Source organism: Musa acuminata, chromosome BXJ3-9 (genome assembly GCF_036884655.1).
Source record: "Musa acuminata AAA Group cultivar baxijiao chromosome BXJ3-9, Cavendish_Baxijiao_AAA, whole genome shotgun sequence".
Lineage (NCBI taxonomy): Eukaryota > Viridiplantae > Streptophyta > Magnoliopsida > Zingiberales > Musaceae > Musa > Musa acuminata.
In genome coordinates, this window is record NC_088357.1 from 41,083,163 (window position 1) to 41,155,039 (window position 71,877).

At 36.7% G+C, this 71,877-nt stretch overlaps 4 protein-coding genes and 1 long non-coding RNA gene across 11 annotated transcripts; 2 read left to right on the forward strand and 3 right to left on the reverse strand.

The window, feature by feature from the left end:
- Positions 1-1,480: 1,480 nt before the first annotated feature.
- Positions 1,481-4,829, reverse strand: LOC135648528 (uncharacterized). The gene is made up of 5 exons (XM_065166288.1): positions 4,692-4,829; positions 3,910-4,091; positions 2,490-2,705; positions 2,137-2,270; positions 1,481-1,842 (listed from the first exon to the last, which is right to left on the reverse strand). The coding sequence occupies exons 1-5, from the start codon at positions 4,767-4,769 to the stop codon at positions 1,652-1,654; spliced, it is 801 nt and encodes a 266-aa protein (XP_065022360.1). The 5' UTR covers positions 4,770-4,829; the 3' UTR covers positions 1,481-1,651.
- Positions 4,830-5,021: 192 nt separating this feature from the next.
- Positions 5,022-6,672, forward strand: LOC135649413 (uncharacterized). The gene is made up of 2 exons (XR_010501257.1): positions 5,022-5,475; positions 6,469-6,672. It is a non-coding gene; the product is annotated as an uncharacterized LOC135649413 (long non-coding RNA).
- Positions 6,673-9,338: 2,666 nt separating this feature from the next.
- LOC135648928 (B-box zinc finger protein 32-like) lies at positions 9,339-10,304 on the reverse strand. Its single transcript, XM_065166950.1, has one exon. The coding sequence runs from the start codon at positions 10,164-10,166 to the stop codon at positions 9,450-9,452; it is 717 nt and encodes a 238-aa protein (XP_065023022.1). The 5' UTR covers positions 10,167-10,304; the 3' UTR covers positions 9,339-9,449.
- A 1,821-nt stretch (positions 10,305-12,125) lies between these two features.
- Positions 12,126-27,396, reverse strand: LOC135649326 (large ribosomal subunit protein uL30w-like). 4 transcript variants are annotated; one of them, XM_065167581.1, is made up of 7 exons: positions 27,241-27,396; positions 26,994-27,183; positions 26,794-26,891; positions 26,624-26,660; positions 26,448-26,527; positions 23,580-23,711; positions 12,126-12,663 (listed from the first exon to the last, which is right to left on the reverse strand). In XM_065167581.1, exons 2-5 carry the CDS (start codon positions 27,171-27,173, stop codon positions 26,450-26,452), a joined length of 393 nt encoding a protein of 130 aa, XP_065023653.1. In that variant the 5' UTR covers positions 27,174-27,183; positions 27,241-27,396; the 3' UTR covers positions 12,126-12,663; positions 23,580-23,711; positions 26,448-26,449. The 4 variants fall into 4 exon arrangements, with proteins under 4 accessions (XP_065023653.1, XP_065023654.1, XP_065023651.1 ...); XM_065167582.1 differs by lacking the exon at positions 26,448-26,527; XM_065167579.1 differs by having other exon boundaries at positions 26,624-26,891; positions 27,241-27,395.
- Positions 27,397-28,130: 734 nt separating this feature from the next.
- Positions 28,131-60,193, forward strand: LOC135648955 (calcium-transporting ATPase 5, plasma membrane-type-like). Of its 4 annotated transcripts, none has more exons than XM_065166990.1 (35): positions 28,131-28,338; positions 28,505-28,646; positions 33,751-33,835; positions 33,915-33,957; positions 34,110-34,219; positions 34,295-34,426; positions 34,508-34,597; positions 40,405-40,474; positions 42,715-42,785; positions 42,869-42,952; positions 43,034-43,111; positions 43,508-43,579; positions 44,938-45,021; positions 45,099-45,181; positions 45,258-45,366; positions 45,468-45,523; positions 45,615-45,657; positions 45,733-45,816; positions 45,992-46,129; positions 48,788-48,850; positions 48,932-49,030; positions 49,567-49,677; positions 49,747-49,914; positions 50,583-50,642; positions 51,034-51,195; positions 55,018-55,134; positions 55,209-55,307; positions 55,389-55,526; positions 55,819-55,919; positions 58,648-58,693; positions 58,874-59,008; positions 59,098-59,205; positions 59,536-59,627; positions 59,739-59,833; positions 59,898-60,193. In XM_065166990.1, the coding sequence occupies exons 1-35, from the start codon at positions 28,161-28,163 to the stop codon at positions 59,936-59,938; spliced, it is 3,387 nt and encodes a 1,128-aa protein (XP_065023062.1). In that variant the 5' UTR covers positions 28,131-28,160; the 3' UTR covers positions 59,939-60,193. The 4 variants fall into 4 exon arrangements, 3 of the variants coding, with proteins under 3 accessions (XP_065023062.1, XP_065023064.1, XP_065023063.1); XM_065166992.1 differs by having other exon boundaries at positions 28,199-28,338; positions 33,719-33,835; XM_065166991.1 differs by having other exon boundaries at positions 28,205-28,338; positions 28,470-28,646; positions 33,719-33,835.
- Positions 60,194-71,877: the final 11,684 nt, after the last annotated feature.

Sequence of the window (71,877 nt, forward strand, 5' to 3'; positions counted from 1 at the left end):
AGGCTATAGTGGTTCAGAGGCCAAACAGGACGGGAATCATAAGAAGTTGTGAGCATCTAAAGTTATTTGCCTTTTGGGCTAGGTGTGATTGATCGAGTCACTCGAGGTTACACTAAGACATCGATTGAATCTCGATCCCCACTAGAAGTCTGTCGGAAACTTTCGTTTCACGTATTAAGGGTGTCGCTAACTTGCTAGAAAAATAGTTGGAGAACATCAAGATAGAAGTCTATATCTTGATTGTTTATTTTTCTACAAAATCTGTATGTTATTTATTTATGCTACATCTTTGTTAGAAATATATTGCTTTCAAATCTCTTACATAATATACTTATGTCAATTGTCTCATTGGTTTAAATTATACGGAGTAACTTGGTAACTTGAAAATCATTCTCGTGACGAAGAAAATCACATATGTCATTGATATAGTAATAGTTACGCTTAAGAAAAGGGTAAGCAACGATAAAGTATATAGATGACTTTACATGTTGCTTTGAAACCTATGACATGTACTATTTTATGTGTTCTCATTAGAAATGGGAGCTTGGGCTTTACGTGAGTTTTGGTCATGAAAGTATATCCATGTATTTGCCTTAAGTAACTTTTTTGTTTGAGCAGGAATTGCCAGGGTCTTCTTTCGTTTATGTATTTGTTTAGTTTATATCGATGCAATTGCAGTCTTGGAATACCTTGTTTATTTGTTTAGTTTACATCAGTAGTAGACCTAATGATGGGTTGCTGCACATGTTGATGTTAGAAGCATATTAAATTCTATTAGGTAGACGCTTTATCAAGCATTCCATTGAATACCTTGTTTCCGTCCGTGACATGGCTAGCGAAAGGATCTCGTTCTATCATTACATGGGTGAGATCGGCATTTGCCGCACATTTTTCATGTGCGTTTCTAGCTTCAGAACCGGATGGACCTGCCTTCCTGTTTACCGCTTTGAAGCCAACCTGTCACCCACAACCCAACCAAAAGGGAGGGCCTTTCTTACGAAGGCATAAGTTATGAACTTTAAAAACAGCATGTGGCCCTCGACCCAACCCAAAAGCGTCCTACTTGATCACCTCCACGAATGACACGTGACAAAAATCCCAAGTAAACCTACTGATTCAACTATATATAAATAGAAAAAAAGGGTGTTTTTTTGCAAAATCCAATATATCCAAAAAGCCAAAGCTCACAGTGTGAGCGCTACAGACTGCACTAATGGTCACAAGTAACATAAACCATACCTTTGTTGTGCTGTCTCTTCTAATTGGGTTTGCATGGTTAATTTCAGATAACAACATTGGATATGAATGGTGACGAGACAAATGTGATGTTTCAGCTTGCAATGCGATGTATGCACATTTGTATTGTCCCAACTTTAGATTGAATGTTGGGACATTTCACAATGGTTTGCAAGTGAGGCCTGTAACTTTTTCAAAGTGATATCTATCATACACATGGAACCGATATCATACACAGTATCGGTTAAAATCAAAATCAAACTTTCCACATGACATAAGAATCCACTTGTATTCGAAGAAACATGAAGATAGTGGTAAGAACAGACTATAACCTTCTCAGTTACCCTTTTTGCTCATGTTCAGACCTAAATAATCACAACCTATTGATTGTTTGGAAAAGACTTATGGAAATAAATTAATTGTTGTTATGGAAGCCTGGAAGAAGAGAAGTCAAGAACCCGACAACAAACAATTGAATCTCTTTCACCACCCCCCAAAAATTGTTTCGGTGTCCTTCACGTTCTGGATGGTTGTCATTGGTATCTGGTTGCTCCTGGTTTTCAGCTGGTTGGTTCGGATTCTGATCGTCAACACCATGATTTTCAACTGCAGCCATTAAAAAGACATGTTTTAGTACAGAAAACACACATGGTTCCAACTCAACTTTGTTTGAAATGGCTTTCCAGAATTTGCTATAGAGGTCCATCCACAAAGTAGCAATTGCATAATCTACAAAGGAAAATTTGGGACCATGAATACAATTATCTCAATGATTCACTTAGGTGATGTTCCCAAAACTCATTGGCACGATGTTATGGCTTGAGATGAAGAAAAGCAAAATAGTAATTAAGACTTGAGAGGACATCAAGGAACATACTCTTCACAGGTTTAGGAGCATACCAGGTTGAGGATTATTCTGACCATCACGACCAACAGGAGGGCCATTCTGTAGCCGTATAGGAGCTTGCAATCGACGAGGAGCACCTGCTTGCTGAAGCCATTGTATAAAAGGAGCAAGAGCTCCAGTTTGATATCTATGAATTAGGAAGGCATAAAGAAATTAGAAGTTGAGACAAACGATCCACCACAAAAGCTATTAAGACACCAGCCAAAACTATGCTATCACATTTACATTTCCGATAATAGCCAGAGGATTGTAGATTGTTGGTGATTGACTGGGACTAAATGCAAACTGTGGCAAATGAAAGCACAAAATCTATTCCAGGTATTATAGTGAAAGAATTTGATCTCACAGATAAACCAATGATGCAAAGAAAATAAGGAGAACAAGCTTTTGCGATGATCCATCCTGACTGAGAAGAAAGACCATAGCCGCCAACTTGATGATCAGACCCAAGTCAAGCTGAAATGCAAAGTGGAATCTCCTTACTGCTACTTGTCTTTGAGGGCCATGTTGCTGCCTCGCTTCCTGCCCATGCTCATCACTAGCTCCTCCAGAACTTGGCCTCCTGAAAGATGCACATAAGATATAAGAAAAGAATGTGTTCACATTATTGTTTCTAGTATACTTTCACTCTGTTTATGACATAGACCAACAAGCATAGTTGCAGTTTTGGCCAATTTTAGCACAGTACATCTGATTCCTCATCCAAGACTGATCTGTTGTAATTGATTTGTCAACCTTATAGCCAGAAATAAGTTGGAATTGGCCAGAATCAATCAAATGCGACCGAAGTTGTCTGATTTTGAATATTCATAGCTGATTTTAGATCCTCAAAAGAGTAAAGAAGAGGGAAGAAGGAGCAGAAGGATTCTAAGATGAAAGAAAGGCAAAAATGAATTCTGTTCAGCTAAGTATGTAAATATTATAAGACTTATAATCCTTCAGCAAAATCGTGATAATAAAGTGGTCAATGGTCAAAAGGTATGATTCTGCAAAGCAATAGGTGTTCTATTTTCATGGTAGTTATTTAGGAAGAAGGATGCTGTTTGTATACTCTTACCTGTTTAAATAACCTGCCAATGCACAATAGCAATGTAAATTTATATGGTTACCAATTGTATAATTAATAATATTTAGACTGAATATAGTCCATTCTTCACATTCTTATATCTTGCTTTTCAAGAAACAGTATCTTGCAAAAAACATTTCAAAAGATGGACATTGATTTATGCGATGGATTGACAAATGATAATCAGAAAAAGAAGGTACAGTTGGATTAATGTCACCAAAACCAAGGACAAAATGGCAAGGAAAATAACAGTAACAGTGTTCTAACTAACAGAAAACCCTCTGACAAATTGGAAAAAGTAAATTACCAGATAAGGCATCAGCTATTACAGTGAAAAATAATTCAACAAAAATATGTTCTGAAGTTTATGCGTGCACTTAAGTTTAATGAAGGATCAAATGGGCAATACTGCTTAAAAGTAAATTTTTCTCAAAGAAGAACTTCAACATTGTATCCAGAAATTGAAAATTATTGATTGAATGCAAACATGATAAAGCTACACCTCATTTTGTATCCAGTTTTAGGCAATTATCTTTACATTGCAGAGGCTTCACAGGTGAGCCAGGTTCCTTGCTTTTAACAACACAAATATCAGGGGGAAGTCTTAAGAAACTAAAAGAGACTCGATTTAAATGCCTACAATTTGATTAAACCCAAAAGAAAAGATGATATGATTTAGCAGAAGGAAATAAAAGCGTACGTTGGTATGTTATACTTTAATGGAATGAGAGTATCAGGAGAAAACCCAGCCATTGGACTCGTGTATGGAAGATATGGAATAGCATAAATTCCTGATCCATGTTCATTGTAATCTGGATTTTGGATAGGAAGCATTCCAGGCAAAATGAGTGGAGACACCTGGAAGCCAGAAATACCAGGTACCTGAATTGCCAACACATACGAGGTCAGTAACCATCAAAAGACAAAATAATTGGGCCCTTCTTAGAGGAATTAATTTCTCCAATGCAATTAATAGTCCACAGAAAAGAGATATGCACTAAAAAAAAATCCAACTTTAACATCTACGTTGAAGAATTTACACAAGCTGATATATTATATTTTCCTCGAGAAGAGGGGAAATTATCACTTCGCTTCAGATGGTTACTTACCGCCCATATGGCTCATATATTCCCGAATGACACACCCATCACAAACGAGATGTAACGAGAAGAGGGATGAAAAATACTAAATCTTTAACGCTTCCAAACTCCACTTATAAACCAATGACTCAGAGAAAACACAAGAAGCCCAGATGTCGATTCTCAGGACCAAAGTCACCAAACGCAGAGTTGAACGAATGGAAGCGAGACGTATAATCATAAAATTCCGAAGTGGGCAAGAAAGCAGAATAATCGTGTTTTACCCACATATCGGCCGACACAAACCCTACCTCTAACGAAACCGATCCGATCCAGCAAATGAATCAAAAAGAGACGGCCAAGCCATGGGCGGGGTCGAAGGGATCCAAACGATTACACGCACCTGAGGTGTAACAGCGCTATTCGTGGTTGGAGGTGTCGGATGGGGATGAGAGCGATCGGTTTGGGGTTCTTCCGCCATTGCCGAAGGGAAAATGGAAAGATTGTGTTTCGCGGAGACGAGATAGGGAGCGAGTTGAGTGGTATGTTGTTCCCTCAGGCAGCAGCTATAATAAGTCAAGCCCGACACGTCACAATTGATCTCCACCGTCCACGTTTCGGAACACGGGCTGATGCACCGTAGTTGCCGCCAGCGAGGCAAAATCCGTCAAATACACAAACGATTCGTGAAAGCGCAGATTGCTATCGGATCGGATCTCACTGAATGCCCAAATCCAAGTCCCGTAAGAAACATGCGACCCGAATATGAATCTAAATATGAGAATTTTCGAATTCAGATCGGAAACTGGGGTCGTGGATCCGCAAAGTCCGCCTCTTTTGGGTTATCTCGATTATGTGGTTGTGGATTTGAGCTATGGCGGTGCTCCAATGGCGCTGCGAGCGTTCTACAACGAGATCAAGGGGATGAAGGTGAGGGAGCTTCCCTCGTACCTGAAGCCCAAGCTGTAATGGGATCACAACAAGAAGAGCGCGGACCAGGCGGTTGATCGCTACATCTAGAAGTACATCGAGACAGGCTCCATCCAGCCTCTCTACCATGTCTACTTCGGTGGCATGATCTTCTCCTACCTCGTCGCCCTCCCCGAGGAGCGCCGCCACCTCGAGCACCAGCAGCACGCCGCCGCCGCCGGCCACCACTGATGGCTGCCGGCCACCGATTCTCCCAGGTCGACCCGTATCTCTGTCCTTGATGTTTCCGTCATGGTTTTGGAGTTAAAAAGGAAGATTATTATCATTATATTATGATTCGATTCGTGATGTTTCGAATCAACCAAAAAGTTCTAACTGGCCTGATAATCAACCGAAATATGTTTGACTGCAAGATTTGGGTTACAGCTTATGGATCGATTTTGCTTTATTCTTATTGCTAAAATAAGAATTAAGAGTTACAGTTTACAATACTGTTCCAATCCGCCGGGAACAGAAATTATCATCTGAGGAAAGGGTTAAAGATCATCATGCATTGCAGTTGCAAACTAGTTGAGTAGTTGGATTATTTATAGCTTATTTAGATTCCCCATTCCTGAGTCCGTTAAGTATTTTGACTGCAGCAAAAATGACATACATTTTCCAGGGGAAACAACAAAGATTGGCGTGAAATTATATATATTGGAATAGTAGCTTTATCCTTGTAACCCAATCTACGGAGTCTTAGCTGCTAACTTGACTTGAAAATTTGTCAGGAATTATCGTTCAAGTGAATCTTTTTATTATTAATTATCTGGCATGCTGGTAGAATGTTCTTTTCAGAATAAGCTCAAATTATCATGTGTATGGAAGCATTTCTGGGTAAATTTCAAGTTGTATCTGCTTTCTGTTGAATCTCCATTTTGGGCCTGCTCAGGTTCACACAAGGATATGTTAATGTTCTTTGTACTCAAAACACAGCAACTTCGTTTTTTGAGCCCTTTTTTTTTTGTGCTTTTGCGCCCCCATTTTTATTGAATGCTCCATGGCAAGGAAAATAATCTTTCTTGAGTGTGATCGAACACCAACCATAGTCATTGACAAAGCACTAGAAAAAGTTAATCGGGCGATTCTGGTGTTATAAATGAAATATTATATGTAATGTAAAATGTAAATCAAATGCAATGCACTCTGATTTTTAGTGTCCAGTATTTTCTTCTGGACCTCACTCGGTATCATTTTGTTCATGTCAGGGTTGAAGAGCTTTCATTTGGATGACGAGGAATGGATACCTACATTCATTTTCTACTTACCTAAACCAAGTTGTTTGTGATTTATTTTCAGCTGCAGAGTTGAAACAACAGTATGTTATGATTTTTTTCCCGAATTTAATTGTCATGGACACTATACATCTATGATCATGATGCAAAATATTTTCTGATTTTTTTTGACAAAAACAGCATTATTCACCGGTGCAAAAGCATGCATTAGTACATTTCGGTAAATAAGTTTCTGAATTTTTTTATTAAGGTAATTTCTGAGTGTTTTATCTCTGCCATTATGGAAACTGAAGTATGTAAATTGCTTTGCTATTAAGTGGTCCTTACCTGCATTTATGTCTTGGTACCTTCTGCCTTTTTAAACAATCATGCAAAACCGGATGCAAAATCATGCAGAAGGGGAAGTATGAAGAAGAAATAAAAGACATTAATACCTTGTGTACATGATAGGTGCTAAATAATTCCACAACCATGTTCACTCGTTAGTCTATCTCTATCCTGAAACAATGATATGCTAATGAAATGTCATATGACCAACAGTTCATTGCCTCTTTACAAGCACAATCAGGACCAACTTTGGTAACTTTATAGCAAAATTTGCCTGTAACACTTTGTGGATGATACTTTATATGAAGAACTCGAAAGAATTAGAAAAACTTCTGACATTGTTTGAGGCAAGATATTGGCCATATACTTTCCATTTCCTTCCTTCCCCAGAAATTTAGATAAGACCCATTCAGATAAGAGAAGGATGAAGGTGAAACAGTAAGTTTATAATTATATATATATATATATATATATATATATATCTTTCATATGTTCTTCGACATTTTGAAAATTCAGATTAGATGAAAATCTAAATATTTATGGTAACTAGACTTCAGATCATGCAATTATGTGAAAATACTTGGCTTTCTGCATTGCTTGCTCTCAGTTAACTTGTGTGGATACACCAATGTGTGTGTTGAAAGCTGAAAACAGAAATGTTAAGACTTGGAATAGGCATGTACTTATATGTTCAAATAAAGTAGGTTATGGTTGCTTCCCACCATGAATAATTGGATGGTAGCCCCTTCCCTGTGTGCTTTTGTTGGAGTATTATGCAAATTTGCTTTGCTGGAGTATCAGTGATACACAGCTGTGTTATTTGACCCACAGTAGATTAGAAGATAATTAAAACTTGGTTGTTTTGAAACACAATGATAGTGTTGGGAGGATACACAGAGTAGGCACTTTTTCAAGCTTCCAATAGATAGCATCAGAGTATTCATAAAAAGACTACAGTAAACTATATGTAAAAAGCTCCCAAACACCTGTATTTAACAAGTTTATATCCTCTAATCAATGAAATAGTGTGTTAGAAGTAGCAAAGGACCACCACAAATCGTTTACTTTAATCACTTGCTAGGCTTTCCAGGTCTGCCAGTTTCACGAGGAACAGTTATCTGTATCCTTAGCAACCAGACTGTTAGTATGATAAATCATGGGAGTGGATGAGAAGTTTTAGACAACAAGCTCAATGCTAGAGTAGTCATCAAGAAGGTAGTAAGAAGAGGAAGATGACTTCAGTTTTGTCAGACCAGGAAAGAAGTTAGTGTTGGGGATGGAAGAGGAAGGAAACGAAATATTATGATGCAATTAACAAAAATTTTTTTATCAAGAAAATCGATTAGTATTTAAAATAAGAAGATTGACATAGAATACTTACAAGATATTTCCAAGTGTATTCTGTTTATCTTTTGTTTCATGAACTACGATCTTATTTATAAGACTTAGTTGTAACTATTTCACTCCCCATGTCATTCATGATTGATGTAGTTATAGGAATTACCTTATAACTTTTAGACCATAGGTCATTTCTTGAAACATGCCTAAAACGATTTTGAACATGATAACTACCTAGATAACTGATATGAATCAATTCTCAACAACTAGCTAGTTTAATCTTTTAGAGACTTGTTGATTCGTGGTGGTTCAATGTTTCAGTGTTGAAAAATTAACATGAATAATCAAGGATTTGGAAGATTTATAGCCGTCGAGAGGAACTGAGTTAATATTTAGGCATGGTTATCAATGGATGTTACTTGGACGTGAACAGTTGACCGAACCATGACATTGCAGCAGTTGAAGTTTGACGTCATTATCGTGCATCATGTTGAGTCGAATCGAATTTGGTGGCACATCCTATTCGATGTCAGAGTGGTAATGATGTGGCGTTCGTGTTAGGTCTGTCTCCTGGTTTCAACTCAGCATGTTGAATTTCATGCGAGCTCCCGGCAGTCCATGTCATATACCTTCTGATTTCAACTCATGCCTGCGTTGTATGCGTTGTTTCAACACAACCGGAGATTATTCTCTCATTTCATTCAAGTCAAAACAAAAAAACCAATTTCTTTTCCAGTTCAGACGAACCAGCGTTGACTTCAATGACATATTACAACGTATTGCAATCATTTTATCATGCATATGGGAAAATGATTTTTGGCTCGAGGAAAGTGGAGGGCTCCAATCTTGCACTTGAACAAGCTATATCTCAAAAGGTTGATCCACCCTCCATGATTCATAACTTTCATCTATCATGTTCCACAGAGGTCTTAATCTTCAAAACCCATGTATGGTCAAATCCTTACATGCTGAACCAATTACATTCTGGTTTTTTGACACAATATTTTTCTTATTATATTATATTATATTATATTATATTATATTATATTATATTATATATATATATATATTTATTTATTTATTTGTGTGTGTATGTGTGTTTGTGTTCTTTACTCGCTTGATGTCTGATGTAATGACCACAAACATTTAAAGATCTATGTGTCAATCAATCATATACGTAACCCACCATAAACTGTATAGTAGTATTATTATGGCCATGTTTTCCCTTCAATAAGAAAGGACTTGGGAGATTAATTAGTAAACAAATGCACGCGGACAGGATCGTTCGGCTACGTGCACTCGGCCCAGCCCTCCTCGGCGACTCGGACTTCGCGTTCGGCGACCCGGGCGATCCGCGACGCGGCGGCGGCGATTAGCCTCGCAGGCACTCCGGAGCACGCCTCCAGTCGCCGGAGCGCCGCCCAACTGCCCCTTTCCGCTGCCGCATCCTGCTCCCGGAGCTTGAAGGCGAACCACAACGCGGCCGCGAGGGCCACCGGTAGCGGCAGGGCCGCGGTCGTTTCCTGGTGCAGGCCAACCACGCGGGCCGCCGCTTCCACGCACCGCCGTCCGCTCCGCAACCCCATCCTCCGGCTCCAGCCTAGCAGGACGGCCTCCACCCTCTCCTCAACCACCCCGCGTCGTCGCTTTGTGGCCGTCCGCCGAGGATCTGCGGGCTTCTTCGCCCGAGGCGCTGCCGTGGACTCGGAGGTGGAGAGGCTAGAGCTAGAGGACGAATAGGCCTCGGAGTGCGAAGGGGGAGCAGCAGGATCGGGATCGCAGGAAGCGCAGAGGGGGCGGACCCGCTGCGGACCTGCGCCGGAGACGCGACAGCCAGCGTCGAGGGAGTGGCAAGCGGCACAGGTGGCCTGGCGGACGTGGCGAGCTACGAGGAAGTTGGCGCCGTGAACGGACGCGTCGCAGGCCCAACAAAGGAAGGCCGCGTCCGGCTCGCAGTAGACCGCCGCCTCGCCCCCGCAGAGCGCACAAGCAGGCCGCTGCTTCATCTCCGAAACTCCCGGTGCAGAAGGCGGAGGTGGGAATGTTTTGCAGGGGGGGAGGAGTGGTGTTTGGTAGGGATGACTTGGCTTCTTGGGGGGAGGAAGTTATTTCCCTTGAAGAGCTGGCGTTGGGTGGCAATACAAACGAATAATGTTTGATATCTGTATATATAAACACAGATACAGGTAAAGAATGGACTTGGGGTCGTTGTAGAGCCATCGCTGGCCAGGCCACGTGCCGCCTTCGTTTCCAACTGTTCATTTTCCTTCTTTTATTTTATCTTTTTTATTCGTTTCCAGAAAAAAAAAAATCCCGCAATGACTTAACTCTTTTTTCGTTGTTTCAATAATTTTATTTTTGCTAATTTTCCGTGGTACTTAATTGATCACTTCGTTAACCCCCCGGGATGATTGATTAGTCACAGGTGACGGGCCCCGCACAGCGAAACCACTGCTACTTCCAGTCACGAAGCAGGTGGGAGGTTCGGGTAGCTTTAACTCATTTAACAAAACGACACGCCACACGGGGCCCAGCAAGTCTCGTCCACGGTTTCGCGTCTATTTCTGACCACGAGACAAAATATCTGCCCGCGGGCCACGCGGGTGAGCGAACACGTGGCCGATCCTTGTGGCGCCGCGAACCGCCTCTGTACATCGACCGACGAAATCACCATCGCGCGAGACCACAGGCAGAGTTGATGTGGGCCCCTCAGGGCACACGAACACGTGGCCGTTCTTTGTGGCTCCGCGAAAACGAAGCTGACCTTCGCCTGCTTCAACTGACGAAAACACCCCCTCGACCGTCGGGAGAAGGGGAGGGCGCGCGTGGCACTGAAGGCAGCGACGCATCACGGCCACTCGTTTGGCGATGCGATGACGTCGTCGTACGATGGGAACACCGGCGCAGCATGGCACCACGCATGCGAGTGCCAGCGGCGCGGGCGAACACGTGATACTGGGGATCTCCACGTGTGCCCACCGTATAGTCGTATCACTTGATCATCTCACGTTCCTAACTCTCAAGTTATGGCCTAACCAATCAATCGAGCCACCACTAATTCCAAAGCAAGCAAGAGGGATCACAGAAATGAATTAAGGATATATCATGTTGGACGACCTCAACAATGAGAGAGAGAGAGAGAGAGAGAGAGAGATCTTGTCAATTTGCAGAGAAACAGGGGATGGGGAAAGCAACACCATGAACTCGGCCTTCACTTTTCTACGAGGCGGTAACGGTGCCAACGAAGGCCACTAGCTTGCTGGCTCGCTTGTGATCTCATGTGCATCGCCTGCCCCCGCTTGGGTCACCGGAGACGCCATGTGTGACTTGTGCAATCTGGACGTCGAATTGCAACAGGACAGGTTTCTTGTCCTGACCTCCGCAGACGAGTGATTGTGGTTCTCGAATGCTTTGGATGTGATATGATGTCAAGCAGCAACTCGGCTCAAGATCATCCGTCTGGATAAATAGGCCTTAATAGTAATTATACCATCATACTAAAGGTGCAATTAGTGTTGACGTTGGTCATTAACAATTTGGCTTGGCAGAATAGATCCGACCTTAGAAAATCTAGCCTTGAGAAGATCTAATACACTCGCTATCCTTGCCATCAAACATTCACAAAAATAGTTCACGATGGGACTCGAGGTTTGGTAAGGAAAAAGAGAGTTTAAATCATCATTGATTCTATTTTGATTTATGGGATGTGGTAGCCAATTTTTTTTATCGGACTGACTCCACATGTATAACACATTAGTAATATAAAAAATTGATATTAATTTTCTGATTAGGGAAATATTTTCTCAATCAATCAGATATGTCCATTTACTGATTGGATAAAAAAATATTAGTCATATTAAAAAGCATTGATTTTAATCTTGTTGTAAGAAATACTTTCACAAGGTAAAAGATCAAATACCCCGACAAGCTAAAGAGAGCACCAATGCAGACAGGACACCACATCAGGCAGCACACCCCAAAGTTACTCAGCAATTAGGGTTGGTTGCATGCATATAGCAATGTACAAAGAACGAGATTAAGATTTACAATTTGTGGAATTGCACTCTCTATCCCCACCTGATATATAGATACATTATAGTCTTTTCAAGCTCTTAGTTCCTTGCATCAATCTTCTGCTTATCCACCTGAGCATTCTTTCAGGTTAAGTGACAATGAATTGCCAGTGCCTTCTTCTTATCAACCTCGGCCCTCTGGCGGAGCCTGTTGTTGGAGCACTGGCAATTTGTCGTCACTTTTGAAGCTCTTCTGAATTGCCACTGCTCCAACAACAGGCTCCACTTCTGTGACGATGACAGCATTCAGATCTTGTGCGTTTGTATACCTGCTGCTTCGGAAGACGTGGATAATGGGGTGGTAGGCTGGGGCTCTTTGCCGCTAGATTCCGTGTTTCTCTGATTCACATTTAAAGCCGTGGTAGACTTGCAGATTGCTGCTGTCTTGGCCTTCGACTTAGGTCTAAGAGCATGTATTCTAGTATATAACCTGCACAGGTGCAACATTAAACCATGATAAATCTCCATCCTTTGCGCTTATCGAAAACCAACCCTCTCCATCCTATGGAGTCATCGAAAACCAACCCAAAGTGGATAAAAATACTTCCCGTAAAATGATCCGTAGGAAAGACAATTCTACTACCTATTAATGCATTTTGAGTGTTCCATTCACTCTGATAGAAATCATCAACTTAGTAACTATACATCCCAATAGCTAAAGAGCTACGAGACATATGAAATGCAAATTCACACTCAATTGAAACAAGATTGATCGTTCAAGATTGAAGTAATAAAAACTATTCTAATCACTTTATCAATAAAAAATTAATAAAATAATTAGAATAACATTTTGATTTCCTTAAAACGTCATAAACTAAGAAGTTTGATAAGTTAAAAGGAAAAACAAAGAATTTTGGGTTTTGAACACCATAGAAAAGTTTGATAAGTTTCAAAGTTCATGTACTAACTAAAAAATAAAACACTTAACAATAGTGAAAAATGATTATACTTCTGAATTACCTAGTTACAAAGGGAGTTGGCCTTGTTTATATGTTACAAATGCCAAGTATAAAGGGTAATTCATTAAATGATATTCATATTCCCAACTCGTAAATGTATATCGTTCATGAATCTGCTTTGAACTTATTTGAATGGCTAAATATTAGATCATTCGTGAATAAGTCCATAATTCCTAATATGGTCTAACATGGCTGAATGACCTTTATTCTTCAAAATGAGTTAAAATTCGTCATTCTCTCAAGGCTAGACTTTCTCTTTATGATTTGGACTTATTTGAATCATGTTGACTATTTTAGACTCTTTTTGCATCTATAGAACTTTGACCGAGTCTTGACCAGCTTGCTCCTTCAAATAAACAAGTCAAGGCTTCTTTCATTATTTTATCTTTAGTTCTTGTCAATAATCCTCCATGAATAGTTGAAGGGTCTTTGGTAGAATTGTGATCAACTTACTGGTTCATATCATTCCCCATTTCCTTGAAAGGATTCATCCTCAAATCAGTACCTTCATCAAACAAAGATAAATAAAAAACATTAAAGGTTGCACTATATTGCTATACTCACCTGATAGTTCTGATAGTTCTAGCTTGTACGCATTGTCATTGATTTTTTGAAGGACTCCAAATGGATCATCTACTCTTGCATTAATGTTTCTTTGAGTGTACCCAAACCCAATTACTAGGTTCAAATACTACTTGCTTTCGGCCTTTGTTGTGTTGTTTCTCATATTATAGAGTTTTCTTTTCAATTTGTGTCTAGACTCTTTCATGCAATGCTTTGACAAAATAATCATTTTTCTTACCATCCAAATTGGCCTTTACCAAAGGTAAAGATAGCAAATTTATAGGAGTTTATAGATTGAACCCGTACACAACTTCAAATGAGGGATGGTTTATTGTAGTATACACACTTCTGTTATAAGCAAACTCCAAATGTGACAAAGATTCCTCCTATTTTTTTAAATTCTTTTGAATTATAACCCTAAAAAATATTGATAAAGTTTGATTTACCACCTTTCTTGAAACTAGGCAAGGAACTTCTTTAGATTAATATATAATTTTTGAATTATAACCCTAAAAAGGAGTTGGCCTTGTTTATAGTTACAAATGTGAAAAAGAATTTTTGAATACAACAACCTTGTACCCAACTTGCTCCAAAGTGTTTTCCAAAAGTGGTTAAGGAACTTCACATCTCTATCACCCACAATTGTCCTTAGAATGCCATGCAATCTCATAATTTCTTTGAAGAACGACCCCGCAACATGTGTTGTATCATCTGTTTTGTGGCAAGGAATGAAATATGTCATCTTGCTAAACCTGTCAACAATAATAAAAATATAATATCTCCCTTCTTTTGACCTAGGTAAACCCAAGACAAAGTCCATGGATATATCAACCCAAGACTCACTAGTTATAGGAAGAGAAGTATATAACTCATGAGACATTACTTTAGTGGCAAAAAAAAAAAACTGATCACTTAACACATCTAAAGTTTTTCAAACCCCAAAATCCCCATTAAACCTCCACTATGTGCTTCTTTTACAAGTAATTCTCTCATTGAACATTGAGAAACACACAACTTGTTTTCTTTAAAAAGAAAACCATCATATCTGAAAAACTTGTCAAAACCCCCTTTCTCACATGCCCCATAAACTTTCGTAAAATCATGGTCAGAATTGTATAAATCTTTAAAGTACTCAAAACCCATTAATTTTGCATCAAGTTTAGAAATTAGAGCATACCTTCTAGAAAGAGCATCGACAATCACATTTTCCTTACCTTGTTTGTACTTGATGATGTATAGAAATGATTCAATAAACTTCACCCATTTAGCATGCCTGTGGCTTAGCTTTCCTTGTCCTTTGAGATATTTCAAGGACTCATGATCAATGTATATAAAGAATTTCTTGTACCAAAGATAGTGCTGTCATGCCTCTAATACTCTTACGAAAGCGTAAAACTCCTTGTTATTTATCGAGTAGTTAAGGCTTGCTCCACTTAGCTTCTCACTAAAGAATACAATGGGTCTGCCTTCTTCCTCCAACACCTATTCCACTTGCATCACACTCAATCACAAAAGTTTCAGTAAAGTTAAGTAAAGCAAGCAAAGATACTAAACTGAGTTTGTTTTTAAGCAAGTTAAATGTATCATCTTATTCTTTACCCCCCACCTAAATCTCATATTCTTTTCGATGCATTCAATTAATAGTGCAACAATTGTAGAAAAATCCTTAATGAATCTTCTATAAAAGTTAATAAGATCATGAAAACTTCTAACATCACAAACTCTAGTGGGTTTTGGTAACTCCCTAATTATTTTTTCTTGATTAACATGTATTCCTTTATTGTTTACAACATATCCAAGAAAAATAATTTCATTAGTACAAAAAGTACATTTCTTTAGATTAATATATAATTTTTCTTTTTTAAGTACATCAAAAATAATTTTTAAATATGTTATATGCTCATCAAAACTTTTGCTATATACAAGTATATCATCAAAATAAACCACTATAAACTTTCCAATGTAAGCATGCAAAATATGGTTTATCAATCTTATGAAAGTGCTAGGTGCGTTAGTTACCAACCATTCACATAAATCATGTTTAGTTTTGAAAGCAGTTTTCTATTCATTACCCTTACGTATTCTTATCTGATGATATCCAGATTTCAAATTAATTTTTGAAAACACACAAGAACAATGCAATTCATCCAACATATCATCTAACTTAGGAATAAAATGTCAATACTTTATCGTGATTTTGTTGATGGTGCTGCAATCAACACACATTCTTTAAGATCCATCCTTTTTAGGCACCAACAGAACAAGAACTACACATTGACTCGTACTTTCTTGCACATACCCCCTTTCCATAAGCTCACTTGCTTTTAGATTTCCTTGGTCTCTTTGGGGTTGCATCTATATGCTGGCCTATTTGGTATGCTTGTACATGGAATGAAATCAATTTAATGCTCAATTTCTCTAATTGGTAGTAAACCATTATGAACTTCTTCGGGAAAGAGATCCTTATTTTCCGACAAAAGATAAACAATAACACTACGCAAACTCTTGTCAATTTTATTAGAAGCAATCAAAACGTCCTTATACATAATTACAAGTAAGGGCTGCCTTATGGTTAAGGCTTTTTTCATATTACTTATTTTTCTTTCACTCAAGCTTTCCTTGTTTTCTCTCCCCTTGTGTTTCCCAACATTCTCATTTTTACCACTCAATTCATCTTTTTCTTTTTTCTCTCTTTCTTACTCCGTTTCTAAAGTTTTGGTTAACGAAGACTCAAGCTCCTCATATTATTGTTTTATGCGCATTTGGTCTTCAAAAATTATCTTTGTAGGCAAAGGTCCAAGTTGATATTTTTGTCCATGGTTCTTAAACTCATCATGTATTATCCTTAGATCATATTGTCATGGTCTCCCCAACAATATGTGACCAACATACATAGGTAGTACATCACACTAAACTTCAACCTTATATCTACCAACTGAAAAAGAAACTAACACTTGCTGATTTACTTTTACTACATCACTATCATTCAACCATTGTAACTTATAAGGTTTTGGACGTTTGATAGTAGGTAATTTTAATTTCTCCACGAGTAAGGTACTTGCTATATTTGTATAACTTCCTCTATATCATATTGTACAACTTGTTAGCAATCAAACAATGAGTATGTAACAGATTTTCATGTTGTTTACCATGTTTATCAATTTTATCTTACAAACTAAGTGTGTTGAACAACTAAATTTTCACCTTTAGTATACTTTACATCACTAGCATCATCATCTTTTCTCTCACTTTCAGATTTCACAATCACATCCCTCGTGATCATAACTCTCTTATTAGGATATTCACGTGTCACATGCTCATACCAACGGTACTTAAAGCACTTAATGTCTTTAGTTTGATTAGATTGATTCTCACCTTTACCCTTGTTGCCTAATTCATTTTTGTCTTTAGTTTTATCAATTTGAGGCTTAATAATGAGTTTATCATCCTTTTTACTCCAATTTGGTTTCCAAGAAGAACCCGAATAAGGTTTTGAATCATATCTTGTGCCTTTTCTTTTGAGTTGCCTCTCAATCTTCATGGCCACATTCACCATGTCCTCAATCTCCACATAGTATTGCAACTTCATAAGATCAGTAATGTTCTTGTTTAATCCACTTAGGAATTAAGCTATGGTAGCCTCATGGTCTTCCTCCACATTAGCCCTTATCATGGCTATCTCCATCTCCTTGTGATATTCCTCAACACTCATGGAACCTTGTGTCAAAGTTTACGATCGTTGATGTAAATCCCTATAGTAATGACTAGGGGCAAACTTTGACATAAGGTTCCATGAGTGTTGATGAATATCAAAAGGATATGAAGATAGCCATGATAAAAACTAATGTGGAGGAAGACTATGAGGCCGCCATGGCTCGATTCTTGAGAGGATTAAACAAGAACATTGCTGATCTTCTAGAGTTGCCATATTATATGGATATTTAGGACATGGTGAATGTGGCCATGAAGATTGAGAGGCAACTCAAAATAAAAGGCACAAGGTTTGATTCAAAATCTTATTTGGGTTTTTCTTCTTCTTGGAAATCGAATTAGAGTAAAAAGGATGATAAACCCATTGTTACGCCTAAAATTAATGAACATAAAGGCAAAAATGAATTAGGCAGCAATAGTAAAGGTGAGAATCAACCTAATCAAACTAGAGACATTAAGTGTTTTAAGTGCCTTAGGTAGGGACATATGACATATGAATGTCTTAATAAGAGAGTTATGATCACGAGGGATGAGATTATGGAATCTGAAAGTAAGACAAAGGAGGATGATGATGATATTCCAGCTGTAGAGGATGCTAGTGATATAAAATATGCTAAAGGTGAAAATTTGTTTGTTCAACGCAAACTTAGTTTGTAAAATAAAAATAATGAATATGGTGAACAACATGAAAATCTATTTCATACTCATTGTTTGATTGTTAACAAATTGTGTAATGTGATTGTTGATAGTGGAAGTTGTACAAATGTGGCAAGTACCTTACTCGTGGAGAAATTGAAATTACCTACTATCAAACATCCAAAATCTTACAAGTGGTTGAATGATAGTGGTACTGTAAAAGTAAATCGGTAAGTGTTGGTTTCTTTTTCAATTGGTAGATATAAGGATGAAGTTTGGTATGCTGGTCACATGTTGTTGGGGAGACCATGACAATATGATCGAAAGGTAATACATGATGAGTTTAAAAACCATTATTCTTTGAGTATGGTTGAACAAAAATATCAACTTGGACCTTTGTCTCCAAAGACAATTTTTGAAGACCAAATACACATAAAACAACAATATTTGGAGCTTGAGTCTTCATTAACCAAAACTTTGGAGAGGGAGCAAGAGAGTAAAAAAGAAAAGATGAGTTGAGTGGTAAAAATGAGGGTGTTGGGAAACATAAGGGGAGAAAACAAGGAAGACTTGAGTAAAAGAAAAATGAGTGTTTGTGTCAAAATGAGTGATGTGAAGAAAGCCTTAACCATGAGGCAGCCCTTACTTGTACTTATGTACAAGGATGTTTTGATTGCTTTTAAAGAAATTGACAAGAGTTTACCTAGTATTATTATTGATATTTTGTAGGAAAATGAGGATCTCTTTCCCGAAGAAGTTTCTAATGGTTTACCACCAATTAGAGGAATTGGGCATCAAATTGATTTTATTCTGATTGCAAGCAAACTAAACTACCCTGAAAAGACTAAGGAAATCTAAAAGCAAGTAAGTGAGCTTATGGAAAAGGGATATGTGCGAGAAAGCATGAGTCCATGTGTAGTTCCTCTTTTGCTAGTGCTTAAAAAGGATGGAGCTCGGAGAATATGTGTTGATTGCAGCAGGGTCTGTCGTACCGAGCCGTACCGCCCGGTACGGGCGGTACGTACCGGTCCGACAGGTTGTCGGTATGCGGACCGACTGTTACCGGTCCGAAAGTACTGTAGTACTGTAGCACTGTAGCATTACTACAGTACTCGGTACACCTGGGTGTACCGCTCGGTATACCGTATCGTACTGGTACCGAGCCCAGGTCGAAATACCGGTACGGTACGATATTGTGAACCTTGGATTGCAGAGCCATCAACAAAATCATGATAAAGAATAAACATCTTATTCCTAGGCTAGATGATATGTTGGATGAATTACATGGTTCTTTTGTGTTTTCAAAAATTGATTTAAAATATGGATATCATCAAATAAGAATGTGTGCCGGTGATGAATGAAAAACCGCTTTCAAAACTAAATATAGTTTATATGAATGGTTGGTGATGCCTTTTGGCTTAACTAATGCACCGAGCACTTTCATGAGATTGATGAACCATGTTTTGTGTGCTTATAATGGAAAATTTGTAGTGGTTTATTTTGATGATATACTTGTGTATGATAAAAGTTTAGATGAGCATGTAACACATTTAAAAGCTGTTTGATGTGCTTAGAAAAAAAAAGTTATATGCTAATCTAAAGAAATACACTTTTTATACTAATGAAATTACTTTTCTGGGATATGTTGTTAATGATAAAGGAATACATCTTAATCAAGAAAAAGTGAAAGTAATTCAAAACACACTAGTGTCAGTGATGTTAGAAGTTTTCATGGCCTTGCTAGCTTTTATAGAAGATTCATTAAGGATTTTTCTACAGCACCATTAATTGAATACATAAAAAAGAATATGGGATTTCGGTGGGTAAAGAACAAGATGATACTTTTAACTTGCTTAAAGATAAATTCAGTTCAGCACCTTTGCTTGCTTTACCCAACTTTGCTAAAACTTTTGAGATTGAGTGTGATACGAGTGGAATAGGTATTGGAGAAGTCTTAATGCAAGAAGGCAGACCCATTACGTTCTTTAGTGAGAAGCTAAGTGGAGCAAGTCTTACCTACCCGATATATGACAAAGAGTTTTATGGTTTGGTAAGAGTGTTAGAGACATGATAGCATTATCTTTGGTACAAGAAATTCATTATACACACCGATCGTGAGTCCTTAAAATATCTCAAAGGACAGGGAAAGCTAACTTGTAGGCTTAGCAAAATGGGCAGAGTTTATTGAATCCTTTCCGTACATCATCAAGTACAAACAAGGTAAGGAAAATGTGATTGCCATTGCTCTTTCTAGAAGGTATGTCTAATTTCTAAACTTGATGCAAAATTATTGGGTTTTGAGTATATTAAAGATTTATACAATTCTTACTATGATTTTGCTAATGTTTATGGGACGTGTGAGAAAGGGGATTTTGATAAGTTCTTGAGGCATGATGATTTTCTTTTTAAAGAAAATAAGTTGTGTGTTCCTCAATATGCAATGAGAGAATTACTTATGAGAAAGGCACATAGTGGAGGTTTAATAGGCCACTTTAGGGTTAGAAAAACTTTATATGTGTTACGTGATCATTTCTTTTGGCCATACATAAAAAGAGATATTGAGAGATTGTGTGAGAAATGCATTATTTGTAAATAAGCTAAATATACATTAATGCGTCATAAGTTACATACTCCTCTTCCTATATCTCATGAGTATTGGGGTGATATATCCATGGACTTTGTCTTGGGTTTACCTAGGTCAAAAGGAGGGAGATATTATATTTTTGTTGATGTTGACAAGTTTAGAAAAATGGTACATTTCATTCCTTGCCACAAAACAAATGATGCAACACATGTTGCAGGGCTATTCTTCAAAGAAATTGTGAGATTACATGACATTCAAAGGACAATTATGAGTGATAGAGATGTGAAGTTCCTTAGCCACTTTTGAAAAACACTTTCAACCTAGTTGGATACAAAGTTATTGTATTCAACCACTTGTCATCCATAAATAGATGGACAAGCGGAGGTGGTAAATTGAACGTTAATAATACTTTTGAGGACCATAATTAAAAAAAAAATTAAAAAATTGGGAGGAATGTTTGTCACATATGGAGTTTGTTTATAATAGAGAGAGCATGCTACAACAAACTATTCCTCATTTGAAGTTATGTATGGGTTCAATCCATTAACTCTTTGGATGGTAAGCATAAAGTCGATTTTGTCAAAGCATTACATGAAAGAGTTCGGACACAAATTGAAAAGAAAAATCTACAATATGAGAAACAACACAACAAAAGTCGAAAGCAAGTAGTATTTGAACCTGGTGATTGGGTTTGGGTACACGTGAGGAAGGAAAGATTTCCTAGTCAAAGAAAGTCTAAATTAATGCCAAGAGGAGATGGTCAATTTCAAGTCATTCAAAGAATCAATGACAATGCATACAAGCTGAAACTACCAATTGAGTATGACAATGCTAATGTAACCTTCAATATTTAAGATTTATTTTTATTTAATGTAGATGAAGAAGATGCTGATTTGAGGACGAATCTTTTCGAGGAAAGGAGGAATGATATGAACCAACAAGTTGATCACAATTTTGCCAAAGACCTTTTACTATTCATAGAGGACCAATGACAAGAGCTAAAGTTAAAAGGATGAAAGAAGCCTTAACTTGTTTATTGGAAGACATTTGGAAGGAGCAAACTAGTCAAGACTCGATCAAGGTTCTTGGATGCAAAAAGAGCTTAAAATGGTCAATATAATTCAAATAAGTCTAAATCATGAAGAGAAAGTTCAGCCTTGAGAGAATGATGAATTTTAGTCAATTTTGAAAAATAAAGATCATTAAGCTATGTTGGGCTATATTAGGAATTATGGGCTTATTTTATTTTAGTTTGGGTTTTATTTTGTTAAAATGAAAGATCATGTGTCTTTTGATTAGTCATAGGGAATTTCAAGGCAGACTTATAAATGGTCAACATTCATGAATTGGGAATATGAATGTCATTTAATACATTTAATGGGTTCATTCCCTTTGAACTTGGCCTTTGTCCTATATAAACAAGGTTAACTCCCTTTGTGAAGAGATAATTTTCCAGAAATATAATCATCTTTCAACACTTGTGAGTGTTTTGTTTTTATGTTCTTGCATGAACTTTGAAACTTACCATGCTTTTCTACTTGTGGCATTCAAAACCCAAAAATCTTTGTTTTCTTTTCAACTTATCAGACTTCTTAGTTTGAGATGTTTTAAGGGAATCAAAATGCTGTTCTAATCATTTTATTAATTTTTCATTGATAAAGTGATTAGAATAGTTTCTCTTACCTTAATCTTGAATAATCTGTTTTATTTCAATTCGTTGGAGGGCGACAATTTATATTCCATATATATCATAACTCTTTAGCTATTGAGGTGTATGATTGCTAAGTTGATGATTTCCATCATAACTTGGATGCCTCGAGACACTTAGGCTTAATAACATTTGATAGAAGATTCTCATTCGATAAAAGAATGCCTTAACAAAGACACTTCCTTAGCAACATGGATGAACTTACTAGTTACTACTTACATGATAAACCTCCCTGGTATATATTATTTGCTGATGATATCGTCTTAATTGATGAAAGCTTAAGTTGAATTAATAATAAACTTGAGCTATAGAGGCAATCCTTATAAACCAAAAGTTTTAGATATAATTTTAGGAATATATGAGATATAATTTTGGTAATTCTAGGAATAGAAATGAGAATATAGTTAAATTGGATAAGAATTTCCTTTAAGTAAAAGCTTTAGATATCTTGAATTAATTATTCAACAAGATAGAAAGATCGATAAAGATATTGTTCATAGAGTAAAAACAAAATGATTAAAATGATGAGGGGCATTATCTTGTGTGATCATCACATATATTTGAGATTAAAAGAAAAATTTTATAAGATAGTTATGAGACTAATGATGCTTTATGACCCTTAGGGTTTGACAATTAAGAAACAACATATATAGAAAATTTATACTACCGAGATGAGAATATTAAGATGGATATGTAGAGTTACTAGGAAAGATAAAAAAAAAAATATTTTTATTTGTGAACAACTAAGTATCGCTTCGATAAAGGATAAGATGAAAAAATTTTGTTTAAGATGATATGAGTATATGTTTAGAAGACCTCCGGATACGATAATCAAAAGAGATAAAATGATTAGTGTTAGTGGTATAATAAGAGGTAGAGGAAAACCTAGAAAGACATATTAATACTTACAAATATGTCTCTAAACCTAAAAACTATAAATAAAAATTTAAGTACTCTGAACCTAATTAAACATATTAATACTCAATTTAAATACTTACAAATCTCAATAGTGGCAAAAAGATCCATATAACCGAACCCAAAATAGCTAGGCTTACGACCTTATTATTCTAATTGGTTACTTGCATAAAATAACTGAATACAAAGTGGAAAAAAAAAACTAATCAGCAGCAATACCAAGCCCTAATACAATTTTTGAACTAAAAAATTTTCAACATCACACTTACCATTGTTGGAAAAGAGACTACAAAAGGGTCTAACTTGGACTGTCGAGTCTAACTTGGACTGTCGACACGAGCTTTCAATCAGGTTGCTATATCCACTCAATGTTTAAGAGCATCACTTCCAACTGCACCAATCTGCAGAAATGGTTTATAAGAGTTGGCTTGATATTTTTCCAAAAGCATCATAGTATTAGTAATTTCTTTATGATATAAAACAGTGGCAATCAGAATATCACAATAAGTTTGGGATAAAAGGTTACAGCACATAGCTACCATAGTAGTTGACTGAAAAGAGTGGATCTGAAATATTATGAATCACCTAGGGGAGATATGATATGTAACAGGAAGTTCTTTTAGTTGCATGATCTAAAAGAAACAAAGATATCACATCTTAATTGAGAAAAGGAATCTAAATCTACATGAGTTGAGTTAAACTGTTGAATAAGTTCTCTATATTGACATGAGAGGCCCTAAATCAAATCATTCATGTTAAAGATTATAACAACTACAGGATACTGTGATTAAAATTTTAGGCTCCCAATGCTCATAAGTACCTCGAAAGTTCCAGTTTCCCCATCCCCAAAAGTTGATAACCACGGTTAAGCTTTCAGATATACAACTATACAAATCGTACTCAATCCATATATCTTCACAAATGAGAAGTATCATAATATATTACAATCATGCGCATTAGGTAATGCCCAGTATCATAATATATTACAATCAACATGCAATGCATCTTCAACTGCATGCTGCCAGAAGTCGGGTCAAATACCATAACATAATTTAAAAATTACACTTGGACTAACAGAAAGCATATGCAAGAGGCAAAAATATCCCAGCACTGTATTTTGACTGCTATAGGATGAAAGGTAAGAGGGAAGAAACCTTGCAAAGTAGCTCATTTAATGTGTTAATTTAATGGATAGCTCATACAAACATATGATGCAATCATTACAAGGCATACATAGGTACGAGTGCTTTTCTTTGCTAAAAGAAAAAAGAAAAGCACCTATCATTCTTTCCAAATTGCACACAGGCTAAGTGTATTGTCCATCACATTTCAGACAAAATGCATTTTGTAGGTTGGACGTGTATAACTGTGTGTCCAAACTTTTCCAATGGTCACCTGCATAATTCTACTCAGCTGTCTCACAGGACTAAAGGAATCAACTACTTGTCAAAAATGTCATTTTTGGAATATCAAGGATTTGTTGTAGCATTCCAATCCGGAAACACTATAATAAAGGGCAATGTGCTTCTCAGCATGTCCATCCAACGAAGGCAGATGATTCTAAAACCTTTAAAGGTCACTTAGATGCCCCCTAAAAATCTTTGTATCACAAAGGATATGATTAAACATAAATCTTCTTTCCTCGAACATTTCTTTTATAAGCACAATCGTTCATGCACCGCTTGATGATCCACTCTAAGCTTAGTGCGAAATTGTTTGAGAATCTAACTAATCATCCTCCAAGACAACTAAAACCCTCCAGCTCATAAATCCACATCGACCGAACCAAGTCGGATTCAAAAGGCAAACAAAAGGTATCATCTTTAAGTCCTATACACCCAAGTCCAGATCTTGCAAGAAGACCAAAGACAAACAATTGAAACAAATGCTAAGCCCACAAAACCCAAACGACTACAAAATCAACAATAATAACACGAGGAATCGATTCATTGAAAGAAGCAATGAAAGCATCGAGAGAATGGAACCCTCACCTATGGGGGCTTGAGATCCTTAGGGGAAGAATAAGAGAATGAAAGATTGATGTTAGAATCCCTTTATTTTCTGAGCTTTTGAATAATGTTTTATTGAGTTTGTTTAGTTTAGTAAGAGTCGGATAAGGGTTCATTTAATATTTATTTATTATTAAGAGTTCAAGTTCTGATGAACTCTGGGTGGAACTCTATAAATAGAGATGTATCTATTTGTTTTCATCAAGCAATGAAATATTATTCAGTCTTTTGACAAACCCTAGGAGGTCGATCCCCTTTAAGTGATCATCCCCTTTTTCTCCCATTTCTTCTATGATAAAACCCTAGGGTCTTATCAATTGATGATGCGAGTCGAGATGTTGACCACTTCCTATGGCAACATCGCCACTAACTGGAGAGTGTTTTGCCATTTGGATGGAATGTTTTTAGTGACGTCACTATCCTTATTTTGATCACATAACTATTCCTAGAATTGGAGGCCTATGTGATAATTTATGAATAGGAAAGGATTATATTCGTCATGAAGCTGGAGTCCACTTGACTATTGCCGCAAGTGAGTTGAGTCAATCGGTTCGAATGAACCGGATTAGACGAGACATAGGTTTAATTTTTATTTGTTTTCTATTTTTATCCAAAGAGGAACCACATGAAGAATGGCTTTTGTGTGGTCTTCTGTCCATATAAGAATCAGTAAAAAAAAAATATTGAGAAGGCAAAGATTGCAAGCACAAATGGACGTGTGGTTTTTATTGGTTATACATTTCTTCTCTTATTTTTCTTTTCCTTTTTATTTTTATTTTCTTGATAATAATTGGACATGTGGTTTTTATAAACCGTCCTTGCCCTCTTCATAGCAAATATACGAAGTCAATGAACCATCATCAACCATCACATTTGATCTAAACCTCATACTGACTTGAAACTTGCATCCCTTTTTCCTTTTTTTTTTTTTTGGTGGAAGCATGCAGAAGCCCAGGCTATCATGTGCAGATCGTACATGAAATATTCAGCACTGGTCGGCTCCCTAACACTCTTGCGTTAGGATGACTAAACCATTGAATCTTCAGTTCATATAACAACAATGCATCGGTTTTATCTACTCTGAGCAAATAATGGTAGAACAATGCAAAAAAGGGCAGCAATCCATACCCCTATGTAACATGAGGTTCAACCTGACGCAACATGTTCATCATGGCCTTGTTAACTTCCAAAAATACACCATTGAATATCTAAAGCAATTTCCAGGGAGAAAGTATCAAATATTGATCCAACGGAAAGAGAAACTACACAAGTTTATGCATGTATGATGAGTTCATCATTTGCACCTGTCTGAGACGAAGGAGTGGCAAGATCTTTCGTGTTCTTGGGTGCATGGCGTTGATGGATCAATTGCAAACAGAGAAATGACATGTTAATTACCAAAATAACAAAGAAAATCAATTTATGACATAATAGACTATATATATTAAAAGGGTAGAGAAAAGGTGTCGCCCACCCTCGAATGCAGATGATGAAGAGAAACATCGCTTTAGGGCTACAGTCGACTCCACCCTTCATCCTGGCCTCTCTCTTCAAACGAATCAGCTGTTTTTCCTACCAAAAATGGGAACTCCAAACGAGATAAAAATCGAATTTTTAACAACACGAACGAAATAGAACGATCACACCGACAGTGCAGTGGTCAGTAATAAGCACCTGGGATTCGTACTCCTTAGCATACTGCTTGGCTCTACTGAAGATTAGTTTTCGGTTCTCCCTGGCCTTCTTCTTCTTGGCGTCGAGGTCCTGTTTCTTCACCAGAGCCCACTGCTCCTCCCTCTTCCTCTTCTTCAGAGCGGACTCCGGGATCACCGCCTTCGCCTCCGCAGTCGCCATCTCCCTCCCACTAGAAAAGACATACATCAAGACCCCAAATTGAGATCGTAGGAATTACGTTCGGTACCTTTTCCGGGTCGGCGACTGGATTCACGATCGAGAAGGCTTCAAGATCATGCCGACCGCTCGATCGAGCGACTGATGTGTCTTGGTATGAACGAATGAACCCAATAATTTCACTGATGGGTCGAGCCTCATGTTTCTGTTATGAAAAACGATACCACCGAACGCAAAAACAACATACAACTGAAAATACATTTGGTACTTTCTAATCTTGTTTCCGTAAACATAAAATCAACAAAACAAATCTTGTGATTGCGACTTGCACGAGTGTAAAGTCGAAAACTACTGTGCCGTCACGGTCCGCGACGTCACATAGCACACGATGAGTGAGACAACAACAGTTGGATCCCGTTCTAATCGGGTCAGTTTGGCATCGTCGTGTCGCAAGTCTTGACTTGAAACGACACTGATGCGCGTCTCCATTGATTTGGTTCAAGTCACTCCAGGTTTTAGCTCTCTCTCCGTCTCATCTTAGCCCAGACTTCTTGCTGGCGATTCCCGGGAAATAGACAAAGCGATTGAATTATTGCTAGCAGACAAACACGGGAAAGTACGGTGGTATATTACCGTCAGCACGGATCTTGGTAGCACGAATCTAAAGGCAACATCTGAGCCACGCCCCATGCCGGCAGGTCAATTGGCGCAGTAAACCGTGATTCTCACCGCATGGAGTGTTGTGAGTCACGAGGATGACGTGGACAGACGAAGGACACATGAAAAGGCAAATTACCGCCTCCGTTCCACGTGATACAACTTGCGGTCCGATGTTTAAGATGCCAACATTCCCAACATCTCAAGTCGATTGTATCTTACTTTATGGAAGTGCAGACGCTAACATTAGGAATATTTGAGGGATACATATGTAATATTATGATTTAAAGGGGTTAAATGCGTCATTTGATCGAATGTTGCTCGAGGTTGGTAATGGGCATCAAAGTGAGAAATTACCTGGAAACTTCCAAATCGTCTTCTCGGCGAAAAAAGAGCAAAGAATCCATGGATATGGGGTATAAGTTGGCGGAGGAGGCAAAGCTACGAGGAAAGCTCCTCCGCTTCTCTGCTTGGGGTTTCCCCTGCCGCACGTTTCCCTCCCCCAGAAAAGGTAAGCGCCGAGCCCCCAAACGTCTCTTGGCTTGTCGATGGCGGGAGGGCATCTCCTTTGGGAGCCCTTTTCTTCCGATCTCGATCGGTTTGCAACCGTCAAGGGCCGCTGATGCTCATTGGACGCCCCAGGTCCCGCGGACTGGGTGTCATCTTTCCTGCGACAGCATGGCCCAATCGTCGGGGAAGTCGTCACCCAGCGGGCGGTGGGACGAGGAGTGTGGCGGCGGTCGTGGTAGCGAAGACATCTGCGGTCCCTTCGACATACCTCCCAAGAATGCGCCGGTGGAGTGCCTCAGGCGGTGGAGGGTATGCTTTTTGATTCTTGAACCCTGGGGTTGTTGGACCTCCAGGGTTTTGTGTGGTTAGCATTCTTGTCGCTTCACTGAACGTCGATGGAGGATATCCATCTTGAATCTTGAATCATGGAGTAGTTATAACCGGAGTCTTATTCTATACTGAGAGACAACTTCTTTTCTGATCTTGGATGTTGAATTGATGCCAGGATAGTTATTTTTTCTTTCTTGATGTATGGTTGAATATCAATTGAGGAATAGGGCTTAAATTCGTAGGGAAGGATTGAGTGGAATAATTGGGTACCAGGTAGATGTTGGAGGGGACAATTCCCGAACAAAAGATTTTCGTTTTGCATTATTTGCTGGGAGTTAGCTACTGATGTAAAACAATGAAGAGGATTTGATTTTCCAAAAGATGTATGTATTGTGTCTTGGAAAAAGCCTTTTCTGGAGTTGTTTCAATATTACAAAGGTTCAGAATGTTCAGACAAAGCACAAAAAGTTGACAAACTTTACTGGTCATGTGAACTAAATACTCCAACTGAACAAAGAAATCATTTCTTTAAGAACCTTTTGTCTTCGGTCTTGACCTTTTTCTCCTTAATAAAATAGTTGATATGCTTAGATAAGTGTCTCATAGGAGACACTTGTCCATTGTATTTTACATTAGCACTATGTTTTGTTTCTTGGAAAAGCCTTTTCTGGAGGAATTTCACTATTACAAAGGTTGTTCGGAATGTTCAGACAAAGAACAAAAAGTTGACAAACTTTACTGGTCATGTGAACTAAATACTCCAACTTAAGAAAGAAATCATTCCTTTAAGATCCATTGTTCTTCTGCCTTGAGCTTTTTCTCCTTAACAAAATAGTTGATATTGCTTACATATGTGTCTAACAAGAGACACATGTCCACTGTATTTAACAAGGATTGCTATTTCGGGTATCAGACCCGTTTCGGTGATCTAATCGGACCGGTACATACTGGTCGGTTTCAGAGTACCATTGTCAGTACATCAGTATGTATGGATGTTTTGGAGAGGAAGAAAAAGAGGGAGAAGTGGAAGGGACGATGTAGGAAGTAGGAACTAGATTAGGAAGAAGAGGAAGAAGGAGAGGCAGCGGAGGAAGAAGGAAGAAGAAGAAGGGGAAGCGGTGGAGGAGGAAGGAAGAAGACTGAGCAGTAGAGGAGGAAGAAGCCAGGGCGGTGGAGGAGAAGGAAGAAGGGGAAATAGTGGAGGAGGAGGAAGATGGAGTGATGGAGAATGGAGTGGAGGAGGAGGAGGAGAAGGAAGAAGGAAGAAGAGGAGGAGGAGAAGAGGAGGGCGTGTACTGGAGAGACAAATAGGCTGGTGACATCCAATAGCGACAGTGGCAACGGCAATGATAATCGTCGAAGCAGCAACAACAACATTGTAAGAAATGGGGAGAAACGGGTTGCAAGTTCTAATTAGGGGTGGTGTCACATGCAATTTTAGGGTTTATTCTTTTTATATATGATTTGGAATTGACCGCTTGAAATGCGAGTGGTCCGCCTACCAGTACATACTACCTTGGTTTTTAATATAGCACAACAAACTTATCAGTAATCACCCACCTGTTTTATCAAGATAACTTATGATAGATTTAAAAACATATACTGCCAAATTAAACCAAGGATGAGCCAGTAGGGTCTCTAACACTATAAATTGTTTGTCCTGATCTAACCTGATGAGATAATTGAGCTAAAATGATTAATCCCAAATTAGTAGTAGTATACCATCAGGTCATTATAGGTCAGTCTAAATCCTTGCTCACTTCTGATGTGGGGCTAAACTGGGCTTTACATTGTTATTTGAATTCAGTAGTAGGTGAAGGGAGTGTTGAAAAAGGCTTACAATTGGGCACTTCAGAGCTCAAAGTTTACAATTGCTTTTTAATTTTAAAACTTTGAGATACATTACAAGCCAAAACGTTTTATGAGAAGAATTCTAATATGCCTAAATCTTCTAGGAAGATATAAGTGCATGTAACATGAGACTATAAATGTAAGAGCTGACTTTGGAAGATGAGATTTTATACTTATCATCTATTTTAAATCTTAAGAAAATAAAAACATTATATATAAGTATCTTGGACTAAAGAATCAGCGATATTCCCAAACTTGTTTAAGACTTTTGAGTTAAGCATGTGTCAATGAGATAGAGCATAATCATCTATAGGATAATCACCATAGTTTTATGGACAAGCTAATGTTTATGAAGTTGTTCTGCAGCATTTGGAGACGAGATAAGCTTGACCAAAAGGCTGAAAATGGTGGCAAATATAAGCTCAGTCTGTTCTCTTTTTGGATTGTAAAGGAATACTAGTTTAGGTTTTCTTTCAATATTAAAGTATGCAATTTTCAACTTCCTTTCATCCTTGGTAATTTTGTATCCTGCATCTTCATAAACTTAGTACTACAAAGTTATTCTGCCTCGCTAAATGCGGGGACATTTAGGGACAGGAGAGGGTATATCATCAGCCATGTCTTTGATAGGTGTATTGGTGTATCTCCTGCAGTTTCGTGAACTTGGTACTAAGAAAATCAGGCTGCCTCAATGCAAATCTGGCTGCCAAAATGCCATTTTTCCCTCTGTGTCTGGCATGGGATTCCCATTATATTCATTTGCATGTTTTTTTAGGACTAGTCCTTTGATTAAATTTCAAAGATAGCAAGCTCAATTAAAGACTATCTAGTTTTCAAGGACACTAAACACATTTAGGTATGAGCAGTCTTTCATAGAACTTTATTTCTTGAGGTATAGAGAATCTGAAATTTCTGATCAATGTGGGCTGGGATCCTCTTCTATACTGGAATCTAGTGCTGGGTGAATAGAAGCCACAAATAATTAAGGCCTTTTCTTATGATATGCTATATTATCTTGTCTCTAAGAAACACATTCAACATGCTATTAAAATCCTTCAACAATCTGTTGCTTGAGTTTACTTATTTTGCAGGTATCTTTGGGGATTCTAAGGTTTTTGTTAGATCTAAATTTGAAACAAACTGATGCAAAACCGATGTTGATCTACATCTATAGATGACAATGTGCACAATGACAAATGGATTTGGCTTTGCTAACAAATTGTATTAAATATTGTGTTGGCATGTTTTGACTATCAACATACACAAGACATTCTCAGTCACAGTTTGAGTGCTATGAAGAAATCAGATACCTGTATCTTCCTCTCCTTTAACATTCTCTTCTTTGCTATTTAAATATGTTCCACTGGTACTTTGGCTGGTGCACTTTGCAGTTCATTTGTGTAAGCAATATTAATGTGCAAAGGGTGCAAGTCTGCAAGATCAAAGTCAACTTTGAGATGCGGGCAGTCGAACCACAGTTTTTTTTTTGTAGTTGTTTAATCTTTTCATTTCAGTGGTGGACAAGAAAACATTGATTCCAAAGTTTTTAGCAGGGGGAAATATTATCATGGAATTTGGGATTCTAGCTCTTAAGAGATTAGAGGAGTAGCTATCTTTTATCCTCCTCTCTCTATGGGCAATAAAAGAAAGAGTTAAAGAGGTCTCAGTTGCCTTGACCAATCACTGCAGACCAATAATTTGCTGTCTATCTCAGCATTGCAACATTGTTTGTTACAATTAGAAGTTGAATGTAGAATGCCCTAGAACTAAGAGAAGGTAGTCATTCTTTCTAATATGAAAATGACGAAGCTAATAGAAAGTACATCATATATATTCAAACCATTAAATTATTACTTGGGTTCTCATTCTGCCCCTGATGAATTTTGTGTGATCCAAAAGTTGGCCATTTAGGATTCAGGTTGAGTTGTGAGTTATCGTTGCTCATTGACAGCATCGTGATAAAACATGACAAAACATATTTCCAAATTATCTTCTATATTATGGTATCGTTGAGAGATCATGACAAAACATCAAATTATCTTCTATGTTATATTTCCAAAATTTGTGATGGATTAGTGTTCTTGGATGTCAAATAACTATATTAATATGTTTTACCATTTTTTATCTTGATAAAGCCAGATGATAGGTTCATTTCTTTTTAGATCATGGATTGATGTTCTCATAAGCCATAAATTCAATGAGCAATACATAAATACTTGTTGATTCACTAGTTGAAGAGGTTCGTCATGAGTCTCCTCTACTGATATTCCCTATCTTATATATGTAAACTTGCTGGAAGAGAACCAACTATTTTTGTACTTACCTTAGGATGAGCACATGGTTGAAGTAAGAGGGGTGGGAGAAAAGAAAGAACTGAATAGGATTTTTTTTGTAATTTTTATTTAGTTAGATAATGAACAAATATGCTTTCTTAGACTTGTTTGAATGATACTGGAAATACTTTAAGAGCTAGAGGAGAAAATAAAGCTAATACAAGTATGCAATCATCCTTCCAGTATTAGGTGGTTGATCTTGCAGGTTTCATCAATTATAATTTTTAGGATTAAGAGTTGATAGAACCTCTGGGATATGAATCAATTGGTAGTCAGCTTGTATTGCTTTTAAAATAATATAGGTTTTGTTTGTTGTTCAGCAGAGTCATTTGCATCATTATGTTCTCAAAGCATAATGACAACAATTCTTATGTTGCTTAGAACATAAAAATCATCAAAACCTACAAAGTCACATGCTTATTTTGTTTATTCCAGCCTAACCTTGACTGTCATGCATTGTCAATTCTTGTCACTGACTCACTCTTTGGTTGTGTGCATATGTGGCAGGGTATATTCCTCAATAGATATTAAGACCATGGTGTTTAATACACCGGACAAAAGCTTTCTGTGTTGCTAATTCTTTTCAGTTAATGTTTTGTCTTCTCTTTTGTGGATATTTTAAAAAACACTAGTTGGCACATGCTAGATATTCTAAATCCAACAGTGCAAAGAATGTTGGCAGCATTCTTTTATCCACTAAGTGGGATAAGGCCTTACAGTTGTGCATTTTTTTACATCATTAGGGGAGCATGTGTCATTTCAGATTCTTTCCCTTGTGTCTATTTTTGACATTATAATATCATTACCATGTTGAAGTTTTCTTATTATAACTTCTGCTTAAACAACTGTTTTCTTGATTGTGTTCAGCAAGCAGCTCTTGTGCTAAATGCTTCTCGTAGGTTTAGATATACCTTGGATTTGAGGAAGGAGGAAGAAAAGGAGCAAGTAAGGAGGAAGATCCGAGCGCATGCTCAAGTGATAAGGGTATAATTTTTGGTATAAAAGGTGCAACTTTTAGGTACTTCAAAATTTCCAGTCTGCTTATAAATTTGAACTTTTTCAGGCAGCATTCCTTTTTAAAGAGGCAGGGGAGAGGGAGAAACCAGGTTTTTGATATGTTATTGTTTTGCAAATCACTTCAGTCTTGGTTTCATATTTTCTACTATATTTTAAGTTCTACTGTGGTATGTCACCATTAATTTTAAACAATATGCATGACATCCTATGTGCGTATTTTTGCTCAAACAATTTGACACAGGAATTCCTGGAGTCCCAACACTTCCAGCTATTGGTTTTGGAATTGGACAAGAAGTTCTTACTAAAATAACCAGGGAACATGATTTTTCTGCTCTACAAGGATATGGAGGGGCAAGTAACAAGTTATGTTTCAATATTGTATCTATCCTGCCCATTATTTGAATGCATAATGTACTGCTGATTTAGGTTAAAGGACTATCAAGTTTGTTGAAGACCAATTTGGAAAAAGGAATCAGTGGAGATGAAGCTGAACTATTGCGCAGGAGGAACTACTTTGGGTCCAACACTTACCCTCGGAAGAAAGGAAGAAGTTTTTGGGTATATGCTGAACTCATTCAATATCTCAACTGTTGGAGTCAAAGTGTCCTGTTGTAAAATTCTGTACGACTTGTGCTTTAGGTTTTCCTATGGGAAGCTTGGCAAGACCTAACCCTTATCATCCTTATGATAGCTGCAGCTTTGTCATTGGTGTTAGGCATAAAGACTGAGGTGAGATTGGCCTTGTAATATTTTAAGTTTATTTACTTTTTACTTAGTTCCAATGGTATTCTAAAGCCTAAGACACCACTATTTCCTGCCAATGTTTTGCCTGGTCTTAGGTCTTTTTAATAGTATCCATAAACATGTCTTGGCTCACATAAAACCAGTTTCTGTGTTTTTTAATTTGAAGGAGCACAAAAATTCTTTTTGTACTAATGTTGCTTGGTCATAACTTGTTTTTGTGCAACATGTCATATCCTAGCAAATTGCAACAGTTTATTCCTTGCACAAGAGATGAAGTTGCTTATGCAAACAATTAACACATAGGTCTTTTGGTGAGAATTATATAATGCATGCTATGCCACATGTAGAGGACGGGCCATGATACAATGGTTAGGTTACTCCCTTTGTGACCTGGGAGAGTTTGAATCATAGAAATAACCTTTTTAAATATTTAAGGTAAGACTGCGTATATTGACCCTATCAGATCTAGACCCCGCATTGGTGGGAGCCTCGTGCATTGCCCTTTTTTTTGTTGTGCCACATGTCATATGAGAGCAATGTGTTCCATCTGCTGCATCCAAAAACTTCGAAAATACTTTTGTTAGGTTGATATCGACAATCTAAATGGCTTATTGCAGTAATCACTTGCAGCAGCCATTTTAGGTTGGTGTGTAACAAATGCTATGATCAGCCAACTTTTGGTACTCAGCTGCTGCTAATATGGCCATAATGACCACTCTAAGCCCAAAATTTACAAAATGTACTCAGTTTGATGCATGATACGTTGTAAAAAATTACAACAAGTACACTATGTGACACACGACAAATTTTTTAAATATCCTAGTTATATGTCTTGAGTCTACTTTAGATTTATCTACAGTCTAATTTTTGTTTACATTTTGAGTTATGGAGTGATTTTCATCAGTATATTAGGTGATCTTTAAAGGGTGTTGATATGTTGGGTTTGGGAGGTCTTAGGAATCAGTCTTGTTGGTTATTTGAACTCAAGACGTTTTCTGTAGATTTTTTTTTTCCTGTATCTGAACTTATAAAGACCAGAGAGCTCCTGTAGCCAACTCATTAGAGTTTGCCCTCTAGGTAGTAGAGAATCTAGAGATATTTAGAATTGAAAAGTTATGATTTGGTCCTAGGTCTCAAATGTCAATCGAATCAATTGGCATGGACCACTAATTATCTGTTCGACCAGATGCTGGTATTGAAAGATATTGCTCAATACCATACAATATGTCATATATTATTTTTTGTTATTTTATTTAATGATACTAGGTGGTCTAATTCAGAATACCACTCGTTTACGGGTACTGCACCAGTCCTACTTACTGTAGTGGTTCTGTAGTTTGTTCCAACAGAGGCTTGTTGGGTAGTTTGTTTCTCCCTAGGCTTGTTGTGCACTAAACCTCTCTCCGGCATCACTTTGCACATCCCTCTTTCTTGCTTTCTTCTTTTTCTTCTTTTTTTCTTTCCTTCTTTCCTTTTTCTGCTTTCCGGAAAGAATACAGCAGAAGATTCTCTTATTTTCTGCCTCTTCTGGTTCTCTATCTGCTAGAAGCCATGGGAAGCAGCTGAAGGTGCTCTCTTGATCATCATAAGGGCATTTGTTTAGAGATTTAGTTCAGAGCTGACACAGATATGATCTCTCTTGTTCCTATGTCAGTTCTTCAATAACAACATGCTGGAAGAAACAAATTTGCAGCAAAAACTTTCTACTTCCGTCAACTTAGCTCTATATTGAGCAATGGTTGAGCTATCCTATATCTTTTAGATATTGTACTCCCAACAAGTTGATTTTACCATCGATGTGTGTACAACGACTATCGGTCCTTTTTCTACATAAACTGGTGTTAGAGCTAAATCTGGGAGCTGATGATATTTGTAGATCGATTCTATTTTTCAGTGGTGGGAATGTCGGTCCAGTCTCATTGAAGGACTTACAGGATTGACAATTATGCCGTGAAATATGTGTTGGAAGAATCAGGCTGAGCAAGATGGTGATTGGAACATCCAGATAATGGTCATGAACTCTAGGTGCCTTTACCATGGGTTTTCTATTAGACTTTGAAAGAATCCAAAAATGCAAGGACCAAAGTTGTAGAATGCCTGAAAGATGATGACAATGACAAACAGTGATCTTAATGCAACTGTCTATTTTTATCAATTTACTTTTGAGAAGCCAATAAACAACAGTAAGTATTATTTCTTTCTTGATCATCCCAGGATATAGATAAGGGAATATCTAATGATCTACACCTGAGGGTGGATTAGTCAATTTGCAAATGAGGGTTTGGTGATTTATTTATTTGTACTTGGTGCAAGCATCAAACTTCACCATTAGATCATTTGTGATGACAGCTTGATCATTTGTTAATCATTTCAGTGGACACAATTGGAGACTTGGAGTAAGACAAATTGTTGTAGTTTTTTTTTTTAAAAGAAAACTGTTTGATTAGCCTTGAGCCATATTGGCCCTGAAAAAGTGTCCGTTTACAAAAGAGTCAGCATCATTAACTCCCAAGATAAGAGTTGATCTTTGAGTTCTACCTAAATTAGCAAAGTTTGTGCGGCAAAATGATTGCATTTCTATTGACAAAACATAACTGTGTCACATTGAGTTGTCTGGCCAACTCCAAAATATCTGCTACTAGTGACCTAAAGCTCCATGGGACCACCCCACTCATCCTATTTAACTAATTTATCACTTCCAAAGCATCAGATTGCACCAATAAGTTCTGAAGGCATTCCTACTTGGCACACTTTAAATCTTCAAGAATGGCCATGCATTCAGCTTCTTTTATGTTGGTTCCTTCACTCGCTGTTTCTAATAATGTATCCTATACCTGCAAGAAAACACGGTGAAATGAAACATCAGATTCAATCTTGTAATCTTTCATATCCAGATTCACAGGTTTGGGGTTTTTGCTTCCCCCAAAATTCCCCTCAGGTCTATATTGGTTTAGAAAGAAATCATTAGTGATTGCGGCCACCTTACACCACAAGGAGAAAGGCTTGTTTTGAGGGTTACAAATGTTGAAATCATTACGATTAAGCCAAAGATACCTAAGTGAATTCTCAATAAGACTCCCTACTAGAATAAACTACAAATTGTTGTAGTTCTAAGCTAGGTTTATAACTTCGGTCTGTACCGGTGTACCGACCAATGGTCAATATAGTATGTACAGAGACGTATCGACAATACGCCCAAAAAAATAAAAAATAGCTCCAAAAATGTCTAAAAATAGAAAAAAAATTAGATTAGGTTTCTTAAGTTGGAAATAAATATAAATTTAGTTTAATTTTAGCAAAAATAATCTAAATTAGGAAAGAATAATGACGCATCCTTTTTGGGTTTTGAGGAGTAGCTTTATGGTATGTTCTAAACCATCCTTTCATTAATATTGAATTATCTAATTGTTAGATGTTAGTGAGAATGAGTTTGAGGGATTTGAAGAAATTGAGAGAGTAATATGAGTTGGAAGAGGGGGGAGGAAAGGGCTTAAAAACCCTTTCCTATGGTTCAAACGATCAATTTGACAATTTGAAATAGGGCGATCGTAGCCCTTGATTGGTAATGGTTGAAATCCGATTGTTATCGACTGGTACAGGTCGATAACGGTCGGATTTCGACTGTTACCGCCCAGTGTAGACCCCGTATCAATCCCTTGTCAGACGATATGTATTGCCCATACCAAACGGTATAGGTCAATACTGCAAACCTTGATTTTAAGTATGATTCGTCTCATCGGTTTGGACTGGTGTATCGATTGATCGTCAGTACGGTACGTACCAATCCGTACCGACACATAGTATGGTGGGGCATATTGATAGAACGATATGTACTGCTTGTACTAGTCCCTTATTAGGCCGGTACATACCACCCATATCATGTGGTATGTTGTGGTACGATGAACCTTGGTTTTAAGTTGTATATGATATATCATTATCTATGACTTTTCTATTTATTGGTTTTTTCAATTCAGTATAATTTTCAGTGGAGTTTAGAGAATTGAGATCCATTGTTTTTCATTTTTTTTCGGTCAGATAAGAGTCTTATTATGTTTTTTTTATTAGAAGTCAGAATTTTTTAGACAAGAAAGATATGAACCTTTTTTAGCTCTGTTTATTTCCTTTTCTCCATAGGAGTTTTAAAGGACTTCAGTAATTGCTTGTATCAAACAAAGGATATGGCTTTATAGATATTTAAACTATTTGGGATTGGAAAGTCACTACCTTTCCCTTTGTTAGTAACCTTCTTTTCTTGAGTTTCTCCTTCTCCCTTCCTCACCTATTTCTTCTCTCTTTCCTTCAATTTTTACCTTAGAGGGAATGCAACAGAAAATCTATCTTGTTGTTCTCTTTCTCTTCACTCTCTGCTGGAGTTTCACAGACAACAACCAAGCACAATATCCTGTTCAGAAATGCATACAATAGAACCTATATCTCCATATTCTCTTCCTCTTTTACTTCTTTTTTTTCTGAAAAATCATAGACAACAATGATGTTTCTTATGATCGCCCACATATTCAATTTCTTTGTAGTCTTAGATCAGATCTAAGTTGCTTGTATGTACACCACTTCTTGAGATCAGTCTTGCTGGAAACAATAAATCTATAGCCAAATTATGATGTTTTCTTTGATATAGCAGTATCTTGAGTGCTTAACAGTGACCAGATGAGCTCAGAAATGCCTTGAATCAACTGCAAAGCATCATCTTGCTCTGATTAGTCTACAATGGCTGTGGGGTCATTTTCAATAAATATTCCTGTTAAGTCAAACTAGCAAGGATTGGTACATTTTGGGGATGGGACCTGTGCTGGTCCATAGCTGGACCAGTATGGGTCCAGTTCGTTCCAGCATACTGAGTCTCATTATGCCTGTATATACCTGAGACAGTTGGGAAGGGAGAGGAGGGGAGCAAGAAGGGGAAGAAGGAAGAGGAAGAAGAAGAAAGGAAGAAAAAGAGGAAGAAGGAGGGGGAGGAGCAGGATGAGGTGTATTGACATATGGGTGGCGGCAATAACATGTGGGCGATGGGCGGCAGTTGGTGGAAGGATCAAGACCCCTCTTATATGAGTTGCATTGCAGCCCTAGGTAGGTAAAAAGAAGAAAAATTGTTATACAACAGACTCAGACTGAACCACTCGGTTGGGCTGACCGGTTGGTGGTTGGATCAGCAAAGACTGGTTGAACTGTATCTAACTGGTCAGTTTTGCAGTTCTTGCAAACAAGTATACTTAACAGTTATTCTCTTATGTTTGTATGGGTTGATCAATAGATATATTATTTCCACATGTTTAACTTGGTTGACACACTTCACAACAGTTATAATCCCAGATCTAGATTCAGTATAAAAGGCGCCTCACCATTTGCATCATCTCTTTGACTCTGGATAAACATAAATTTCTGTGTTGGTTATTCTTAAGCTATATAAAGCTGTCAGAATGGAGGTGCCAGGAGAGAGATTGGAAAACTAGGAAACTTGGTTTGAAACTATAAGAGATGGCATGATAAAGGCTTTTATATATAGTGACATTCTTCTTGACAGAGCCAAATTCAGGAAAAAAGGATTTATATAGACAATGCCAAATAGTTGAGCTTTGGGAATTACAAATACTAGTTGTTGTTATATGCTAATTATTCTTCAAGTTGCTTAAACAAGTTTCAGTAGTCTTTGCGATACTCTGCTAATTGCATGTTTGGATTTCCTGGTATATTTTTCCTATTATATGGTGTTGTGTTATTCATCCTGCATTCATTTTATTGTTCTTAAGTAAAAAGGTAGGTATTTATTCCTTCAGGGCATTAAAGAAGGATGGTATGATGGCGGAAGCATTGCCTTTGCTGTTATTATTGTCATACTTGTAACAGGTTTGTGATCTTTCATCTATTCTAATTTACCTTGAATGGTTAACACTAGCAAATGGATTATTGTCCTGTTTGTCTACTTTGTTCATGCCAATTGTAGCTTAGCCACCTCAGGTAAGATGTATAATCTGGACATAATACAAAATTGACAAAGGATTAGGTAATATACACCGACCCTTGGGTACCTCATGCATGTATAGGTTAATTATTTGAGTTTAAGACTACTTCCTTGTAAGTTTGAACTGCATGGTGTTCCCACTTGTTCTCCTGATGACTTTTTGCTTTCCTTGAAAGTGCATGAAACTGGTATTGTTGGCTTGAACATTTTGAACGTTCTTGTGAAGGCAACAATTTACTTGTTTTGATTGAACCAAGTTGCTTATCCAATCGAATTAGACATGAATCTAGACCCATCTTCACTCGGGCACTCGCTCAAGGTGCCTGACGCTGGGCTCAAGCGAGACCGCCTAGCTGCGCTTTGTCGAAATGCCTCGCCCAGAGGTTTTGCAAGGTGCTTGGGCCTCGCTTGAGTGCCTAGGCGAGTGCTCGAGCGCCTTTTGAAAACATTGTTATTGACTGATATGTTGACGTATGTGAGATAACTTGAATTATTTCTTGTAAAAAATCATCATTGTTAGATCATTCGTTCAGAGATTTTAGAATGGGGAAGAAAAGCAACTCCATCATTATTTGAGCAAGTGGAATTTATAATCAAATAGTTTTATTTTGTTAGTGAGAAAGACTTGGACTACCTGTGATTTCATTTTTACTGTAATTGGAACTTGTTAGGAATATGTGATATTGCTTGCGGATTTGTGTTTGAAATCAGAGAGTGCATGGCAATGTGTTGCACAAATTTTAGAGGCTTGCATCAGGAGAGGGGATCAGAGTTTCGTGTTGTGGAAACCAAAATTGGAAAGGCATGCATCAATCAAAAGAGGGCCTCATATGGGGTTCAGGAGGTTATCAATGAAATATGTATGAAGAAATTAGGAAAACATGCTAAGCATCAACTAGTAAATTAAAAATGTTCCCCATCATTGTCGTCATTATTATGGAGTGGTTGCTTGATTTAGCATCTAAACCTGTTGCTAATTTGCAGACAATGCTATCTGTTTAGTAAAATTCAATTTTGCAAAATGGAAACAGTAAGCTTGTTGGACATCTTCTAGAGTAATTAGTAAAGAACCTACGAACCCATGTAGAAAAAGAAATCTTTTTAACTTGGGGCTTTTTGTTAATCTCATTTGGCACATGTTCATGTTTCAAGGATCATCATTGGTTAAGTTGCAAGCATCTTTTAAGAAATTATTGTTTGGATTAAAAGGTTTTAATCCTATGGCTTGTTGTTGTTGTTGTTGCTGCTGTTGTTGCTGCCATTATTGTTGTATTAATAGGTCCTCATGCATTCTAAGATCAATTGTCAACTAGGTGCAATGCTTTTGTTCCTCTACAATATCAAAGTTAACCATAACACTATGAAAATTTTCTATCTTATTATGATGTGTTCTTCTTGTTTGAATAGTGTATACACAGGGAACCACTGAACGCCAGAGTACTTGCTGATGTGAAATAGTGGCCTTTGCAATACGATGGGAAGAACATTTAAAAAGACTATTTTTTGAAGAGTTTTGTTCTTTTTAGCTTTGCCTACTTTTGCAGTCCATAGATATGCAACATGCTTATTTAAAACAAAATCAAGTAATAACCATGAAAATTTGTGCAATCGACTTTGACGACATTAACCAGACAGACAAAACAATAGCACATGTTTACAAGGATGAGCTCTCCTTTTCTATTGTTCTGTGTGTCTAATATCATGTGTAGCTGAGACTTCTGAGTACACTATTGAAGTTTTCAGAGAATGGGTTCTAGAAATGATTTGTTGTTGCCTTATACAGCACTTTCGCTTCTAATTGCAGCAACTAAGCTTTTAGCTACCTTAAGAAAATTAAATATGTTGCCTAGTTGCTATCTTAGGCTACATGATTCCCTCTCAACGTGTGTTTTATGGTTTGAACTTTTAAGTTTATTTGCTTCTCTTCACAAGACCAATTTATTGTCTGAAGCAAGGTTAACATATGCTGGGAGACATATATCAAAGACTCGATGTTCCATTTCATTCTGGTGTTTTGAAAATAAGGATAGTTTTTTATATGCTTGGCATACATTAGTTCTTGTTCATAATGCTTGAGATTTGTGTCTCAATATTTTTCTTTACTGGATTTCTTATCTTATGCTAGCTGTCAGTGATTATAGACAATCACTACAATTCCAAAATTTGAATGAGGAGAAGTCGAACATACATTTGGAGGTGGGTTTCACTGCACTTGAATATTTATTTGGTTTTTTCTTCAATTTTTTGTATTTTATTTTCACGAGCTGTATAATATCCAGGTAATTAGAGGTGGCAGGAGAGTTGAAGTCTCCATTTTTGATCTTGTAGTTGGTGACATTGTTCTCCTCAAGATTGGTGATCTGGTAAGAATGCAGCAATTAATCTTTGCTTCTGGGATTCCATGTATGTTCACTTTTATTGAGATATTCTTAAACTTCTTCTAGGTTCCTGCTGAAGGAATTTTTATAAGTGGTCATTCTCTTGCAATAGATGAGTCAAGCATGACAGGGGAGAGCAAAGTTGTAAGTTCTACCTTCTCTTTTCTTTTTGTTATATGCTTATTCTGTTCTGTTAGGACCCAAAATCCCTTGTTTCATATTCTTTATAGTTAATTCCACAGAAGGATCTAGAGATAGCTCACTATCTTGGGACTTTATATAAGGATCCTTTCTTTTAATTTCTAAACAGAAATGTGAACATAAACCATCGACACATAGTATCTAGTAAGATATACTTAAATCAAACTTTTTCTTGTCCTCCTAATATGACCTACAAAATAGTTGTCTCATTTGACCATTTAAGCTATTTTATTATGTAACAAATAGTGACATCATAAAATGTTCTACATAAAATTCTGTTGGTATTAAATAAAATTTCCTCGTTATTAGCATAATGGAACTTATGGTGCCTTCTTTCAGGTTCACAAAGATCAGAAGGCACCATTTTTGATGGCTGGGTGCAAGGTTGCTGATGGTTATGGCAATATGTTGGTAAAAGTTTCATATTTAAAGTCCTTTATTTTGTTTGTGAACTTGTATTTCTAGTGTATGTTGACTTGTGCTTTTGGGAGAATATTTTTAGAAGAGAGGAGACCGAGTTTGTTTTGGATTGTAAAGCTGTTTATTTTTATGTGTGGTGGCATTCCTTTTGAAACCCCATTTCTTTGAGAGATCTGGAATAATATGTCTCTAATTATTGATTTTTGGTAAAAGTGTCGTCTACTTGTTTAAATTCATGGTTGTAGGAGCAGAATTTTAATCTAGAAGTTCAACCATGTAGGAGAGAATGGTGGGAGGTAGAATTTTGCCTGTAATGTAACAAATCTTTATTATGAATAATTTACTCAGGTCTATCTGGATCATAAACTATAGTGGAATTATATGGTAATCTCAAGCAGAGCTTCTGTGAAAGAGTTTCTCTTTTTGGATTTGAGGTACGGTCCAGTGAGTTTGTTTCTAATGTGGAAATCATGGTGCACTGAGGGTGGTGAATCTATAATCATTGACAAGCCTGTACACAGTACCTTGCTGTCACCTCGATCTCATTCTATAACTATAACAGGTTCAATCATGATAGAAACTTAAAACTGAAAAATATCCAAAGAATGAACTTCAGAAACCTGCTCAAATACTTCCTGATTATGGTAAACTGATCTGAGTTTTAAGTAGCTTCCTGGTCTCTCAAATGCAGTCTTGGTCGAGACATCGGTTAATGCAAATGCCAATATATTTATATATACTAGAGTCAAATTAATAAGGATTTCGTACAAAATGATGTGTGCAAGGAACATATCTACCTTGTAAATTTTAATGACCTCAACATGCTTATGTATATTGATTCTAGGCTTGGCCCAAATGCTAATTTGTTTGTTTTTTGCAACTCAATTATGTAGAGCTTTAGATTTTGCATATGGGTAATGCTGGCAAAGTCTAGGCCATCTGCACACTTTTGAGATGTCTCATGGCTGCAGCATGGGCATGTTATTGCAACAGTTTATTTGTTTAGGTCAAAGAATTTAAATGGACCACAATAAAAGTCATTTGAAGAAAATTCAACATCTTCCCAGTTCCCGGCCACTTAGTATGCCAGACGTAATTGTACAAGTCAGGGCAATTAATTTAAAACCTGTTTTGTTGTGACAGATCAAAATCTTGATGTCTAGCTGATTTAACAGGTAATTCTTGCCCTTATAGGCAAATATTTTCTCCAAGTTCTCAAGAATTATCAAGTACAGAAGTTCTTTAAAATATGGATGCCATGCTTGATTATATTTTCAACTGTGGTGAATATCTTGAAGCAGCTGGTAATTATTTGTATGCATCGTGTTGCTTATTTATATTATATTTAGGTTTCTGCAGTTGGAATAAATACTGAATGGGGCCTGTTAATGGCCAGTATCTCAGAGGATAATGGTGAAGAAACTCCTCTGCAGGTTTGGTTCCTTATGCAATATATGTATGACTACTATCAGTAATGAAGCCCATCTCATCAGAATCATGTTCTGAATAGGTGCGCTTGAATGGGCTTGCTACTTTCATTGGTATAGTAGGGTTGACTGTTGCTGTTGTTGTTCTTGTAGTCCTTTTGGTCAGGTAAGTGACAACTCTCTTTTGCCCTTCTAACACATTTAATTACTTAATCACCACGAAGATCATTATGACTTCTCAGATATTTCACTGGACATATCAAGAATCCTGACGGATCTGCACAATTTATAAAGGGACAGACCAGTGCAAAAGCTGCAGTAAATGGAGCCATTAAGATCTTGACAATTGCAGTATGTATTTAATTCTATGAACTTATACTAATCTCCTAACTTTGCTGCTTATCTCCATGTATACTTGGTCTGAGTCATCGACGACTATGAAACTTGAGTAGGTTACTATTGTGGTTGTGGCTGTACCCGAAGGACTTCCATTGGCTGTTACTCTGACGTAAGTGCATAAATCTTCTCTCATAAGCTAGAGAAGCTAGCTTCACTTATTTTACTGTCCGGATTTTCCTTATTTCCTTTATTTTGATCAGCCTAGCATATTCAATGCGGAAGATGATGGCTGACAAGGCTCTGGCAAGTGTTTACTCGAGTTGTGATGTTGTTTTTTGACATACATAATTAAATTGTTCTAAGGTGATTGTTTTGCAGGTGCGGAGGCTTTCTGCATGTGAAACTATGGGGTCAGCTACAACAATTTGCAGTGATAAGACTGGAACATTGACCCTGAATCAGGTTGGCTAATTGTTTCGGTGATGCTTTCTTGGTGTTTGTTGTTGCACAGTGACTACACTGGTTTGGTTTCTAATAACCGTGGGGAGAATCCTTAGTAGTAGTATTTGACTTTTTTCTTGAAAAATATAGATTTTATATGTTTCTTCTTGATTTCTAAAAATAGTTAACCATATAGATGACTGTTGTGGAAGCATATATCGGAGGAAAAAAGATTGACCCTCCTGACAATGTGCGGTTGATATCTTCTTCTGTATCTTCTCTTCTATATGAAGGAATTGCTCAGAATACAACAGGCAGTGTGTTTAAGCCAGAGGTAATCTCTCCCCCTCCCTTTTACCGGTGGATATAACTTATTTCCCGTTGTGTGTCCAGATCCATCTAATGCTGTTAGTCTCCTGACCTGTTTCTAACATATTGGCTAGCAAACTGATGCAACAATATAACTATATGAAAAAAAATGCAGAAAGTCATGGAGAACAAAGTTGAGAAAGGAGAAAGTGGATAGTTGACTTAGGATGACTATTTTGCCTAAATATGAATAACCAAGACAATTTGCATTCTCCTTCTAGAAACCCTTGAATCCTTTTTTTTAATTTTTCAAGTATATAAACTAAAAAAAAACTATTCACCCTTTTTCCTCTTTTCTTATTAACACTGAATAGTGCAAAATATGGAAGAAACCAAGGTTCGCAATTTCGCTTCATACTCAGGTATGGTACGTACCGAGGCATATCGATGGTACGCTAGGGCGTACTGAGCTGTATGCCTTAAATAGCTGAAGTAGTATTTGTGAGTTGGTAGGCGTACCGAGAAGTATGCCTACCAACTCATAGAGCTCGTAGTATTTGTGCGGGGAGAGCAGAGAGGCCCGTAGCTCCAATAGCATCTTCACCGAGTACCTGAGCGCGTCCTTCAAGTCATTGGAATCCTAACACAGGATAGGAGATCAGGGTCAAACAAGAAGCAGAACAACTTTGGGCTAATGGTGAAGGTTAGGGTTAGCAATTAGGGCATCGTAAGGGGATTGGGTTCCAACCAAGGCGCAGTGCATGTAGAAGGCATTGTGCTGGATGCCAGCGATGCCCTCTGCCAGCCACTTCTCCTCATCATCGCCATGTGGTAGCATCTCCATGCCCTACAGTCAATCGATGCAGCTCCTTCTAGTGTTGCCGTGGCGATCTCCCCTTGATCTCGATCTTCTTTCTCTACCTTGGATTTAATCCCATTCTTCTTCTTGCAACTAATATTCTCCGCCATTGCGATTTGGGTTGGAAATTTGATGACGGGATTGCTTGCATCAATATTCCCTGCGTTTGCATGCTGAAAGATCGAGTTTTATGCTTCCGCCCAATACAACCCCATATCGCTTGATGCGGGGTAAAGACTTTGGTACTGCCCGATAGCGAGCGGTCCGTGTGGTAAGAAGCTCTCGGACCAATACGTACGACGCGTATCGGGCAGTACACATCAAAATTGAAAACCTTGGAAGAAACACTTATGTTAAAAACGATTACTCTAGCCATCTGGTTTAAAAAGGAAAATCATATTTGTGAATTCAAAATGGTACATATAAGCAAGGTATGCAATTTCGAATAATATCGTTCGGTACGAGCGGCACGTACCGGTTCGTCAGCTGACCGGTACACGGACCGCCCATTACCGGACGGAACGGAATACACACACACACACACACACACACACACATACACACACACACATATATATATATACACACACACAAGGCGACGTCGCCTTTTATAAATAAAATATATATAATCTTATATATATATATATATATGTATATATATATATATATGACCGGTACACGGACCGCCCATTACCGGACGGAACGGAATACACACACACACACACACACACACACACATACACACACACACATATATATATATACACACACACAAGGCGACGTCGCCTTTTATAAATAAAATATATATAATCTTATATATATATATATATATGTATATATATATATATATGTATATATATATATATATATGTATATATACCGAGCGGTATACCGCTCGGTATACAGTATCGTATTGTACCGAGCGAATGTCGAAACTCCCGTACGGTATGATATTTCAATCATTGCATATAAGTAATTCATCCACAACTTTCCTAGAAGAGAGAAAATCAACAAGGAACTTTCTTAATTGGAGATTACGTTCGGTCTTATTTTTTCACTATATCTTTTAATACCTGTGACTCCAAAACAGTGAATATTTTCTTAATATAGACCATAAACTAATAATGATTAATTGGCTCTATTTTAAGTCAGCACTGCCAGCTAGTCTATCACATAAATCAAATTTTATAAAAAATACTGAAAAGCAGAAAAGGGACAAAAAGAAATTTCTTAGGAATGTACAAGGTTAACAATGGTTTATAGAGATTTTTGGTAGTAAAGAAACAAGTAAATAAGTTTAGTATAGCCAAGATGAAGGTGTTGAGGTGGATGTATAGGAAGGCATAGATGAAAATGAAATAATAAATATTTTAATTCATGAATAATTAGGTTTAGCCCTATTGAAGGTAAACCTTTTAAGATGTTGAGATATGTTCAGGGAAGACCAGTAAATCTATGGTTAGTGGAGATGAATCGATTGGGATTGATGGTGCTTGCAGGGATAGTGAATGAGCTAAGAAAACCTTGCTAGACAATGAGAGATTTGATTGCTTTTATTAACTAGCGATATTATCTTTACACCAAGCTCAATGGTGAGAGATCTATGGAGCTGACCTTAAATAACTGGAACGTTACAGCCTTGCGGCTATATTTTCTATTTTTAGGGTACTCGTGATGCTACAAAATTCTGTTAAATTGGTGATTTTCCTCGTCAAGATTTCCATGTGTAGGACTAACCCTCCTGTCATGCTATGACAGTGATCATACTTTAATTCTTTTAATTCACGTTTGATTTTGTGACCAAAATCGTATCCATTTGGACAGAGTGGTGCTCTTGAGCTTAGTGGCTCACCTACTGAAAAGGCAATTCTTCATTGGGGAGTTAAGGTATCCTATGTTGCTGTTGGTGTTTCCTTTCACCAATTTGTTTATCCAAACTTGCTGATCGTGACCAGTGATGTTCTACAGCTTGGAATGGAGTTTGATTATGCAAAATCAAAATCTTCAATTATTTATGTTTTCCCTTTCAACTCTGAGAAGAAACGTGGAGGTGTTGCAGTACATCTGGTAATAATATCGTCCAATCTTATTAAACAATTATGTCTTTGCTAATGAATATAATGAATGTGTAATGTTTAATTCAGGAACAATTTGTAATATTTTCTTGAAATGTGTTCTGTTATCAGACAGATTAGGTGTTCATTTTGCCTTCTGATGTGTATTTTTAAATCTTATACTGGTAACAAAATTAAGGATAAATAATTGTAGACATTGACACTAAATGTTTCAGTTGCAATCTGTTCATTGTCAGGTGCTGACATTTGCTGCTGTTCAGTTTGGTAATTTTCTTCTTGGCATGAATTGCTTTTGACTACTGTTATTACAGCTAAACAGACTCATTCTTCTGTGGATGATGCTTATACTGAGTACAAAGTGAAACTAACTAACTGTTTCAGTTGTTATGGCATTTCAGCATTATAATGTATTTGGTTATCTTGTCTTGCAATATGTTATACATATCCTCTGAACTTATTTTCCTTTTGTTTTCAATTTGAATTCTGTTGTCATGCTTTAGTTATAGTGATTCATCCTTGTCATCACAGTCAGGTTCTGAAGTTCATGTGCACTGGAAAGGTGCTGCTGAGATTGTCCTTGCTTCATGTATAGGTTGGCTTGATATTGATGGTGCTATGCAGCCGATGACTGCAGATAAGGCAAAGATCTATTCATTGTTCACTTTCACTTCACTGAATTGCAAATTTTGATTCATCTTGTTTTGGCAGGTTAATGAATTTAAGAAGTATATTGAAGATATGGCATCAGCTAGCCTTCGCTGCATTGCTTTTGCATATAGACATTTTAATCTGGAAAATATTCCGAATGAAGAGCAGAGGAATGACTGGCTATTGCCTGAGGATGATCTAATTCTTCTTGCTATTGTGGGGATGAAAGTAGGTCCTAAAGATTGCACTTGCAATTATCTAAATGCTATTGTTGTTTCCTATAGTTAATATTACAATTTACATGTGCTTATATAGTCCTTCCTTACCATGGCCAAAACTACTGGTAGCGTTGGCAAGTGGCACTGAAGGACAGTATGTACGACAAGTGCTGTATGGTGCCCAACCATTGTATATGGCTTGGCATGACATATGCAATTGTAATATATGTCTATTGCTTGCCAGTAGGTATTGGTGTCATAGTGGTTGATCTTTGGTTGTAACTTTTCTGAAGTTCTACTTGTTATTTCTTCAGGAGGAGAAATTTGATTCTTACTTTATTGAGTAAAAATTGGAGTTACCGAATATTCTTGATGTAAAGTTTGTATCCAATCCTAAAAATATACGTACAGATGAGGACTAAGACTTCGGTGAATCTAAAGTTAATTGAAGTTGCTAAGTTAGAAGTTGTTTTGTCCAGTATCGTATATTCCTATGTGAATCAGAAAGCAATCAGAAGTTGCAAGTTAAGTTGTTTGTACTTCATGATGAATGCCATCACTTGAAATCTGATGTATTTCAAGTCATGATCTGTCTTGGAAGTTGCAATAATTGCAGGCACCTACCATATCTTTACTTTTTTTAATTCAAACAGCTTATTTTAGATTTTTCTGACTCAGGATCCTTGTCGCTCTGGAGTTAAAGAAGCTGTAGACTTATGCACTCATGCAGGTGTGAAGGTATCTCTTTAACTTGTGCAAAAAATTAACTGTTATAATGCATTTCTACATCATCATGCCCTTGGAAACTGATGTGACCTTGAATCATAATGTTGAGGTCATGCTGGTTGATATGAGCTTTCTTTTACCATTTTGCAACTTTTTATTGTAAAATTGGCAGTGTAACTTTGACCTTGAATGGATTGCAATGTGAAATCATAGTTGCAAATCTAGACTTGGATAATCATCTGAACATCACTCATAGAGAACCGTCATTTATGGGACGGTTATTTTAATTTGAACATCTTATTGGTAATACATTTGGATCCATTTCCTTCATTATAGTCAGGAAGAATGTGGTTTCAGACATGTTGTAATGTGTTCTGAGCTTCTTTTATTCTTGATCAAGTAGGTTCGCATGGTCACTGGAGACAATCTTCGGACAGCTAAAGCCATAGCATTAGAGTGTGGGATACTAAAGGATGCTGATGCTCCTGAACCAATTCTAATTGAGGGAAGAACATTCCGTGCCAAGACTACTGCAGAAAGAGAAGAAATTGCTGAGAAGATACAAGTAAGACAACAGTTATCCCACCACTTGAAGTTCTCTTAGAGATTTTTACACTAAATGACAAATGCCATATGAGTCATAAGATGTAATACTAGATGCTTTATGGAGAGTACAACATACCTTTTATATTTCAACTAGATGAGTTACAATAATGTCAAACATGTGTTTCCTTAAATTGCTTTACATCCTTGTGCTCTTTCCAGAATCTAAAACTTTTTTGTTTTGTTCCTTTTTCCTTCTTTTTCTTTCTTTCTGTTACTTTTGGTGGGATTGAGTGGAAGGGCAGGGGGATAGGAAGCCGAGGCTCTATTTTATCAGTGATATTAATTGTGCTATTTTATAGTGTTAAAAATTATGTTAGATACTTAAATGCATGTTTGATGCTAATGAAGTTCTTTGATTCTTTAAGTGTCAACTTCAATAATGACAATTGAGTTGGACTTTGGTGTCGACACTTAATTTTGCAACAAAACTTACATAACTACTGAAAAATTATTACTCTTCTATTTGCCCCCATATCATTTGTTTATCTTGTGTGAAACACCAATTATAACTTATTATAACTTTGCACTGGATTCATTTGTCCATATTTGTAAAATACTATTTTTTCTCTCATTATTAAAGCAAGTGTGATACAATTAAGTTACATCCCATAAAGCATATTAATTATTTCTTAATTCCTTCTTCAAGGAAGATATATTTTGATATATTTTTGGACAGATAATATTAATTATTGTTAAAATATTTTATTGATAGGCCTCATTTGTAGGTTATTCAACCATGATAAAGCTTCTTTGTAAGGATGAAATATCTAATTAAATTCAAAATTTATTACCTTTTTTCCTTGAAATCTTCAATTAAGCTTAAATTTTGTCTCCATTTTATTTGGCTTCCATTTTTGTTCTATTAGGGTAATTTAGGGGTTTAAATAGGTGCTCGGGTGAGGTGAGGCAAGGCCTGAGCACCTCAAGCCTTGACCAGGTTGTCATGAACGGTCGTTATGCACCCGCAACAACATCGTTTAACGAACTGTTCGTCGCTTTTGCATGCTTGTACAGATGCTTGGCAACATGCTTTGACTTAGTTTTGTGTGTTTTGCTTGTAAAACTGTAAGCTCGAATAGGTTGTAGTGCTGCAGTGCAACTGTTCGTCGTGTCAGGCAAAACTGCCCCAAAATGGGTCCGTTTTGACATGCCACGGCCTGTTTTCTACAGACCGTAGCTACACGCGAAACGTCAACCATCTCAGTACCTTGGAAACCCCTTGGTGCCACCAGGGGGGATGGGGTTTCGGGGTAGTGTCAAGCGTTGAACAATTTTCACGAGTTCACACATTAACTTGACGGGAACTTGCCTTTGCGCCCAACACCCGGTGAGCAGTTGTTTGTGGACTTGCAACTGTTCGCTTAACCTTCTAAAGTCATTGTTTTCTCTTTTCTCTTTTCTCTCTCTTGCACTCAAGGTGCTCGTTGAATTGCTTGTAAAGCTTTCCTCTTCGCGAGACGTCGGACTTAACCGTCGCTCGTTTTTAGACTAATCAACTTTCTGTTTTACAGGTCCTTCGGGACCTGTATGAGGTTGCAACTAGGCTGACCCTTTGAGGACGCATATGTCACAAGGGCGCTTCATGACTTAGGCAATCCCAACTAAGTCTAAGAAGTTGGCACAAGGGTGCTACCCAACGGAGCTGAGCAGACCGAGTACTTGGTGAAGTGGCGAAAGCTTCCCCGAACTGAAGCCAGTTGGGAGCCTGAAGATGCCTTACAACATGAAGAAGCAGCCACTAAAGCCTACCAGCAAGCGTCGACGAGGGCATCAATAGTTTAAGTGGGGGAGAATGTCATGAACGGTCGCTGTGCACCCGCAACAACTTCGTTCCATGAACCGTTCGTCGCTTTTGCATACTTGTACAGATGCTTGACAACATGTTTTGCTTTGGTTTTGTGTGTTTTGCTTGTAAAAATATAAACTTGATCAGGTTGCAGTGCTATAGTTCGACCGCTCGTCGCGCCTGACAAAACTGCCCCAAAATGGCTTTGTTTTCATGTGCCACGATCTGTTTTCTACAGACCGCAACTGCACACGAAACGTTAGCCATCTCAACACCTTGGAAAACCTCGGGTGGCACTAGGGGGGATGGGGTTTTGGGGTAGTGTCGGGCATTAAACAATCTTCATAAGTTCGTACGTTAACTTGACAAGAACTTGCCTTCGCTCTCGACACCCGGTGAGCAGTTGCTTGCGGACTTGCAACTGTTCGTTCAACCTTCTAAAGTCCTTGTTTTCTCCTTTTTCTCTTCTCTCTCTTGTACTCAAGGTGCTCGCTGAATTACTTGTTAAGCTTCCTTCTTCGCAAGATGTCGGGATTTGTTCGTCGCTCATTTTCAAACTAATCAACTTTCCTTTTTACAGGTCCTTCGGGACCTGTACGAGGTTACAACTTGGTTGACCCTTTGCGGATGCATATGTCGCAAGGGCGTCTCATGACTTAGGCAATCCCAGCTAAGTCCAAGAAGTTGGCGCAATGGTGCTTCACGACTTTGGTAACTTCAGCTAAGTTCGTAACTTTGTCGCAAGGGTGCCTCACGACTTAGCAATTCTAGCTAAGTCCGTGACAAGGCGGTGCACTTCGGTGAGGCATCGCTTGGGCGGTCGTTGAACTCTGGCGCCAAGTGCCTCGGGCGAGTGCTTGGTTGAAACAGAGTAATCGAACTAGTACCTTAGTTGGTTCGGTCGAACAGTAGCTCGGTCGAACAGTAGCTTAGTTGGTTCGATTGAACCAACTAAGCTACATAATGTTCCCTCCCCAGAGCCGTAAACCCTACTTCGTGCGTAGTCGTTGCCACCATCGTCGTTGCCTAAGCCGCTGAAGCTTCCTCTACTGCCAACGGATTGGTTCGAAAGTCTAGTTTTCGTGCGTCGTTCCCTTTGTCGTCGTTGCTTTTGTGTACAACTTCTTTCACCGTCAAGGGAGAGGACTAAAGCTTCCTCTGTCCACAACATCGTTTGCAGCTTTTGTCATGGTTGTTGTTGCTATCCGAAGCTTTCTTCGTCATTGCTACCGTCGTCCGCAAGTTTCTCCGCCATTGCCAACGTCGTCTGAAAGTTCCTCCGCCACCGTCGCCCTCTCTTTCCCCACTTTCCATCGTCGGTGACTCCTCTTCCCTCTTAACTACTGTTAACAATAGATTAAATACTATTAACAGTAGATTATTTACTATTATTTTCATATAATAGTCCCTATTTAAATTTTAACACTGCTAATCTCTATTTATTTAGAATTGTTATTAGGGTTTCAGGATTAATGACAAGTGTACAAGGCTATTCAGAAGATTTATCTAAAAAATTCAAGAAAGGATCATGTTTGAAAATACAATTATTTAAAGGATCCTTTCAATTTAATGTTATATTTTTATTTATATAATCATATTTATCAATTATATTATATATTTTTATATTTTAATATTTCAGAGCTCCTCGCTTCACTCGATTGGGCGCTTAGCACCTTGGGCATTTTGAGATCTTAGCGTCTTTTGCCACCTAGCACTTTTTAAATCACTCGGGTAATTAATGTCCAAATAATTAGGATATTATGGCTTGTTGTCTGGTAACTAATGTTGAATTATAATAGATATTACCATATAACAACTTATGATATGTCCAAACGATGTTCTAAACTAATAAAATATATTCATTAAAACGTAAAAAAAAGGATCATGCAGCATATTCTATGTTTGGAAAAATAATTTCTTGTTAACTTGCCTCCAAATGTCTTCAAAAACTCTTAAGAGAGTGTCACTTAACCAAAGCCTTGTATTCATGTATAGGTGATGGGAAGGTCATCCCCAAATGATAAGCTGCTGCTTGTGCAAGCATTGAGGAGAAGAGGTCATGTGGTTGCTGTAACAGGAGATGGCACTAATGATGCTCCTGCATTACATGAGGTGTGCAATATCCTCTCTGGTTCTGAAGTTATGATTTAGAGGAATCGATTACTTAACTGTACATTTGGTTTCAGGCAGATATTGGGCTTGCAATGGGCATTCAGGGAACAGAAGTAGCTAAAGAAAGCTCTGACATCATTATATTAGATGATGATTTTACATCAGTTGTAAAGGTATATCTTCCTTTTAAGGTGATATCTGAACTAGAGCTGCCAAATTTATAATGAGATATTCACTTCTTTTGTTGTTGTTAGGTCGTCCGGTGGGGTCGTTCTGTGTATGCAAATATTCAGAAATTTATACAATTTCAGCTCACTGTCAATGTTGCTGCACTTGTGATTAATGTTGTTGCTGCTTTTTCCTCAGGCGAAGTTCCTTTAAATACTGTTCAGGTTATATATATTCCTTTCATGCTCAACTCCATGTCTACAAAACACAATGATAGCTGAAGTCACATGCAGCAATTATGATTTTAAATGTGCTTGTCAAATTGTTAGATTATTTTAAACTTAGGAGAGAGATAATACAAGGTTGTAGAATCCAGGCTATGAAAACTGGCTACTACAATACCAGGCTATGATACCTGTCTACTACGATATTAAAAATAAAATTTCTATTACATTCCTTTGGTTGCAACTGTTCCTTCCTGTTTCTTCATTCTGAATTGTTTAATTGCCTTCACAGCTTCTGTGGGTTAATCTTATCATGGATACACTTGGAGCACTTGCACTAGCAACTGAACCACCAACTGACCACCTTATGGACAGGACCCCTGTTGGGCGGAGGTTAGAAATGCTTTAGTAGTAGTGCCATTCTTTTTTTAGCTTGAGAAAATTTTATTTTCTAACCAAGTTTCTTTTTGTTTTCAACTCTTTTGACTAATGTAGTTGTAATAATTCTGGTTGCCTTATATTTGTTTATGAGAGAAATGCAATTGGCAAGGAACATTTTAATTCAAAATTCTGCCTATAAGGAAATTAGAAGCTGCAGTTATCATGATTGTCAAATACAGGATTTGTTTAAGTCTGCGTACATGTAATCTGGCTGTCAAACGGAAAAACTGAATAACATGATTGAATGTGCAGTCAGTTAAGGGACATTTACATGGCTTCCTGGAACCTGTTCTAGAATTTTATTTCGGTAGCAGCTTTTTTACATCTCTCATGCTTTCAAATCCAAAATTTCATGGTTTGTGAGGATATACTGTTAAAACTTGGACAATATCATACTGCAAGAAATTATGTACACTTGACAACTGGCAGGAGTAACCCATGATAGGACCCTACCAGTTGAAATGATTTTGCCACCAGCCTGTTTGGCCATAGCTGGTATAATAACTCGACTTGACAAGTGATGGGCATAATTTACTTGGCTATCTCGGGATAGGCAGAATGAACAGTTTATATTACGAACATCCATTGCACCAAGGAAGGTATCATTTGAGATGTCTGAAAATATACTTTATTTCTCATTTTGTATGCATGTTGGTGATGCTATCTAACAAGGACTTTCCTTCTCATAATTTGCCAGTATACTTTATCTTATTAATTTACTGCAAAAGATGTTGACTTAGTCTCCTCCAAGAGTTCGCTCTGTTGTAGAGAATCTGGTCTCCTCTATGAGTTATGTGCTCTTTTAGGATAATGAAATATGTATATAGATATCCGATTGGTTAATATATTATTGCACAAGTGATAGGTCTTAGTTTCAAGTGCACATGTGAGCATCATATACACCATTTAATATAATGGATATTTTTTCTAATTTTTTTTTAAATGTATGTAGACTTGCTCAAAGCATCCGGTAGCTATTTTATGCCTAGTTATTTAATGCTTCGTGGATTAGTTTCACCAAATTTACCTCTCTAGAGCAACAATTTCAATAGGCGCTCAAACGCTGGCCTAGGCGCTCAGGCGAGGTGAGGCGAGGCCCGAGCACCTCGTTTAATGTCCAAGCGGTGTGCTTCAAAGAGGCATTGCCTGGGCGCTCACTCGAGCTCTTGCCTCGCTCAAGTGCCTTGTTTAATGTCCAAGCGACGCGCTTCAAAGAGGCATCGCCTGGGCACTCGTCCGAGCCCAAGCGTCGGGCACTTCAGGCGAGCACCTGGGTTAACCCAGGTGATCGAACCAGCGTTATAGGTATGGTTCGATCGCGTTTGTGTTCGTTGGTTTAATCAAACCAACTAAAGAACTAATATTAGCCTCTTAGCATGCCTCTCGCGACTTCCCAAACCCTAACCCTGCTTGCGATTTCGCTGCCGACATTTCCTCTCTCCGTTGTCGTTGCCTCTCTCCGCTATCGTTGCTCTTTGCTGCTGCTGCCACTGTCGCTGCTCGCCGCTGCCGCTACCGTTGTCGCTGCCACCGCTACCGCTGTCGCTGCTACTATCGCCGCTCGTCACTGCTACTACCTCTACTGCTGGCACTGTCGTCGTTGCTGCTATCGTTGCTCACTGCTACCATTGCCACTGCTCTCAATCAGCAGTCTCGATGTTTCTCTTACTCTCTTCTCACATCAACTCGACTTAGTATACTGTTAACAGTATATTAACAGTATATTGTAAACCGTGTAATGATAACAATATTTTTTATTTATTAGATTAATAATATATTATTTGATTTTAATACTGTTAATTTTTATTTATTTGAAATTATTGTTAGGGTTTCAAGATAAATGACAAGTGTACAGAGCAACTCAATAGATTCTCCAATGACATCAAAAAAAGATCCTGTATAGAAGTATAATTATTTAAAAGATTCGAAAGATCCTAATGTAGTGACTTACATCTTCTATGATAAAACTACTAAAGATGATATTTTTCGTGCAAAACAATATCTAATAGGAAATTTTAAGAATTCAATAGTTTGCAAGGATCATATTAAATAATTGTATCATATTTTCAATATTTAATATCATATTTTTTTATTTAAATAATTATATTTATTAATTATATTGTATATTTTTATATTTTAGTGTCTTGCTTTGCTCGGGCTAACGCCTAGCGCCTCGAGCGTTTTTGGAGCTTGGCTCTTTTTGATGCCTAGCGCTTTTTAAATCACTGTTCTAGAGATTTATCTAAATATTGGTTGTTGTTTATTATTCATTAGCTTCTGTGTTACTGCTTTTTTGTTGCTAAAAGTGTTTACTGCATCATAAAATGTGGGCCTTAATTAATAGTTCTGTATACAAGTGGTTATGACTATGGAAGTAGTTCTGTATAATTGCTAAAAGTGTTTTCATGCTTCTAAATCCGTTGCATGCACTGTTTTGGTCTGTATGTTTATTTATCTTTATTTCTTGCATGATAAATATTCTTTACATCTTTAATAGCCAAAATTCTGAAGCCTCTTGAAATCCCAAGCCTTTCCTTGATCATCAAGCTTTTTATCTTTTGCGTCATTAAGTCACATAGGCCACCGAGGTGCTTTCTTTGTTTTTTTCATTCTGACAATCATTAAGCATTTTTGTGTCGTGATTGATGACTGCTGATGAGTTTCCTGTATTACATGATAGGGAACCTCTTATTACAAATATTATGTGGAGGAATCTTATGGTTCAGGTTTGTTCAGTTCAATTCCTGCTGTATCATTGACTTGGGAGAAAATTTGATTGCACACCATGTGGTTTTGCAAAGATTATATTTGAACTCTCTTTCATTACAAAGGGAGAGTTTGTTGTGATTTTTTGCATAAACATTGGGTGCCAAAGAAGTAATAACTGGTTGTCTGACTAATTGCAGGCTTTGTATCAAATCACAATCCTCCTTGTACTAAACTTTGGTGGTAGAAGTATCTTGCATTTGAAGAACGATACTCGAGCCCACGCCGACAAAGTCAAAAATACCTTTATATTCAATACCTTTGTCCTTTGTCAAGTAAGCGCATATCAGTTCTTGCAGCGGTAGCATTCAATATCTGTTGGTCATACTGGTCTTCTAATTCGTTTGATGAGTTAAAAATGCAGATATTCAATGAGTTTAATGCTCGAAAACCAGATGAAATTAATGTCTTTAGTGGAGTCGCCAGAAATCACCTCTTTATGGGGATAGTTGGCGTAACTGCTCTTCTTCAGGTGAGTGAAGTGTTCATTTTGATTCAACTTGGATTTTTCTAAGTCTTGAATTAATTTGCACCCAGGCTTAATGAAAATTTAATGATTTTGCTTCAAGGTTTTACATCCACGCCTTCTCATTCAGCAACTTCATGACTTTCTTACTCTCTTCTCCAATTGAGCACCTCTTCACCATATTGATGGGCTTCTTTCATGCCCAGAAAACGAGAACCAAAATAAAACTGTTTTTTCACTTCCATTGGAAAATTTAAAAACACGTTTGGTTTGGTTGTTATTCCAAGCAGAAAATAGTCTTCTCTGTTCCAATGTGCTGCTTTTTCTTCTCTCTAGGTATTGATTATCGAGTTTCTTGGGAAGTTTACTTCGACTGTCAGGCTTAACTGGAAGCTGTGGTTGGTTTCAGTTGCCATTGGTATAATAAGGTAAGTAATCAAAGTCTTCACCCACAAGTTACGGAGTCTTACAAGTATCAAAACTCATTGCTCTTTTGGTTTTTGGTTCCCCCCCCCCCACCCCACCCCGACTTATGGCAGTTGGCCGCTGGCAATTATTGGGAAGCTGCTCCCAGTACCCAGAACTCCGCTTGCAGAATATTTTAGAAGGTGCTCCTTGGGCAGGAGACAAGAAGGTACAGGTCATAGTTGTTTACTCTTACGTGATGTTTGTGGCTGCTGATGCATTATGTTTAGCAGATGATGGGACGGCACAGGAGAGCTCCACTGCTCATCCATAATTGTGCTCGGAGATGGTGAGATGTGATTACGGCCCCTCTGATTTCCGGACACCACTGACTGCCACGTACTCTTCGAACTCTGCAGCGGACATGCTTTATCATGGGGAGGTATATATATATATATTCAAGAGGCCGATAGTGAATGCAATTTTCTTTCAACGAAAAGACCAAATCCACGTTTATTCTGTGGTAAACTGGTTTGTGTAACACAGCCTGAGATCCAAAATCAGTTAATCGGATGTTTTCGTTTTTATATATATATATACAAATATATATATATATATATATATATACAAATATATATATATATATACAAATATATATATATATATACAAATATATATATATATATACAAATATATATATATATATACAAATATATATATATATATACAAATATATATATATATATAAATATAAATATATATATATACAAATATATACATATATATATATATATATATATATATACAAATATATATATTTGTATATATATATATATATACATATATATTTATATAAATATATATGTATATATGTATATATATATGTATATATATATATATGTATATGTATATATATATGTATATGTATATATGTATGTATATATATATATATATATATATATATATATATATATATGTATGTATATATATATATATATATATGTATGTATATATGTATATATATATATGTATGTATGTATGTATGTATATATGTATATGTATGTATGTATGTATATATGTATATATGTATATATATGTATATGTATGTATGTATATATGTATATGTGTATATATACATATATGTATGTATATATATATATGTATGTATGTATATATGTATGTATGTATATATGTATGTATGTATATGTATGTATATATATATGTATATATGTATATGTATATGTATATATATATATATATATATACATAAATGGAGGAGGGATTATAGATATACGTTAACTAAGGACAAATAGGTCAAATAGATTGGATTCCCTAGTATCATCTAGGGATTGCGTTGTGGTTTAGTACGTCCTCAATCGATTAGTCGAGTGAATTATTATAGAGATAATAATTCACTAAGCTAGATGAGTTCTGATATGTATGACTCATGGTTAGCTCGATATTGGGCCAAGATGATCACACACATATGGTAGGCATGGTGACAAGTAGAAATTCGAATGTAAGATATTCATCGGAGCCTCTATTTTATTAGATATCCAATAAGTCCCTGAATTATTGGATCCTATGGATGAGATCAAATAAGAGCCAATTAGAGATTATTGGATAGAGATTTAGTAATCTAAGAGGCTATGTTAGTTGGTGTTGAATCTCGAATTTTGATGATGAAATCAATTAAGAGCTTGACGGAAGTTCGGACTATGATCACGTTGGGAGTTCGAGAGCTTGACGGAAGTTCGGACGGTCGTCGGAGGTTCTGCGGGAACAAATCCAAGAAGTCCAAGTGCTTGCCAATAGAAGCTCGTCAGAACTTGCCAAGTCCAGGAGTTTGCCGGAAGTCCGTAGGAGCATTGTCGGAGGATCGTCGGATGTTCGCCGGAAGTTCGTCGGAAGAAGCGATTGACGCATCGGAGCAAGCTGTAGTAAAAGTCTTTAGAATTATCGTAGTTAGCATGATGATTAAGTTAGAATTGGGAGGTGATCCCATTAACTTAATCTAGGGGCAATTGGGCCCTTGAAAGAATCAAATTGGGCCGAATGAATCAACCCATTCGAACCCAGATCACTTGCCCAAAGGTGGCACCACCTGGGTCGACGGTGGCACCGCCCAGGGCTCAGTCTCCGAGTTTTGGCTGGGCGGTGCAACCGCTTGAGCTCGGTCTCCGAGCTCTGCCAGGCGGTGCAACCGCCCCTAACAAGCGGTGGCACCGCCCAGAGGCTCAGTCTTCGAGCCTTGTCAAGCGGTGCAACCGTCAGACCCCGGAATTCCGAGAATTGACAGTTTTGAGCTCGGAATTCAAACTGGTTTGGGGTCTATAAATACCCCACTCTTTCAGCAATGAAAGAGCAATAAAAAACCACCAAAATCCTGATCTTACTATGAGATTTTAAAGCTTAAAAGTGTTGTATAAGTTAAAGGTTCTTCTCCCAGTTTTCTTCCAAGTTCAGATCTTTCAAGAGAGGAGAGAAAAGTTTGTAAGGGTTGTCTCCTAAGCCTGTCAAAAGGAGTGAATATGTAAAAGGGTGGTTGGCCTTCGCCTATTGAAGGAAGGCCTCTAGTGGACGTCGGCGACCTCATCGGTGGAGGAAGCCAGAAGTGGATGTAGGTCAAGATTGACCGAACCACTCTAAATCGCGCTGCTCTTTGGTTTGTATTTACTTTAAGCTTATTATCCTTACTGCAAACCTCCTTCATAGCTTACTGCCTTCTGCGCTTTTACGATTATGTTTCCAAGCTCAATATTTTCCGAATCGTGTTTAGACGTAAATCGCTTTTCTCATACGAATATCGTATTTCAGCTTGCGCTTACATTCTGATTTCCATCACAACAGCAAATTGCCTTAACAGATTCGTTTTAACTGCTTCTTGCCTAATCAAAAGTTAAAGTGATTTACGAATCAGCTTTTCTACTGAAATTGCTTTTCTCGTACGAACATCGTATTTCAGTTTGCGCTTACATTCTGATTTCCATCACAACTGCAAACTGCCTTAACATATTTGTTTTAACTACTTCTTACCTGATCTCAAGTTAAAGTGATTTACGAATCGGCTTTTCTATTAAAATCACATTTGTCGTACGAACCCAATTTTAAACGTTGAAAGTTTTTCGCTACACTAATTCACCCCCCCTCTCTTAGTGCTCTTGATCCTAACAAAGCTTTGTAAAATGGGGGTGTAAAGGTTCTCTCCTAAGCCTACAAAAGGAGAATAGAGTGGTAAGAAGGAGGTTGATCTTCACATATTAAAGAAAGATCGTTAGTTGATGTCGGTGGCCTCGACGAAAGAGGAATTGGTGGAATGGATGTAGGTCATGACTATCGAACCACTATAACTCAGTTTGCATTTACTTCTTGCAATTTACATTTACTACAAACTGCCTTTCTTTACTCTCATTGCTTTACATCCACTACACTCTTCCGTATGCTTTCAAGTTAACATATTTTGAAACTAGTTTAATCGCAACGAGATTTTTTAAACCGATGTGATTTTTACCGCTACACTAATTCACCCCCCTTTCTTAGTGTCGACTCGTTCCTAATAGTTGGTATTAAGAGCCACATTTTTCTCATTTGGATTAACACCCAAAGAGAAATGACTCTTTTTAAATTTCAAGAGGGTCACTTTCTCATTCGTCCTCCCACGTTCAATGGGACGGATTACACATATTGGAAAACTCGAATGAGAGTTTTTTTGCTTTCGTTGAATCTCAATTTATAGAATATAGTCGAATTTGGTTTTTAAAAGTCTTTATCTTCTTATAAACAATTGGAATGAGTTGGAGAAGAAGACTTTCTCTTTAAATGCAAAGGCTATGAATGTCTTATTTTACGCTTTAGATAAAACTGAGTTTAATCGGGTTTTTACTTGTGAAACAGCTTTCGATATATGACATACTCTTGAAATCACATACGAAGGTACTAGTAGAGTAAAAGATTCTAAGATAAATCTTTTAATACATGATTTTAAACTTTTTCAAATGAAGCCAAGTGAAACTATTGTTGACATGTATACTCGTTTTATGAATGTCATCAATGGTTTAAAAGCTCTTGGTAAATGCTTTTCTAATTTTGAACTCGTTAACAAGATCTTAATATCTCTTTCTAAAAATTGGGAATAAAAAATAACGGCAATACAAGAAACAAAGGATTTAAATAAATTTTTACTTGAAGAACTTATCGAATCCTTAATGACCTATGAAATAACTCATGATGCACTTAGACGAACATGAGAACCACTTTCAAAAGAATAGGAAGGATTTGACACTTCAAATAATAGAATGCCACTCGAGTAATGACTCAAGCGATGATGATGACGACCTTGAACTTTTCATAATAAATTTTAAAAAACTCTTAAAACAAGAATCAAAGAATAAAAGTAAACTTAAAAAGAATGCAACTACGAACGCAAGAAGAGGAAACTACCTTGGGACGAATCGAGCTCATCCGAAGACGAGAAGAAAATCAATAATGGCGATGTGGTAAACTATGCCTCAACGACTTTTGACGATGAGGTAATCAAAATCTCCTTAGTTTATTTCGAAATTAAATGATGCTTTTCATGAGTTATTTTTAATTTAATTTTTTTAAAAATATTTTTCTTGAAAATTGCATGTTTAATAGTGTAATGAAAATGCTAAAAAATTGGGGATTATGCTTTTTCTTTTCTAAGCTAATTTTGAAAATGATTATAAAAACTGCATGTTTAATAATGTAATGAAAATATTAAATGTTTTGAAATCATGCTTAATATTTTAATAAAATAATGTAATGATGATTTGAGATCATGCTTAATAAGTTTGTCTTTCAAAATTATGCATGATGATTCTAGTGATTTATGGGTTATCGATCTTTGTACCGTAATGAAAGTTAAGTTTTTGATTTTAAAAATGATATATTTTTTGATATGGTATAAAAGATAAAGGTATGCTTGTATGAAATAATATAAGTATCATGCTTGACGATTTTATATTTAAATTATGCATGATGATTTGAAGTAATGATTTGATATCATGCTTAATGAGTTTATCTTTCAAAATTATACACGGTGATTCTTGCGATTTATGGATTATCGATTTTTACCATAATGAAAGTGACTTTTTTAGTTTTAAACATGATGCATATTTTTGTTTGGTATAAATGACAAAGGCATGCTTGTATGAGATAAATCACATGAATTGAAACAACTATAAAGAGGAAAATATTTTTCTCAAATTTTTCTTAATCTTATTGAGTTTTGAATAAAAGATTGATAAATCTATTTATATTATTTTGAATCTCTTGAACTATGAAAGTGATTTTGATGATTTGAATTTGAATAATTTTTTTTTATCCAAATCATGATCTTGATTCCTTGATATTTACAAATTAAGATTTATTATGAATCAAGATTTTTCATTAATCGTTCTCCTATGATTCTACTTTTCAATAAAAATGTATTTTCTTAAGAGGAAATTTTCTAAATGAATATGATTTTTGTTGTGAGTTCTTGGATTTATTATTTGAGATTTTTTTTTAATCAAGATCTCTTCCTTGTACTCCTATGATTTTTATTCTTGGTATTTTATTTAAGGAATAGATTTACTATATAAATCATGTCTTTTGATATTCAAGTGGTCTTATCTTTCATGACATGATTTCTTTATATTTATGGCTTGTATGCCTTGAAATGATTGAAATATTTTACACTATTATGTTCTTCCCTTATTCTTTATTGTTACAATGACAAAAGAGGGAAAGAAAATAGCTAACATCTCAAGAGAACTAGTTTTGCTAGCTTGAATGATAAACTTAGATATGTTAGAGCTCCCAAATGCATAAATTCTTCTTATACATTTTTCAGATCATGATATTGAATTCTCGAATTTTAGACTTGATCTTTCATTTTTTATGATTGAAATAATGATTGAAATATTAATATAATTATGAATGATGATTTGGTATTATGCATGCAATACTTCAACTTATGATAATGGTACATGCAATGATGAAAAATTATTTTGACATTCATGACTTGATTTTTCATCTTTATTATTTATCATTTTCATGATTTGAAGATTATAATAAAGGGAAATGAATTACACTATTGTATTTTTATTCTCCTCTTTTTGCCAATGACAAAGGGGGAGAAAGAATTGCTAGCGTGTGTTAGGATCAAGAGCGCACTAAGAGGGGGGGGGGGGGGGGTGAATTAGTATAGCGAAAAACTTATGCGATTTCAGAAAATATTTCGTACGTTCGAAGGAAATCGATTCGGAAAGATAATTACTTGAAAACATAAGAGAGCGTAAATGTAGTGAAAGCAAGATGAGGAGAAGAAGTACTTTGCTATAAAATGATTTGCAATTAAAGAAGATTGCTCAAAATAAAATGCAAACCAGATTTAGAGGGTTCGGTCAATTATGACCTCCATCCATTTTCGGCTTCCTCCTTCGAAGAGGTCATTGGTGTCCACTAGAGGCCTTTCTTCAATAGGCGAAGGCTAACCATCTTTTACAGCTTTTCTCCTTTTGCCGGGTTTAGGAGACAACCCTTATAAGTCTCACTACCTCTCTTGAATGATCACAACATTTAGAAAAGGAGGAGAACTCTAGCACTTTTAAAACTGTTTGAAACTTCAAAGACTTAAGAATGTATTAAGTTTTTCATTGTCCTTTCATGTAGTAAAGAGTGGGGTATTTATAGACCCCAATGGCTTTAAAAAATGGAGCCAAGAAGTGTCTCATCCCAGATTTTTGGGGTCCTGGCGGTACCACCGTCATTACTGGGCAGTACTATCACCTGACATCTGACACTGGGCGGTACTATTGCTCAGTCTGGGTGGTACCACCACCTAACAGAGCTCGGAGACCGAGCTCTGGCGGTACTACCGCCTAACAGGGGCGGTACCACCGTTGGCAACAATAACTACCGATAGTACTATCGCCTGACAAGGGTGGTACCATCGCCCAAGCGATGCCATCACCGGCCCTGGTGGTACCACCGTTGACCGGGAATTTTGGGTTCTTATTAGGCCTTGAATCCGGCCCAAAGCAGCCCAACTTAGGGCCCAATTGACCCATAATTAAGTTAGTGGGATTATCTCGCAATCTCAGCTTAATTTACACTCTAATTACAATAATTAAGATATGATTATTGCAATTCATGTTCCAGTACGTCAATCGCACTTCCGGCGAACATCCGACGAACTCCCAGCAATGCTCCAGCGGAGTCCTAGCAAGCTCCTGGACTTTGCGACGATCTTTTTGGCGAGTTTCGACGAGCTTCTATGGCAAGCTTTTGGACTTCTCAAGTGGTTCTCGCAGAACTTTCGACGAATATTCGGACTTCCGATGAACTCTCGAACTCCCAACATGATCTCGATCTTGACTCCGGCACAACACTTGCTTCAAGTCTTACTGCCATCGTAGTTAATCCTGCACACTTTTCTCAACATATAGATTAGATCAAACAAATTATAATTGACTTCATTATCAAAATCCAAGATTCAATAATCTCCCCCTTTTTGATGATGACAATTAATTGATGATAGAGTTAACCTTAACTCCCCCTATCTATATGCCATGAGAAAAGTTATTCTTGAATTCAAAACCTTTGAATTCAAGAGACATATTGATATGTTAAGTTCATTTAAACTTATCAATACTCACATCATGATTCCTATCATGATCTAACATGATATCGAGGAATGATATTCATTTTCAAGTCTTATATTTCAAATTATGAAGAATACAAACATAGCAATTCATCATTCTAAGATATCAATTTGTAAAATTATAAGTTAAGCTCTAGATATCTTATCATAATGAAGAAAAATTAACACACAACCTTTTCAAGTGTAAAATTATATACATTTATCATTAATAAATTGCATACATTTATCATCAATTTACCATATTTTGGTATTATTTTTCCCCCTTTGTCATCAACAAAAAGGAGAACGATTCAACAATAAATGTAAGTGTGGTAAAAATTCATGTCATATTTCAAATTATCATATTTCAAGCATTCATGACATGAAGTTAAAAATGATAAAAGAGTGCCATTAAATCATGCTTCATTTTTCACAAGGATCAAGATATTCATGTGAAATTAAATCCTCATTCTTGCAAGTGTTCATCTCAAAAAAAAATTCTTCCTTCGTTAAGAAAGAATTCATGTGAAAGAATCATCATTTCAAATCTATTTCTCAATAAAAATTTACAAGAGATAAATCCATGAGAGATGTATTTGTCAATTACTTTTATGTATCAAAAATCATTAAGTGATGGAGCAAGGATCTGAAATAAACTTGATATGGTATAGACTCATGAAAGCTCCATTCAAGAAATACATTAAGTGAAAAATAGTTCGGGAAGAAAATATGCATCAAATTTATGCATTTATATAGTGTTTTGTCATAGCTTTTCATTACTACTTGCATGAGGCAAAATCATTAGTGCTTTGTAGTACTCAAAGATTAAGAATCAGATGTATGATTAAAACTTCTCAATATTCAATAAAAATCATAATCATGAAAGTAAACATGATATTGAGGCACACAATCTTATCATCATGTAAAATTCGTAGTACAGAATTTAAGTGATTGATCAAAGAATCAAGAAAGTACGAAAATCAAATTTAATAAATTCATGCATTCGGACAGATTAACATTTCTAACTCTCTTCTAATAAAATCAAATTGTTCTTCACTTAAAGGTTTTGTAAAAATATCGACTAATTGATGTTTTGTATTAATAAACTTTAGGATTACATCATGATTAGTGATATGATCTCGTATAAAGTGATGCCTAATGTCAATATATTTTTATTTTAGAGTGTTGAATAAGATTCTTGGTTAAACATATTGCACTAGTATTATCACATTTTATGGGAATATTTTTAAGATGAATCTTATAATCCTCTAAAGTATTTTTCATCCACACAACTTGTGTACAACATGCACTAGCTGCAATGTACTCTGCTTCGGTAGTAGATAGTGCAATCGAGTTTTATTTCTTGGATGACTAAGAAACTAGTGCGTGTCCTAAAAACTGATATGTTTCGGATGTGCTTTTTCTATCTAATCTACATCCAACAAAATCCGCATCAGCATATGCAATTAGTTCAAAGTTCTCGGATTTTGGATACCATAAACTAAACATGATGTCTAGTCTAATTGTAGTGAGGTAAAGTAAACTTCCTATCATACCCCTATAAGCTTTTTGATCAAAGCTTTCTCCACTTTCATCAATCTCTAACTTAGTGGAGGTGCTCATAGGAGTGTTGATAGCTTTTGAGCTATTCATATTGAACCTTTTTAGCAAATCTAAAGCATATTTTATTTGACTAAGAAATATATCATTACTTAGTTGTTTGATTTGTAAGCCCAAAAAGAAAGTTAATTCCCACATCAAACTCATTTCAAATTCAAGACTAATACTTTTAGCAAATGACTCATATAGAGATTCATTCGTAGAACCGAAAATGATATCATTAACATAAATTTGAACAATAAAAAAATTATTTTTAAAATTTTTGATTAACAATGTAGTATCGACCTTGCCTTTAGAGAAATTATTTTTAATAAGAAATGAACTAAATCTCTCATACCAAGCCCTCGAGGCTTGTTTTAAACCATAGAGAGCGTTAGTCAATTTAAACACATGATTATGAAAACTATCATTTTCAAATCCGGGAGGTTGTTCAACATAAACTTTTTTGGAAATAAAACCATTAAGAAAAGCACTTTTAACATCCATTTGAAATAACTTTAAATTATTACTACTAGCATAGGCAAAGAGTATCCTTATGGCTTCTAATCGAGCCATAGGAGCGAATGTTTCTTCGTAATCGATACATTTTTCTTAGTTGAAACCTTTGGCCACTAATCTAGCCTTGTTTATAACCACGATATCAGATTCATCTTGCTTGTTTATAAAGACCCATTTAGTACCAATAACTAAATGGTCATTTGGCCTAGGAACAAGCTTTCACACCTCATTTCTCTCAAATTGATTTAACTCATCTTACATTGCGATGATCCATGAATCATCTTTCATGGCCTCATCAATGCATTTAGGTTCAATTTTGGAGAGAAAAGCGACGTTGGCACAAAAATTTTTAAAAGAAGAACATGTTTGAACCCCTTTAGATGTGTCTCCTATGATTAGCTCCTTAGGATGAGTATTTACATACTTCCAATCCTTAGGTAAGGATATTTCGGAAGTAGATGCATCCAAGTTGTTAGATGGAGAAAAGGTTTCATTTAAATTCAGAGCATCAAAATTAACATCATTATCAAAATCATTTTTCTTAATTTTGGAAACCTCAATGAAAACAACATGAATGGATTCTTCTATAATCAAAGTTCTTTTATTAAATATATGAAATACTTTAGAAATAGAAGAATAGCCAAGAAAAATTTCTTCATCGGATTTAGCATCAAATTTTCCTAATGCATCTTTTTCATTCAAGATAAAACACTTACACCCAAAAATATTTGGGTAGGCTATGTTCATTCAACATGGTTCTTGCCATTTCTTATAAATTTTTATTCTTCCTTTCTACTATTCCATTTTGTTGAGGATTTCTTAGAGTAGAGAAGTTATGGTTGTATCCATTAGATTCACAAAATTCTTGGAAATCACGGTTTTAAAATTCACCACTGTGATCATTTCGAATTGACGAAATCATAAAACCCTTTTCATTTTGAACAAGTTTACAAAACTTAGAGAAATACCTAAAGTATTCACTTTTGTGTGCCAAAAAATAAGTCCATGTGTATCTACTATAATAATCCACGATGACAAATACGTATTTGCTACCTCCTAGGCTTGATGTAGAAATTGGTCCGAACAAGTCCATATGGATTAATTGCAAAGGTCTAGAGGTGCTTATTTGGTTCTTAAGTTTGAAGCTACCTTTTATTTGTTTTCCTAGTTGACATGCATTACACATATTATCTTTGATGAACTTGATATGAGGAATTCCTCTTACAAGTTCTTTAGATGAAATTTGAGAGATTAGTTTCATGTTAGCATGACCTAATCTCCTATGCCAAAGCCAAGCATCGTCATTTAAAACCGAAAAACATATTTAATTACAAAGATCATTGATTTCAATGGTGTATACGTTATTTTGTTTTAATGCAATCATAGATGTGTTTTTGTATGGCTTTTCAATAATGTAAGCATTAGATTCAAATTTAACAATATATCCTTTATCACACAATTGACTAATGCTCAAAAGGTTCTGTTTTAAGCCATCAACTAATAGTACATCTTCAATAAAGAAGTTAGATTTATTACCTATGGTTCCTTTGCCAATGATTTTACCCTTATTGTTGTCTCCGAAGGTGACATATCTTTTGTCTATGTTAGTGAGCTTAGAGAATTGAGATGGATCTCCAGTCATATGCCTTGAGCATCCACTATTAAGGTACCATCTCTTGCTCCTAGCTTGTGATGATAAACGTTTCTACAAAAAAAGATGATTTTTAGGTACCCATTTGACCTTGAATGCCTAAAAAATTGATCTAAATTGCTTATCATATTGCATTGAGTTATTTGAGGTTCTTTTAAGAACCCAAATCAATTTATGTAAACTACATTTCTTGAATGAACAATGATAAGCTACATACCTAAATTTGCAACAAAAGTTATATTTTTTTTGGGGTGAAACATGTAAGGTAGGGCCTTTAACAAAGGTGGTTGGATTATGATGAGAGCTACTCACAAATTTAATTCCGCCTTTTCTATGAACGTGACCCTTGTTAACAAGGATCATGTTCAAGGATTTACTATCAACCTCAAACTTCTCTAAGGTTTTCTTAAGTAGCATATTTTCCTTTTGAAGTATTTCTAAATCATGGTATTTCGTACATGAAGCTAAACTATCTTTATACTTAATTTTTAATTTATCAAAATTACTAACAAGAGAATCATGCTCCTTTTTTAATAATTTATATTTTTTACTAATTGATTTGCATTCATCAAATAAATTATGAAAAGCATTTAATAGTTCATCAAATGATAAATTTGTGTCTAATGAACTTGTTACCTCATCTCCAATGGCCATTAGCAAATAGTGAGCAACTTGCTTGGTGTTGGTTACCTCCTCTTCTTCGGATGCGCTTGAATCGTCCCATGTTGCTTTGAGCGCCTTCTTCTTGGCTTAGGGACATTCATTCTTGTATTGTCTCAGTTTTTTTCATTGGTAGAAAATTACTTGATCTTTCTTGGGTTCAAATTTATTTTTAGTGTCATTTTTAAATTTGTTT

What these genes read in the sequence shown, in the direction of transcription:
- LOC135648528 (XM_065166288.1), bottom strand. Translation starts at nt 4,769, where the DNA reads ATGGCGGAAGAACCCCAAACCGATCGCTCTCATCCCCATCCGACACCT. An exon ending in ATAGCGCTGTTACACCTCAG is followed by an intron (nt 4,092 to 4,691) that starts GTGCGTGTAATC and finishes TTGGCAATTCAG; the next exon opens with GTACCTGGTATTTCTGGCTT. An exon ending in TTAAAGTATAACATACCAAC is followed by an intron (nt 2,706 to 3,909) that starts GTACGCTTTTAT and finishes TGCATCTTTCAG; the next exon opens with GAGGCCAAGTTCTGGAGGAG.
- LOC135648928 (XM_065166950.1), bottom strand. Translation starts at nt 10,166, where the DNA reads ATGAAGCAGCGGCCTGCTTGTGCGCTCTGCGGGGGCGAGGCGGCGGTC.
- LOC135649326 (XM_065167579.1), bottom strand. Translation starts at nt 27,173, where the DNA reads ATGGCGACTGCGGAGGCGAAGGCGGTGATCCCGGAGTCCGCTCTGAAG. An exon ending in CTAAGGAGTACGAATCCCAG is followed by an intron (nt 26,892 to 26,993) that starts GTGCTTATTACT and finishes CATTTTTGGTAG; the next exon opens with GAAAAACAGCTGATTCGTTT. An exon ending in CACTCCTTCGTCTCAGACAG is followed by an intron (nt 26,528 to 26,623) that starts GTGCAAATGATG and finishes AAATTGCTTTAG; the next exon opens with ATATTCAATGGTGTATTTTT.
- LOC135648955 (XM_065166990.1), top strand. Translation starts at nt 28,161, where the DNA reads ATGGGCATCAAAGTGAGAAATTACCTGGAAACTTCCAAATCGTCTTCT. An exon ending in CTCTACAAGGATATGGAGGG is followed by an intron (nt 34,220 to 34,294) that starts GCAAGTAACAAG and finishes CTGCTGATTTAG; the next exon opens with GTTAAAGGACTATCAAGTTT. An exon ending in GCGTAACTGCTCTTCTTCAG is followed by an intron (nt 59,206 to 59,535) that starts GTGAGTGAAGTG and finishes TCTTCTCTCTAG; the next exon opens with GTATTGATTATCGAGTTTCT.